Source organism: Bidens hawaiensis, unplaced genomic scaffold (assembly GCF_021521415.1).
Source record: "Bidens hawaiensis isolate Kalapana, Puna unplaced genomic scaffold, B.hawaiensis_p1.1 tig00006961_1, whole genome shotgun sequence".
In the NCBI taxonomy this organism is placed as follows: domain Eukaryota; kingdom Viridiplantae; phylum Streptophyta; class Magnoliopsida; order Asterales; family Asteraceae; genus Bidens; species Bidens hawaiensis.
Genome location: NW_027491477.1, coordinates 6,612 through 72,573, shown reverse-complemented (window position 1 = coordinate 72,573; position 65,962 = coordinate 6,612). Strand labels below are relative to the sequence as shown.

Below are 65,962 nucleotides of genomic sequence, written 5' to 3'. Positions count from 1 at the left end.
AATGAAATTCAGTCCAACTTCATCCATCCAAACAGCACGAGTAATAAGTTAGTGGGTGTAGAATACATGTAAAAAAGGGCGCACACATAATAATTCCACTTTCGTCCTCTAACAAGGGAAAAAAATAGTATCAAGTAATGTTTCAGTCACTCGACAATATCAAAAACTGTCATGCGAGCGTGAAGAATGATATGATATTCACTACATAGACTCCAACTTCCAAATTTTAATGGTCCCGTCATCACTTGCAGAAGCAAGAAGCATGTTACCCTGCAAAAGACGCCACACATATGATTACAAAATTAATAATTGCAACCCATTTGCAATTATATGACAAGAATTACCGTAGGGCTCCACCGCACTGAGTTTATGTCCATCGCATGCGCCTTTTCTTTCTTAAGGAGCAACTTATATGAGGGTCCATCAACCTGTATCAAGTTAAAAAGAGATTGTGATATTATATTACCAGTCAAAATAATGAATTATCTGTAAAAAACAAAACAAAACTGAAAAGGTATATATGAAATGCCTACCGAAAGATCTTCAGATTCGACAAATAAACGTATAGCATTATCAGCTGCTCCGGTAGCTATTATTCCGTCCCTGTCACATGAGCAGTACAACAATATATAACATCTGCTTGGTATGTTAAAATTTTGATTCTCATACTTAATTTTTCAAGAAATACAAAATAAAAAGAACTTTTATACAGTTGCAATTGAATGTCTTTTTGGGAAAAAAAATAAAAGTATTTAAAAACTACCTTGACCAATGGACTGAGAAAATAGTTCGATCATGATAACTAGACATAGTGCAAAGGTGGCACCTGCCAAAACCAAAAAAACATAATACATCATATAGCATGCAATCTGAATAATTATCCTTTTATAAATACATAAATCAGTATGGTACTTACCAAGGTTTAAAAATTCGGAAACGAGCCTCGAAGCGTTTTCTGTTAGACTCTCGAGGCGGACCGAGGCGTAAGCCTCGAAACATAATTACAAAAAAATAAAAAAATATATATAATCTATAAAAATCACACTTTTAATATTAAAAGATTAAGAATGTATATATAATCTAAATAAAAAATGTTAGTTTTATAAATTTTATGTAAAAGTTTATAAGTTTATGGATCAAATATAAACTAGTGAAGATAAACGGGCTAAATGTTAAGGTACACACACTAATTTTACACTTTTTATGTAAAAGTTTACAACTTTTAGAGACTAAATGTAAACTTGTGTTAGATAGAAGGTTAAATTTTAAAATACCGATACTTTATTAAACCTAAAAGGCTAAAACGCTTCTTCACGCAGCTTCTACTTATTCTTGCAGCCACTCTTCTTAATTTCCGGTAGGTTTCCGGCATGCTTCCGGCGCCGGAATTAGCCGTCGGAAGTAGAGAAGTGCCTTGTAGCTCTATTAATACCATATTCAACAAAAAGAAGTCCAAGAAATAAAAAAATTTGGCATATTTTACAACTTCTAGTGAGGATTAAGCCTCACCGCCTCGCCTCGACGCCTCACTGCCTCGGACCGCCTCAAGCCGCCTCACAAAGGTCGAGGCTTAGGTTTCAGTATACCCTTATGAGGCTAAGCCTCTAAGGCGTTTTTCTATTGAGGCTGCTGAGGCGTAAGCCTCGAGGCGCGCCTCGGAACGCCTTTTTAAACCATGGTACTTACCAAGATGCATTGATATCACCGGATTGTAATCTTGTAATATCCACTCCCCACACCTTAACGGTGAGATCATCACTGCAAATATAATCCGCAATTATTGAGCTGTTAAACTAGCTTATAAGTAACTGGATTACTGATGCTACATAACATTTAACTACCATACCTGCAAGTAACCATTTTATCTCCAGTGACATTAAAAGATAGTGCCCATACAGTTGACGTGTGCCCACTGAAATCATTATGATATTATTTATTAGATTCCAACATGACGACACAACTTTAAGCATTTGTTATAAATTGTCACCTGTCTGACTCGCTTAAAGTCTGCACACACTGCCAATCATCACTATCACCATCCTCAGCCCAAACCTGGAAATGCAATGTGAATATGTTTTTACTGTCAAACCAGTTGTATGATATCAAATAATACTTTGGCCAATTTTGACCCGTTTGACAAGCAAAGGGGTCGAAATCAAGTTCAAACACAAGGCTTAGAAAACAAAATGCATTACCTTAATAGTGTTATCATAGCTGCAAGAGAACAAAACATCAACAGTTGGATGCCACTGGACCATTTTGACATCTTGTGCGTGTCCAGTCAGCACAGAAACACAATCAAAGTCGTTCCCGGGTAAAACTTCTCATATCCAAACACATTTGTCTCGGCTGCAAGTTGCAAGCAGTGAACCAGATGCGTTCCATGAGACACTTTTAACTTCATTTTCATGCCCCTATATAACTCGACATTCAAATAATCATTTGCTTAATAAGTAAAATATCATCAATATTAAGAAAGTGTTACTTGTATTATATTTATATACCTCTAAAGTGGACACACCTTCAAAGTCATTCCCATTCTCTTCCCAAATAGCAGTGGTGGCATCAAAACTTGCAGTTGCCAGTTGTTTACCAGATGGTGACCAAGCACAAGATCTAACCGTCCGATCATGTCTATCTTCTAATACTGCCTAAACATAATTCAAAGATTATTAATCTTATTGATAAGAATACACGTACGCCATGATTAGGTCTGTAAAGTAACCGAACGTTCAGTACTGTTTGTGAACTACTCAACGGGAAGTTCGTTTATGTTCATTCGTTTAACATATGAACAAACACGAACAAGTAGTTCCGTTCGATTAACTAAATGCACGAACACAAACAGAGTCCATGTTCGTTCAATGTTCGTGAACATTCAATAATGTGTACGTTTACGACTGCTAATGTTTGTTCATTAAAGGTATCTAATACTTTTTAAGCAACATCATAAACTACAAAACAAAAATACACATGAGTGTTACGTGAATAAATAACATGAAAAATTAACATGTGAATGCCTTGGAATTGAATTAATTTAAATAACATAATTAAGCAGACCTTGCAGTGAAAGGAAACCGAGGAAGTGCTCCGTTGTTGCCAGATTCGAACAGTTTTATCTCCGCCACAAGAAGCGAGTATAGCAGGTACACCGTTAGAACCGGTAGCTGGATTCCAAGCAAGGCCCCATACTCTATCACTGTGACCTTCAAGAGTTTGAACTTCGCTAAGTTTAAAGGCTTCTTCTTGTTCCAGTGAAGGCATGGTAATTGGTGAAGTGGTGTAAGGCGGTTGGTGATGGAAGGCGTGATCGGAGGCGAAGGAGTGTGGTGTGGCGGCCACGGGTCCTTCCTTTACTTTTTTATTCTTCTTTTTAACTTTCAACGAGTTGGTGTGGCATGAGTTATGAGGGTCTTGTGAGAGAGATGCGTTAGGGGGGGGGGGGGTTCCACTACACCTAGTTTTTACATAATGCTCAAAAGTTGATTAGGCGTCAAACGATGAAAATACCTGTGTCTAGTTTTGAATACACATGGTCTAAGTGTATGGTTAATGGTTTTGTGTGTTAGTCGTTTAGAAAAACATGGAGCATTCAACTTGCATGGTGTTAGCTTGAGTGGGTTGCCCTAGCAAACACCCCCCCCCCCCCCGGTTCCTAGTGCTCCATTCTTGTTAGTTTTCTGGTTTTGAAACTCGTTTGTGGTGGTCAATTTTTTTTTCAAACTTTGAACTTTTATAAATAAAGGTTGAAGCCACAAACAAACCTCCACACCCCAAAGGAAGGCCAAAACGAACAAACAACCACTACATCAAAGAAGATTTACACAAATTGGACCAAGTTATCAACTTCCGATTTGATTTATGCTTGTACTAAAGAAAACTATTGGGTCTAATGTCGTAAATAATGTCTCCACCTTCCTTCGCTCTTTACCTTCAAAAAGTTTTTCGTTACGGGCATTCTAAATGCATCAACATGCTATGATAATGATACCATGAATGAAGAAACACTAACCGGACCCCGGACAGATTACTGGTAACCTGGGGGTTGGAGAGATGTTTCCCACGAGGGGTTAGACCCTTGGAAGATGGTTCTTCTGATAACCTGCAAAACAGACACCGTGAGCTCGTCACTGAGAAGGGGGGGTTCCTCCTTGTGACCACCCTCCGGCGTGAGAATCAGACTAGATTGCTCTTTAAATATAAAAGTATATTAAGAGATTGCTAGAACAGATATCAGGTATAATATGATGATAAAAGATAATGTGATAAGATATGATAAGATGAGATGGTCATACCATTTGTCGTATTTATAGCCGAAGGTAGGTTTCCAAAGAGGTATGGCCGGCTGCAACAGTGTTCCTGTTCCACCAACAGTAGTCTACGCACGTGCCCTGCTGGTAGTTGGTGGGTAGGTAGCGGCTGATAGTGACCAGGCCTGCTGTATACTATTCCTGTTCCACCAACTGACGGCTACGCACGTGGTATGGCAGTAGTTGGTGAGTAGGCAGCGGCTAATAGTGATACAGTACAGGAGCATGCTGCTCGCCATACTGTATCAGTGAGCTGTCGTATCTCTGATCAGATCTTTCGCCCATACCTCGTCAGGTACAGTAAAAGATCCTTCAGTATACGGACTGGCTTATTTGGGCGGGAGTATTCCCCCTCCCGCCTCTGTGCGGGATTGCTCCCGGCTTGGCTCATTCATTCAGGTGACACTGAATGATCGAGAGCTAAGTGCCTTGTGCGTGTAGCCATGCTGCGCGGGTGGCCTTCCCTAATGGCTTGTATCCGAGGCTGCGGGGACAGGCGGAGTCCTTCACCATTGGGAGGCATTTCCTGCGGGACCAGCTTGCGTACTGCGCGTAAGGACGTCACGTCTCTGAGCATGGTTGGTCCTGCGGATCCAGTTGGTCTCTGCGCAGACGTCCCTGTTTAAGGTGAGTGTTGGACCGGTGCGGGACACGGTTTCCCAACGATTCACGGGGCAACGTGTTAGAGTGCGGAATCCTCTAACACGGCGATTCGGTGGTGATCAACAACGCACGGTTACGATTCCTAAGACGGTTTGACACCTAGGGACGGAGGAAAAGACCGACACGACGAAGATGGGCAGAGAGGATTTTCGGCAGTAGCAGGTTCGTGACTGTGTGTAATGTGTGCTCTCTTGTGAAATTTCCTAAGTTTCGTTTATATATCGTATACTGATTCGATCGAATGAGTATCTCATTCGATCGAATGAGTCCTGGTTCGATCGAATCAGTCACTGATTCGATCGAATCAGTTTCTTTTGACATTTTCAGTCCGTTAACTTGGTTTCACGATCGTTATTTTCATATCGAACCATCCTGATAGAACTGGGGACATACACATGACATTTCATGTCCTAACAAACTCCCCCTTGGAGCCAGTTCTATTTACTTATAATCAATCGAGTTCTCTTGCTCGATCGTAACTCCCCCTTGGAGTTATCTCACTCTCTCTTTTCTCAAAGCTAGTGGTGCGCACGTTGCATCCACGAACTCCTTTCTTCATGAAGTTCTCTCAAGATCAAATGGTTCAGTCAGTCAGACTTACCATAGGTTCCGCATATCCTGAGAAGCTGTCAATTGGAACCTGCACGAAAACATAAACTTTTGACACTTGGTTAGTTTTCTTAGACATTTTCCAATCCTGAGAGCTTCGTTCCTACAGAACATATAGATCATAATACTTTAGTAACAAATGGAAAAATATCAGGCTCAAACATCTTTGGGTTTTTTTGTCACTTCATTCTTTCTTTCATGCACAGCCTGTTGCACAGATGAACATTTAGCAACCTGCATGAAGTTTTCTTTCATTCCTACACACTGGATAAACATTTAGTAGGAACAGACAGGGATCAGACTACCTGTCACGATGATTTCTCATTAAAAAAAAAACAGAATAAAATTAAAAAAAATTAATTCAGAATAAAAATCTTTTTGTATGTTTTTTTTTTATAATATTCAAACTGAAATAAACAACTGTACAAAAATTTAAAACACATTATTTTTGGTTGAGAAGGATCTATAATAAGAAATCATACAGACGTATATGACTATCTACTGAGACTTTTCGGGAATTTTTTTTTTTTTTTTTTGTTTTTTTGTTTTTTTTTTTTTTTTTTTTTTAACAGAATATACGAAGTTAAACAAGACATAATGAATATTCTTTTTGTGAGAAAGATCCGAACAGGAATCATACTAATTACGTGACTGTCACACAGATCCGTGTGTAGCTGTATTATGACATAAAGAAACAGGTTGTGAGCATGTAAATAACTTAAAATGGTTTTCATCGTTTCTGTGATACGAGTTAGGTTCAATTATGTCTCAAAATTTAAGTGGGTAACAACTCAGAGATTATGATGCCTCCTATCTATTCTCAAAGCGTATTTGGCTTTCCCCAAGTCACCCCGAATTGACCTTGACCCATAGTGTCTGATTAAGGTTGTAAGTGTCTTCATCTGCTTCCCGTTTTCTTTCTTACTCCATGATTGAGAAGTCTTGACATTGTTAACTCTAGAATGTTTCAATCACTCATAAGGTAAATTTTTTTTTTTTTTTTTTTTTTTTTTTTTTTTTTTTTTTTTTGAATGTTACATAGACTTCAGAGTAGTAAACAATTGCAAGTCCCGAATCTGGATCACTGCAGTTTCTTCACACACTATCTTTACAGGAATCAGAACACTTATGGGCTCGTGTATGACTGGGTAATCGCTTTTCTGCCTATCATTCGGAAAGATATATATGAAGACATACAAAACTCTTAAGGAGTTTCCACGTAAAATCGAGTAGATTTAGTTTGTATCACATCTACTTTTACGCACCATAAAAAGCTACCATGACACACAATGACCGTTCTAAAGCCTTTTAAGCCTAATAACTTCACTAGTTAAGCTCACAGAATCAGTGTATCTATCATTTTCCAAGGTTGGATCAATTTCTCATTTTCTGAATATATATGAATGTCCTTTTTTTAAAAAAAATAACGTTTAAATTATTTCGCCCCGATCAAGTCAAAGTCTTCAGGTAAACGGCTATCCTGAAGATCCAATGGATCAACTGGACCGACCACATACGAGTATGTGTCCTTCTAACTAAGTATAACCGACTATTTTTCAGCGAAAGAATAAAAAACCCATCAAAACCCGCCCCGATCACTTTCAGTCATCTGGTTAATGGCTATCCTCATAATCTACTAGTAGAAGTAAGGACCAAAACACATCCGAAAATGTGTCCATCAAACTGAGGTAACCGACATAATTTTAAGCGATAGTGATGTATAAAAATTTAATATAAGAAAAATGAAAATAAGCTGTACAGAAATAACAAATCTTTTTGATGTCTCAGTATGATAGCGTCTGTGTACTATCACCTTTCTTGTAACAAGATCAACTTCTCAAAATTTTGAAAATTTTTGGTTTTTCTTGAAACCTTTCTCCCCCTAGAATTTATAAAAAAAAACAAAATCTTTTTGGATTTTTTTTTTAAAATTTTTAAGAAAAGAAAAAATGAAAACAATTTAAATGATATCTTCAGGAACATCTTCTGATATACGTTTAACGCCGTTGATCTCTAGTAAATATAAAAACCGTGGTTTATCAAATGCTTTAGTGAAGAGATCAGCGCGTTGTTCCTGAGTGGGGATTTTTATCACATCGATTAACTTCTTTTCGTAGCAGTCACGAAGGAAGTGATATCGAATTTCGATGTGCTTCGTTTTGCTAAAATGGACCGGATTTTTGGTAATTGAAATTGCAGCAGAATTATCAATATATATGGGAGTAGTAGAACATTCAATACCGTAGTCACGCATTTGTTGCTGAATCCAAATAACTTGAGAACAGCAACTGGCAGCCGCAATATATTCCGCCTCAGCTGTTGAAGTGGAGACTGACGTCTGCTTTTTGCATTGCCACGTTACTAAACGACTTCCAAAGAACTGACATCCTGCTGTTGTTGATTTGTAATCGAGTTTACAACCACCATAATCCGAATCACTATACGCATGAAGATCGAAGTTGTCATCATAAGGATACCAAAGACCCCAATCTGGAGTACCCTTCAGATAACGCAAAATTCTTTTGACTGCAATCAGATGGGAGACCTTCGGCTTTGACTGGTAACGTGCACAGAGACACGTAGCAAACATTATGTCTGGCCGAGAAGCAGTCAGGTACATTAGAGATCCGATGATCCCTCTATAGTGAGTTGGATTGATCAATTCACCCTTCTCGTCAGGATTAATCCCGTGATTAACCTCTAAAGGAGTTCCCTGTGAAGAAGAACTCAACATCTCAAACCGTTTCAAGATGTCATTGACGTATTTTGTCTGGTGAATGAAGATACCGGAATCTTTTTGATCAACTTGAAGTCCTAAGAAGAACTTCATCTCACCCATGGAGCTCATTTCAAATTTTTCTTTCATCACTTGTTCGAACTCCTTACAAAGTGTTTTATTCGTGGACCCGAAGATGATGTCGTCCACGTACACTTGTACCATAATTAGATCTCCTTCTTTTTCTTTTGAGAATAGCGTGCAGTCAATGGTTCCCCTTCTAAACCCGTTGTTCAGAAGGTGTTTGGATAGTTCTTTATACCAAGCTCTCGGGGCTTGGTGAAGACCGTACAAAGCCTTGTTGAGCAGATAGGCTTTGTCCTTGTGATATGGGTCTTCAAAACCTGGAGGTTGTGCCACATATACGGTCTCTTCGATGTGACCGTACAAAAAGGCACTCTTGACGTCCATTTGATATACTTTGAATTTCTTGAAAGATGCATACCCCAAGAACATCCGGATTGCCTCCAAACGAGCAACCGGAGCATATACCTCATTGTAGTCTAGGCCTTCGATTTGCCTAAACCCTTGGACCACCAGGCGGGCTTTGTTGCGAACAATCACTCCACGATCGTCACGTTTACATTTTAGTACCCACTTAGTGCCAATTTTCTTCTGTCCTTTGGGGAGATCCACCAGCTTCCACACACCAAGTCTTTTAAACTGCAATAATTCCTCTTGCATGGCTGAGACCCAGTTGGGATCTTTCAGCGCATCGGTGGTGCTGTGTGGTTCTTCTTGTGCTAAGAAGCATTCATGGGCATTAAGAGCAACTGATCCTGACTCCATCATTTCTGTGTAGAGACCAAAATTCAGCTGTCGACGAGTTTTGACACCCTGTTGAATGTCCCCTATAATGTTGTCTTGTGGATGATCACGTTCAGTCCTAACAACCGGATTGTCAGGAACGACAACATTTTGTTCCAAGTTAGTTAAGTTCGGCTCAGGAACTGGAGCGGATTGTGGTGCCTCTGAAGTAGACGTTAGAGGCTGATCTGCATTCGGCACTTCTTGATTTGACGATGAAGGTTGTGAAGTAACCTGAGTTGGTGCCGATTGTACATCATCTGCTGGAGATTCATCTTCAGATTCAGATTCGGAAGATTCTTGAACTTGATCGCTAGACTCTGTGGAGGAAGATGATGACGGACCAGGATGAGTTGAAGATTGCAAAGATTCATCAGGAGGTGCATTTTGCGCCTCATACATCATTTGAATAGCAATCTCATACAGATTGAAAGACTTGAACAATTTGTCATAATCAAACAACCAGTCTTCTCCTGTCCCCTTGGCTGGTTCTGTGTAGCGTTGAACATCGACATGGTACCATTCTTCAACTAATTTTGTTGTTCTGTTGAAGACCCTTTTGAGAGGTACGCTGTAACCCAGAAAATAACCCTTGATAATCTTCTCCTCGAACTTATTATCAACGTGCCTTTTAAGTAACGTGCAAAGAGCTCCGAATGGTTCCAGGTGCTCTAAGTTAGGCCTTCGTCGTTGAAGAAGCTCGAAACTTGTCTTGCCGTGGCGCTTGACAATGCCTACCCGATTTAATGTGAAACAGGCGTTGGCAATTGCCTCACTCCAAAACGTAACAGGTAACACTGAGTCGGCTAACATTGTTCTTGCTGTCTCGATTAACGTACGATTTTTCCTTTCAGCAACCCCGTTCATTTGTGGAACATATGGAGCACTGAACTCCTGAACGATCCCCTTTTCTTTGCAGAAATTTTCAACATTCGCATTTTTAAATTCTGTACCGTTATCTGACCGCATTCTTCGAACCTTCAGATTGTATTGAGACTCAATAGTTGTAACCAGCAGTTGTATACATCCAAACGTTTCTGATTTTACTTTCAAGAAAAACACCCAAGAGAATCTAGAATATTCATCAGTAACCACTAGACAGTATGAGTGCCCAGAGATACTTTTGACGCTTATTGGGCCAAAAAGATCCATATGAAGGAGTTCCAACGGAATATCAATCGAGTGGAAACTCTTAGACTTGTGGGACCTTTTTATTTGCTTTCCTGCTTTGCACTGCACACACGAATCAGGGAGACGAAAGCTTCTCAGATTAACTCCCTCAACTAGTCTGTTGTGCACAAGCTTGTTCATGTTCCTGACATTTATGTGTCCCATCCGTCTATGCCATAAGACAGTATCACGTTCGGATGCCTTGGACACAAAACATGTCGCCGTTGGAGACGATGACCCTGCCTTAGCCATATCCAGAATGTAGAGATCACTCTGGCGTGCAGCTGACATTAAAACCTTGTCTTCAGGAAAGTTGAAATCCTTAGCCAAGATGTGGCAATCTCGGTCGTCAAACATAACTTTGAAACCTTTGTCGCAGATTTGACTTATCGACAACAGGTTGTTCTCCAACTCTTTGATGAAATTAACTTTCTCAAACGAAATTCGCCCATTAGACACAATTCCTTGGGCCGTGATATAACCTCCTTGATTTCCTGCAAAGGAAACTGCACCTCCTTTTATTTGTCTGACACTTGAAAGGAGATTCATGTTTCCAGTCATGTGCCTGGAAGCTCCTGAGTCTATGATCCACATGTTGAATCTTGGATCATATAGAGCAACCTGCACACAAAAACAAAAGGTTTAAATATCATTGGAAACCCAAGCCTTTACGGTCTTGGGTTTTCCATTTTCATCACGAATGTACAATTCAATCCATTTACCCTCATTAACACTGTTTTCTGGTTTGACATTGTTGTCAACAGTGTTAGTTTTCTTTGGTTTCCAAAAGTCAGTCTTCTTCTCAACATGTTTGAGATAGATGGTTGAAGACTGAGTTTCACTTGTCGAAGTGGAAACATTTGGATCTGAGGGGTTTGGGGATTGGTGTGGTGAGGTTGGCTGAGGTTTCCGAGGAGAAACCGACCTCGGTGTGTGAAACCGTTCTTGACCTTGAACGTCAATGGTCGGTCGCCTCCTAGGAGGTGACTTGGCATACCTCGGATCCGGAGTCGATATGTACTGCTTAGGATCCGTGTACTTATAGCAAAATCTTGCTATATGCCCTACCTCTCCACACGAAAAACAGTAGTTTCTCCCCCTTTGACTTTGTGGAGAGAAATAACTCTGTTTTTGTCGGTTATCATAGTACCCCCTGGATTTGATATTTTGGGGTGTAGTTTGTCTAGGAGGGTGTTTTGGGAAATTATGTTTTTCATTAACGTTACCCTCCTTTACAAACTGGGTACTATGTTCCACATAGACTTTCTCAGATTTAGGATTAAACTTTTTCTTCTGAGAATTTCTTGTTGTTGTTGCCTTTGACTTAGATGGTGGTGGGCCCGACTTAGTTGTGGAACCTAAGTCTGTGGCAACAACATTTTGTTTGGACTCAGGAGCCGGGTCAATGACTTCTTTTCCCTTAGACTTAGAAATTTGGTTTGTGTCCTCGGGTATATAATCATTTGATTCATCATCCGGCACAGCTCCTGGTGTGCTTGCAAATTGATTCAGGATCGGGGGTGGGACATTGTTATATCCCACGCCTTTTTCCTTTTTGCCTCGGAACTCGGGAATGATGTGTTCTAATAAATAAGATGAATTTGAGTAACTTTTTAATTTGAAATTCAATGATTCAAAATCAGCTTTCAAGTTTTCCAATTCTTTTTTCAAAACATTATTCTTATTTATGTGAAAATTGATAGAATCTTGTTGATTCAGAACACATATTTCAAGTTCCTTGTTCTGACGCTTAAGGCTATCAATCTTTTCTTTAAAAGCAGACTCTTTCTGCTTCCAAGCCTTATTCTGTGCAAGCGCGTCAGTCAGTTCCATTAAAGATCTTGAGGCTGCTTGTTTGTAAGCCTCGAGATCTTCAATTCTCTCTTTTAGAGATTGAATTTCTTGTTCATACAATTCACATTTTAAACATTTAACATTTTCTGGTTTGGGAGTTGATGGGTTAGAACTTACCTTGGCATTTGATGTCTCTGCCATGAATGCAAAGCAAAGATTCCCAGCTTTTTCCAGAAACGATGCAGAAGTTGCTTTAGACTCTACTTCGTTGACTTCTTCAACTTTAGCAGCCTCTGCGGGAATTGTCGAACATGGAGATATTTGAGGAACATTTGACTCTTTATCGTGATCCTCCTTAATCTCCAAAGATACCACTTCAACCTCATGTTCTTCTTCATGGACTTCAGCAGCTGGTTCATCGACAATATATTCTTCATTGGTCGAGGAAACAACAGACTCGGTTTCAGAGTTTCCATCTACTATTGTGACATCAGCCATGTTGATGCTGAAGTTCCATGTCTCGCCTTCATCCCCTTGAACTGCAAGAGCAGTTTCATTGTTGATGTTGACGTTGTTTGCTGCGGTTTGATTTTGAGGGACCAGTTGTCTCTCAAGGTTGACAGTTGCAGCAGCTGCAGCAGGAGTGGATGATGATGAAGTGGTTCGGAAGGGATATTGGTGACCTTCCCTTCTTGGCTTCGAACACTCCTTGGCAAAGTGACCAAGTTCGCCACAGTTGTAGCATTTTACTTTGTTTTTATCAAAGCCGAACTTGGATTTGTTGTTTATTGAGAGGGCCTGACCTGTTTTCTTCGTCCACTTTCCGGCCCTTCGGAACGCACTGCCAAGAGCCCACATAATGTCTATGCGTTCCATATCATCTTCGTCAAGCTGTTCATAGTCATCACTGTCCAGATGACTATTTCCTAGCTTACCCGCCACCATTAAACTGTAGGACTCAATTATCGTGCCTAGAGTTGCCATGTGTTCTTTGGCAACCTCCACTGTTACTGTTCCCAAGCCTTCAGTATTCAACGTTGCTTTCTCCGTTGACTTGGGTCCGGAGTTAGTACTTGAGTTTCCAGAAGTTGATGGTGGGACGGAAGATCTCGTTTCAGTCCCCTTTGATTGATTTGACGTTGAGGAGACAAAAGCGGTCTTCATCGGAGCATGATCAGTTGAATCTGACATAGGAGGTTTTGACATGTAGAGTGATTTGTCAGAAGTTGATCTCGGTTTTCTGGAGGAGGCTCTTAGTTCAGCCTCTTCTTGTCTGATTTCTTTAATAAAATCAGACAGGAGAATCGTCTCCAGCTGATGACTTCTTCTCATTACTGTCAGGAAGGTGTTCCAGCTGGTTGGAAGTCCTTGAGCAAGACATCTAACCTTTTCAGTCCCTGTTGTTTTGACATTATAGGACTTGAGTTCTGACATTAGATGATAGAATCTCGACAGTAACGATTCAATGTCTTCTCCCGATTCTGGACCAAACAAATCAAATTCACGCTTGAGCTCCCGTGCGTGAATTTCTCTAAGTGAGTCAGATCCTTCACATCGTTCAACCAGTGCGTTCCAAAGAGTTGACGCTGTTGTAAACTGGTTAAACTGATGGAAGAGATCGCTTGAAAGTGCTTGTGACAGTAACGAGAAGGCTTTCTTCTCAGCATCAAAGGCTATCCTTTGATCTTCAGACAGCCTAAAGTAACTCAAAGTCTCACCATCATCATTTGTCGGATGCACCCAAGTTGTCTGAACAGCTTCCCAAAGTCCAGGATTCACACCTGTTATATGAATTTGAAATCTTGTCTTCCAGGTTGTAAAATCGTTTAAAGTCATTAGCTTTGGTGGCTTGTTATAGCTTCCCGATTCAGAATCACTTTCGAGAATCGATTGAATCCTCTTGTTGGTACTCGAACTTGCAGCCATCTTTGTTTCTTTGCTTTAACGTTGAACTGTTGATCGAATGGGTTTGATTCGATCGGATGAGTGACCTATTCGATCGAATGTGTTCTGGTTCGATCGAATGTCTCTCTGAAATGCTGATCTGTAAGTTATTCGATCGAATGTGAATCTGGTTCGATCGAATGGGTTGAGAGGTTCGATCGAAAGAGTTTCTGGTTCAATCGAACGGGTTCTGACAGTCGAATAAGACAAAGATCGAATCGGCGGATCAAATAAAAGACTTATTCGATCGAATGGTGACTAATTCGATCGAACGAACAAATCTGGTTCGATCGAATGAACTAGGAGTAATTCTCGGCGGGAAAAAACTGATTCGGTCAAAGTTTAAACTTGTTCGATCGAATAGGAAGGCTATTCGATCGAATGAGTTCCAAAAATAGACACGTTCGATCGGAAAATCTGGAAATTCCAAAATTAGAAGATTTTGACGGATTTTCGAATTTTGAATCAAAAACACAAATCTTGGAAGATCAAGAAGCAACTTAAGATCAAAATATGACTTTTAACACAAAAACAACTTAAGACCAACCAAAAAACGGATCAAAACCACCAAAAATACGAAGAACACGAAGAACGCGAGGAACGTTCTTGACGAAACTCGAACTTTTAACACACAATTCTAAGATCAAAACACCAAAGTATGACAATTTTAACAGTTTTTGACAAGAACACGACGAACACCAAGATCAAAAACACCAAAAATTCGGAATTTTCCGGCAAAAATTACGATTTTCGCGAGAAAAACACGAATTTTACCACGAATCTAACGTGAATCTAGAACCAAAGGCTCTGATACCACTTTGTCGGACCGGTGCGGGACACGGTTTCCCAACGATTCACGGGGCAACGTGTTAGAGTGCGGAATCCTCTAACACGGCGATTCGGTGGTGATCAACAACGCACGGTTACGATTCCTAAGACGGTTTGACACCTAGGGACGGAGGAAAAGACCGACACGACGAAGATGGGCAGAGAGGATTTTCGGCAGTAGCAGGTTCGTGACTGTGTGTAATGTGTGCTCTCTTGTGAAATTTCCTAAGTTTCGTTTATATATCGTATACTGATTCGATCGAATGAGTATCTCATTCGATCGAATGAGTCCTGGTTCGATCGAATCAGTCACTGATTCGATCGAATCAGTTTCTTTTGACATTTTCAGTCCGTTAACTTGGTTTCACGATCGTTATTTTCATATCGAACCATCCTGATAGAACTGGGGACATACACATGACATTTCATGTCCTAACAGTGAGTCTTGCGGGTCCAACTGGGCTCTGCTGGGACCTACCTCTTCAAGTCCCCCCAGTCCAATGTTCTTCTCATGAGTGTTTAATAAAGTGAGGTGAACTTTTGGACTTGAGCAAAGGGTTTTGAAAAGGGTTTTGTAAGGTTTTCCATGGGGATTCTTTCCGCGGAAGTCCTTGTCACTTGCAGAAATGCCCGAGTTTCCTGCTTGGTCTTTGGGTATGATGCGGGTAGGTCTGTAACCTCCTCGCAAGTCAGGAGCATTGAGTCCCAGTTGTATGTATTTTCCATGAGGTTTTGGTAGTTTTGAACATAGTGATCAATTATGTTAAGACCACCAATTCCATCCTGGAGCTTCAAACAACGTAGTTCTCGACGTTCCCGCTATGCGGGGATGTTATTTCCGTTTGCGCAAGCATTGCCCAGAAGATCCTTCTTGGTTTCAATTCCCAGCGGAGCGCTAGGTATGTGAAGGGTTTTGCCTTAACACTGTACCTGCGCTCGTCTTACGGTTACTTTACTTCCAAGGTATTCCTGGCGTCAATTCCCTGCGGGTGCTAGGTATGTGAAGGGTTTTGCCTTTACACTGTACCCGCACCCGTCTTATAGTTACTTGGTTGCCGAGGTACTTGGCTTCAATTCCCTGCGGGTGCTAGGTATGTGAAGGGTTTTGCCTTAACACTGTACCCGCATCCGTCTTACGGTTACTTGTTCACCAAGGTTTTCTTGGCTTCAATTCCCTGCGGGTGCTAGGTATGTGAAGGGTTTTGCCTTAACACTGTACCCGCAGCCGTCTTACGGTTACTTGTTTGCCAAGGTTTATTTGGTTTCAATTCCCTGCGGGTGCTAGGTATGTGAAGGGTTTTGCCTTTACACTGTACCCGCATCCGTCTTACGGTTACTTGCTTGCCAAGGGGTAAGGGGTATTTTCCAGCTTACTTTTTAATATTTTCGAATTTTGAATTTTGAAATTCGAAGAGTTGGTGAAAAGATAACAGTCCAAACCTCTGAAACGTCGTGCGACGGTTTCTTCTGACTGTGTCAGGACGTGCAGGAAGTTATGGTGACGTGACAGAACATGGTCATTCCAGTCGCTTTTTCAGGCGCGTGGGCGCGATTTTACTGGCATACGTCCTTTCAACAGCTGTTGCCAGCTTGCTTTTTGCCACGTGTCATAGTTTCATTGCACATTCGATTTCTCTCTCCTCCGCATTAAATTCACCGCATTAATTGCGATTACTATATAAAGGGGGAGAGGGTTATTTGCAATTCACACTTTTAACTCTTCTCTTCATCTTTAAGGCGATTTCCGGCGAATACTCCTTTATTCAATCGAGCATTCTCTCGAAATCGTTCTCTTCTCTCTGCAAGATGTCTTCTCGTGATGCTGAAGCTATAGCCGATGACAGGGGTACTGCTGGCGAGTGCCAGTGTGCTCTGCCCGGCGATCAGTACCGGTATGTTGTCAGGAAGTTCATGCTCGATCATCTCGAGCCTGAGTTTCCTGAATCCCACCAGACCGTGTACGATGCCCCCAGAGGCAAGATCGGGGTTTATGCTGCATTTTTTGTCTATGGGAATCTTAGATTCCCATTGAAAAAATTTGTTTACCGTGTCCTTGAGAGGCACGGTGTTCATTTGACCGAGCTGCACCACATGGCGATCGCTAAGATTCGCCATTTTGAGTGGGTGTGCCGGATTTTGGGCATCGAGCCCCATGTGGACCGCCTGATGACCTTCTATACCTGGAGGTGCATCCAGGGGTGGTACACCTTGACGACCCGTATTAAGGGTCTGAAGATTTGCGACACCGAGCGCAGTCTTCGCGCGTGGAAGCAGGAATTCTTCTACATTTCTGCCCGCGCCATCCCCCTTGCCATGAAGTTTAAAAATGGCCAAGCGATACCGAGCCTTCACGCCCCCAACTACCAGGAGGTGGAATGGTTTTCGAAGATATCCCGGATCCAATCTCCGGTTTACCGGTTTGCGGAGTCCGGGATGGTCATGTTAGGGATGAGCCGGGTGTGGAAGGATGCGTCTCAGGTTCCCATCCTTCTCGAATACGGTTTGAACTCTATTCCCTATGGTATGTCTTGTCTTTCTTTTTGATACGCGTTTGTCTTCTAACTGTTTATTCTTTCAGAGGGAAATGATTTGGAGTCGCTTCTGTACCCGCGGGAAACCGACGGTCCTGCGCGGATGGGTACTCGTGCTCTGGACGAGGGCGAGTTGCCCATCCTGGAGCAAACGGCGGATCGGTTTGTGGAGGTCTATCCGCTGGGCCACGAGATCCTGAGCCACCGGCGGCCAGGTAAGGCGATATTCTTTCCTCAATCCCTCAATGCTGTACCCGCTGCTGGAATTCCTGACCCATCTTCCTCTGAGGAATCCTCAGATGCTCCTCCGTTGGTGCGGAAGAAGAAAGCTGCTGCCGGCGTGAAGGGGAAGAAGAAGGCCTCCACAGCTGATCCAGTGGTTCTATCTGACTCGGAGTCAGATAGTGAAGAAGTGGCGGGGAAGCCCGGTGGTGAGAAGACCACTGCTCCGGAGGCTACGACCGTTACCTCCGGAGAACCTACGAAGACGACGGTGACCGGTACCAAGAGGCCGGCTCCATCGGGTTCCTCCCCGCCCGTCCGTACGTTCAGGGTCAAGAAAACCCGTAAGTACAATTATAATGTCTGTAGATTTATCACTTCATTAATTTATCTAACACTTTCTTCTTTGTGCAGGCGTGGATGTTGACGCATTCCGGGGTGAAGCGCAGAGGAGTACCCTTCCGCCAATGACGGTAGGCTTGGTCAGCCTACCTGAGGCGTCGACCCAGGTGACCGCGCCTGCTTCCGCTGGTTCAGTTGCTCCTGAGCAGACTGTTCCAGCTGAGATGACGTCCCCGCCGGCCGTGAGTGCGATTTTTACAGCATCCTTCACAGAGCCGGCGGTTACTGCTGCTGCTGACTACGAGGCGGCGACCACGGCGGCGACCACGGCGGCTGCCACCATGCCCGCGCGACCGGCACCGACGGCCGGACCATCAGGTACGCGCAGGGCGTCCCGCCGATCTTTGCCACCTTCCCGTCTGCCTGACCTGTTGGATGGATTTCCTTTAGGTTCAGGTGATGGGTTTGGCGGCTATCGGCCTGTTATTGACCCTACAGGTGCGTAGGGTTCCTTTCTTTTTCCCTTGTTTTTTATCATCTTTTCCTTAATGCCTTTGTTTCTTTTGCAGTGTCGGATTCCAATGAAGTGTATGTTCCGCGATGGAACATACGCCGAGGAACAACCCTTCGTACCCCTGTGGAGTGCGTGGACTGGGCTCGCCACGCTGCTCCTCATGGTGCGTTGGGGGAAGCCATGGCTAGCTACCAGGAGGGTAGGCTAACCAATGAGCTTCGGGTTCTCCAGGCCCGGACGCAGCCACGCGTCGAGCTGCTTTGTCGTGAAAACGACAAGTTGAAAGCAGCTCGCGCCAAGGACGTATCTGAGGCGCGTGCTCTTCGGGAGGAGAACCAACAGCTGGCGGCAGCTGCCGCCGACAAGGAGAAGGCCTTCAAGGCCCTCGAGGTTGAAGTTCAGGCGCGACTCGAGGCCCGTTCCAAGGCTGCCCAAGCTGTGAATGAACAGCTTCGGCTGGCCAGGGAGACTGCGCGAAACGCAACCGAGAGGGCTGCCAAGGCTGAAGCCGTTGCTGAGCCTTTGCGTGTGGAGAATGAGGAGCTCAAGGCCAAATTAGAGGCTCTCCAACGCGCTCATGATGCTTTGGCAATGGAAGATGCCAAGAAACTCCAGGAAATCCTGGACCAGAGGGGGGTGCTTGACCACACCGAGCGGAAACTCAAGGGTGTCGAAGAGGCTGCCGCAAAGGAAGTTTTACTTGCCAACCTTAACAAGAGCGAAGCCGAACGCGCCCATAACGAAGCTCAAGCTGCCCTCCAATGGCTTCTTCGAGAAGCGTTGCCTCAGGTATGTTTAGTTTTATCTTCACGCTTTTCTTTTGTAAGAAAAGGTTCTAATACTTGTGTTTTCTTTGTAGGTTGTGCGTCGGGTCTTTTCAGAGACCTCTTACGATGATGCTATGACCGCAGCCCTCAACGCTTCTCATGAGGATGGGGAAAAGGCCGGCTTCCTGCTTGGTCTAGGGTTTGTTGAGAAAGGCGTCCCGCCTTCCAACTTCCCTTTGTTCGATGTGGATACCGAAGCCATTTATGACCAAGCATTGAACCAATACGCCGCCTTCCCGCATCCAGTGGTGGAGAAGGTGGACGAAGTAGCTGCTGCTGATGATGGGTTAGCTGTCCTCAAAGCGTTCCTCGAACCACCCCGTTCTTCTGACGGAGCGGGTCCAAGTGGAAGCGGCCCTGAAGCTTGATCCTGGAGATCCCTTCCCATTGCTAAGATAGACTTGTATAGTTTTATTCTTTTGGGCGGGTAGTTACCCGGCCATTCTTGTAATAGTTAATTTGTGAAATATAAATCTTTTTGCGTATAAGACTGTTATTTCCTTCTTTGGGTTCCTTGCTTTATAAACTTATGACTTGCATACTTAGTTTAAATTAGCAATTTTCCAAGTGTTTAGAATAAGAACCTTTGAACGTGGTTGATAATGGGTTAAAGTTTCGCTTCCTCCTTCGTGATTGTGCGGGTAGAACCGTCACTTGCACTTGGTAGGATGGCTAAACTTTAGCCTTCATCTGACCTGCGTGTAGGTTTTCCTTTTCGAAATTTCTAAGGCATTAAGATAAGTTAACCTTTGAACGTGGTTGATAATAGGTGTGAAGTTTTGTTTCCTCTTTCGTGATTGTGCGGGTAGAACCGTCACTTGCACTTAGTAGGATGGCAAAACTTTACCCTTATCTGACCTGCGTGTAGGTTTTCCTCATCCTTTGAGGATAAGTTAACCTTTGAACGTGGTTGATAATAGGTGTGAAGTTTTGTTTCCTCTTTCGTGATTGTGCGGGTAGAACCGTCACTTGCACTTAGTAGGGTGGCAAAACTTTACCCTTATCTGACCTGCGTGTAGGTTTTCCTCATCCTTTGAGGATAAGTTAACCTTTGAACGTGGTTGATAATAGGTGTGAAGTTTTGTTTCCTCTTTCGTGATTGTGCGGGTAGAACCGTCACTTGCACTTAGTAGGGTGGCAAAACTTTACCCTTATCTGACCTGCGTGTAGGTTTTCCTCATCCTTTGAGGATAAGTTAACCTTTGAACGTGGTTGATAATAGGTGTGAAGTTTTGTTTCCTCTTTCGTGATTGTGCGGGTAGAACCGTCACTTGCACTTAGTAGGATGGCAAAACTTTACCCTTATCTGACCTGCGTGTAGGTTTTCCTTATCCTTTTAATAATTTTGTTTTTGACCATTCGACACGCGGTTGTCGATAGGTTAGTGTTCAGTTTCCTTTCATGATTCATGCGGATAGACCGGCACTTTCATTTAATGGGAGAATTGAACTTTTCCTTCAACTGACCTGCGTGAAGGTTTGCCACGTTATTGGGTTCGTGCGGGTAGGACCGCCTTCCCACGCAACGACTTCACGTAATGTGAATGCCGTCACCAGTGTTGCATAGTTTAACCGTTCGACGCGCGGTTGCGTGAAGGTTTGTCACGTTTTTTGGGTTCGTGCGGGTAGGACCGCCTTCCCATGCAATGACCTCACGTAATTATGCGGTGAAAACCGGCATATTAGTGTTCAGAAAAGTATAAATGTAAAATCATCAGCTTCGATGTTCTTAAAAGAGAATCATTTCCATTAGAAGTGGCTCTTGGCCTTTTCTTTACAAATTGGAATTGATTTACATGCAAACTGTGTAAATGAGCTCCCTTCCATGTTGGGATGGGAGCGCCATCGAGCCGATACGCACCTGGTTCGGGATCTCGTTCTTTACGCAGCATGTAGTCTCAATGTTGAAGCTGGAATTTTTATTCGTTTTCCCCAGCTGGGGTTCTACACGCATCCGCCTGCTCAGCCTTTATTGCGCCACGAGGTGCGCGAGCGTCCCATCTCTGACAAATGCTTCGACCATGTCTTTTACATCTATGCATTCTTCAGTGTTGTGGCCCTTTATCTTGTGAAAGTCACAGTATTTGCTCCGATCAGCATCGTGACGATGTCGGATTATCGGAGGTTTTGGCCACGGGAGCTCTTCAGTGGCGAATATCTCAGTGACGCTTTTGGTGAGTGGCGTCCATCTGGAGTTTCGGTGCGGCTGTACATTATCCCTTCCGCCCAACCGATGTTGCAAGCCGGATGAGGTGTCAAAGTTTACCCTTGACTGCCAAATGCCTAGCTTTCGTTTTTTATTTAGTCGGGCTGTGAGGACGTTGTCCTTTCTCGTCTTCTGGGTGTAGAGGTTTGTGCTCTGTGGGAGATCTTTACCCAGTTGCTTCTCCGTTTCCGCATAGCGTTTTGCTGCTGTCATGATGCCATCCCATGTGGATGGCATGCCATCTTTACCCGTTAGGGTGCGGATGAGCTCTGGGTCATGTGCGCCCTGGATAAAGGCAGCGCGAACAAGATCTTCGCTGATATTGCCCAAACTTAGCTTCTTTGAGTTGAAGCGAGTGATGAAGTTTGGCAGAGATTCATCTTCCTCTCGTATGCATTTGAGGATTGTCCATTGCTCCTCGGTATACTTCCGTTGCTGGCTGAAGTGTTGGCTAAACTTCTGTTGGAAGTCTGCCCAGTCGTAGATGTGGTTGACCGGTAGACGATCAAACCAAGCTCTAGCAGCCCCAACAAGCGTCATTTGGAACATGTAGCACCACGTGGGTTCCGTCCAATTGCTGACGGTTGCCCCCGCTATGAACCTGTTCAAATGATCGTCTGGATCAGATAAACCGTCATATGTGCCTATGTTAGGCATTTGTTTGGCACTCTTTGGGGCGATTGCTTCCGCAATGTCCCTTGCAAACTTGGACATTCCTGCATTTGCAACGTTTGGTCTGAACGTTTTTGAGAAGTCTCGTGGACTTCCACCTGTGCTTTTTGGTTTGAAGGCTTGTCCAAAATGCCTTTTCGGTTGGGATTCCGTTTCCTTACGCTTCCCTTTTGCCCTATGGCGAGGGTTCGCGTCGGAGTCGGATTCCTCCGAGTCATCCTCCCAGTACTCGAATTCGTCGGCCTGTTGCACGGAACGCAAGCGTTCGTCCAACTCAGCCTGGAATTCCTTTTGTCGTGCCTCCGCCCATGCCTTAACTTCATCGAGAGTCTGGCGGGGGAGTCTTCGTTTCTCAAACTGGGTATCGGTGGATCCCAGTAGGCGGTCATTTACTGCACTTGCCCCAGCTTTGGTAAGTGGGGTAGTGTTCGTAAAATTTACTTCACTTGCCCCGGCTTCGGTAGCCGGGGTAGTGTTCGTAAAAACTGTGTTGCCGGTATTCCCCCTAGTAGCTGGGGTTGTGGTTACCGGAATTTCTCTAACCATCTTTGTAGAAGTTTGAAAAAACTGGAGAAAATTGTAGTTCTAGCTTTATGCACGGATGGCGCCAATGAAGAAACACTAACCGGACCCCGGACAGATTACTGGTAACCTGGGGGTTGGAGAGATGTTTCCCACGAGGGGTTAGACCCTTGGAAGATGGTTCTTCTGATAACCTGCAAAACAGACACCGTGAGCTCGTCACTGAGAAGGGGGGGGTTCCTCCTTGTGACCACCCTCCGGCGTGAGAATCAGACTAGATTGCTCTTTAAATATAAAAGTATATTAAGAGATTGCTAGAACAGATATCAGGTATAATATGATGATAAAAGATAATGTGATAAGATATGATAAGATGAGATGGTCATACCATTTGTCGTATTTATAGCCGAAGGTAGGTTTCCAAAGAGGTATGGCCGGCTGCAACAGTGTTCCTGTTCCACCAACAGTAGCCTACGCACGTGCCCTGCTGGTAGTTGGTGGGTAGGTAGCGGCTGATAGTGACCAGGCCTGCTGTATACTATTCCTGTTCCACCAACTGACGGCTACGCACGTGGTATGGCAGTAGTTGGTGAGTAGGCAGCGGCTAATAGTGATACAGTACAGGAGCATGCTGCTCGCCATACTGTATCAGTGAGCTGTCGTATCTCTGATCAGATCTTTCGCCCATACCTCGTCAGGTACAGTAAAAGATCCTTCAGTATACGGACTGGCTTATTTGGGCGGGAGTATTCCCCCTCCCGCCTCTGTGCGGGATTGCTCCCGGCTTGGCTCATTCCTTCAGGTGACACTGAATGATCGAGAGCTAAGTGCCTTGTGCGTGTAGCCATGCTGCGCGGGTGGCCTTCCCTAATGGCTTGTATCCGAGGCTGCGGGGACAGGCGGAGTCCTTCACCATTGGGAGGCATTTCCTGCGGGACCAGCTTGCGTACTGCGCGTAAGGACGTCACGTCTCTGAGCATGGTTGGTCCTGCGGATCCAGTTGGTCTCTGCGCAGACGTCCCTGTTTAAGGTGAGTCTTGCGGGTCCAACTGGGCTCTGCTGGGACCTACCTCTTCAATGAAATACCTCATTCTCCCTTGAACCTAGCCCCACATGGTTGTGTAGAGTAAGCGAATATGGACGAGAAGGACCTACACTATGAAATCAAAACAATAATCACGTATAAAGAAAAATAATCACACATAAAATAAAATATTTACGCATTAAATATAATAATAAAGCATGAGCTAAATTAATTAAGCTAAATTAATTATGCGGGACATAATTATATGCCTTATACACCTAGTTTCGCATCGTCTAATAAAATTAAGATTTTCATAAAAACGAATATAACCGAAGTTACCCTTAAATTGCCGGGTAGTAGGGGTGCAAACGAGCCGAGCCGAGCCCGGCTCATTTAACTTACACAGAGCTCGAGCTCGGCTTGTTTCGAGCTCTATTTCCAAAGCTCGAGCTCGGCTCGTGAGCAGATTTTCAAGCTCGAGTTTGGCTCGTTACACACACATACACCCATCCAATATATATCATTTATCCTATCTCAATAAACCATCAAAATCCGTAAATTACACCACTAGGGATGACTTCCGTTGTGAAATCCGAGGAAGAATGGCGTGCAGTTCTCTCTCCTGAACAATTCCGCATCCTTCGGAACAAAGGAACCGAGTAAGTACATCACATCCAGTCAATCCTTTACCAACACAATTTCTATGTGCATCCTTGATTACTTGTTAATTGATCAATTTCACTCCCAAATACTCTGTTTAGGGCTTCTTTAATTGCTATTTGGTAGGTAGGGGTGTAAACGAGCTTAGCTCTGCTCTGCTCTGCTCGCGTGCTACTTAAGATCTCATCGATGACCCGAGCTTGATCCTTGTGTGGGAAGCTCGTTTAGGCTCGTCAAGCCTTAACGGCCCTAGTGTATTTTTATGTTTTTCCTTTTTTGGACTTTTATGTATTAATTTCACGCTACACAGCCAGAGCTTGACCAAGCTTTGGCTCATTTAAGGTACTACACGAGTTCGAACCAAGCTTAGGTTTGTTTAAGGTTTTTTTTCAAAATATTCGAAAGTAATTAAAGACACATATATAATTTAAATAATATACGTGTGGGCCCTTGGGGTGCAAAAATTGAAATTGCATTAATTTTAACGTTATTTTACTAATTTCGTGAAAATAACATTAAAAGTGGCTGAGTGCTATGTGCCTTATGTCCAAGGCTTGATGCAAATTTACTATTGAGTTGAGGGTCTCACCGGAAACAGCCTCTCTATTCATATGGGGTAGAGCCATAGATGTAAGGTTGTGGCTGTCTACATCTTATCCTCCTTAGACCCTACTATAACTTTGCTATTGGTGGGATTTACTGAGTACGATGATGATATAATTTATTTTTAAATAATAAACGAGCCAAGCTCAAACTTGAGCTCTTATAAGTTAGAACAAACCAAGCTCGGGCTCGTATTGGCTCGTTTACACCCCTACTATTTGGTGATGAGTTCTCAGAAGTTGATGTTGATGTGGATTTATTTGGGATTAAATTGCAGGCCAAAAGGCACCGGTGAATATGATAAGCACTTTGCTGAAGGAATATACACTTGTGCTGGTTGTGGAACACCACTCTATAAATCCACCACCAAGTTCAACTCGGGCTGCGGCTGGCCCGCTTTCTATGAAGGGCTTCCAGGAACCATCACCCGCACTGTGAGATTCATTACTCTTTCAAGGTTTCGATACTCCCTTTTGAGTTTGGAATAATGAGTTAATTAGAATGTTGTTGATTTTGCAGCCCGACCCGGATGGAAGGAGGACTGAAATAACTTGCACGGCTTGTGCAGGGCACTTGGGGCATGTGTTTAAAGGCGAGGGGTTTAAGACACCTACAGATGAAAGGCATTGCGTTAACAGTATTTCCATCAAGTTTACTCCTGAAGGCTCTTCAGGCTCTCTTTGATATTTCTAAACCGTATTGTTGGGAGACAACAAGTAATCTTTTCTAGCCTTTGAATTGCTTTGTGCTTTTATATGATGAAAACTTCTATGGCCTATTAAGTTGTGTGCTAATAAAACCTCTTTGTAAAATTGGGTCAGTTTGATTTAATATTATATGATCGTGGTGTCTTAGTAGTGAGTTGGACTCTAGAATGAATGATAATAGCATTGACTTGATTTTAGGACCAATACTGACCTTAAAGATGACATGGCCTTAATATTAATAATCCACCTGTTGTGCTCCAAGCACACTTTCTAAGCTTCGCAATTAGGAATGTAAATAGCTTTTGCAACTTCAGAAACTAATCAACATTTTGAATTTGAGTTATGTAATTTTACAAATTCACAAAGTTTGCACTTAGTATATTTGGTTCAAGTGTTCCATAATACTGTAGAAAAGTCAACACGCAAAGCCAAGAACGAGGCCACACCATTCGTTGAACAAAGAAGGGGTTGTAAGATTGTGAGGTTATCCTTTAATAAATCCAGATATAACTGAAATTATTATGCTTTAATAGATTATATAGTTATTAAGGTTTTAAGGATTCAAGTTAATTATTTTAGCACACAAAATAAACTCAGTTTTTTTTTTATGATAATGTTGTTGAGAGCTAGTAAGCAAATCTATATTGATGATATAATAGGGAATTAGCGATTAAATATATTACAATCTCCTGTTTTTGGTGAATACATTTGAAACGAAATAGTTATCGGGTTTCCTACTAAAAACCGACCACACTTCTTTGCCATTCATTTTTCTCCACAGAGATATGATCACTTCAAAACCGCACCCATACTAATATACTACGTGTTCATAATTTTACCCTTGAGGTGAAATTGTCAACACAATATACCAATATGTTCTTACTGTCACCATATGGTCCATAACTCCATATCATGTTTCAACTCATGAACTTTGGCTCAAATAACAGACAGTCGTGTAATCTCTATTTTCTTAGACCTTATTCATGCCTTGATTATATCACATATTATGTAGGAAACTAAGCTCGAGGCTTGATTTATATAATGGTTGAAATTGTGAGTTGTTATGTATTTAGTATGGTTTTCTCATATAAGTGAGTTTGACTTACTAGCCCGGGACTTGAGCATCTCTATTTCAGTTTACCTGAAAGCATACGTTGTACCCGCATTAGCTTTGTTAGATATGTACAGCCCTTTAAAGAAGTTTTAAGTACTAAACGTGTCACAAAGTTTTGCCCACCACTGTATGCCCACATTGTTCGCCTCCTTAAGCAAATTCAAGCATATGGCCAGCGTAGAACAAAGGAGTTACCGTATGGTGTTTTCTCAACAGACGTATGCCTACGCTTCTTGCAGGATAGTCCTGGTCCCCTGGATATATAAAATCACCAACGTCAGCCACATTCAACCATATCATCTTGACATCTTCACTGTCTACCGAAACCAACATTGATGGACCATCACAGTTCACCATCCAAAATCACCGTCCACTACCATTATCCACCACTAGTAACCAGCACCACTATCTTCTACCTTGCTAGCAATCACCGTCACAACATGTCTTCACAGTTATTATCGCTATATGTCAACACTATATTTGAAATGAAGCCCAATTAAGTGATTAACCCAGATAAATCTAATCCCTAGAGAATGACAGAGAACGTAAAATTTTTATTCAAACATGACACATTAACCCGCTACAAATTAAAACCATCGACCACCATCTTTGTTAGGCCCCATCACCCCCTCCATTTAACACAACAAATAAAAACTATAACCATAAACAACACGTACAAATCTAGAATCCTACCCCTACTTCATCTCTACCACGAACCAAAAAGGACATAAACAAGCGATGATGAGCACTTGAGTGATTATGACGATGACGAGGTAAAAGGAGAGACGGGATGGAGAAAGTGAGAGGCGCAGGAGGTGCTATTGGAATAATGCCATAATGAAATATTAAGCTGTTACTAGTTACTACCGGTGATTTTTTGTCGTTTCAGTATATGTTTAAGTTGACTTTTGAACGTGTTCAAACAATATATGTGTAACTTATTCTGATGCAGTTTCGGAAACATTTAATGGCTCGAGAGACTCATGATTATTCAAAGGCGATAAAACGAACCAAAGGTTCAAAGAACAATGTTCTTATAATATTAAACTTAATCAAAAACTAATAATCTAAACAACCTTGGATCCCTATTTATACTAAACATGGAAAAAGATAAACTAGGAAACGAGATAACATAAAAATAATAAAAGATATTAAAAATCAAAATTCAAATAAAGAGATTTGCATCATACTCCCCGTCTTCGAAAAAACTCGACCTCGAGTTTTGTCTTCGAAACAAAGCCACCCGGATCAAAAGGAACATCAACGCGCTCCTTATTTATTAACTTCATGACATGCCCAAACAATTCAACTTTGCAAAACACCTCGCGCGAATCTGAACTTATACCACCCCGGTCGAATGTAGCATTAGAATGGTTCATGTTTGCTCTCAACTTTACCCGCTCAAGTAATTGAACTTTGCGAGTCACCTCACCCGACTTTAAACTCGTACCACCAGGGTCTATTGGATTGTCGGGTCTCTCCACCTCCTTCTCCTCGTCTTCGAAAAAGACTCGTCCTCGAGTCTTGAGAATGTCAAAACGATTAGCTCCTTGGACTTCTTGTTTATTACTATGCATTGGATTGGACCCAAATTGGATTTTCGAAATTAATGGCTCTTTACTTGTATAGCCATCAAAATTATGGGAAAGTTTATTAGTAGCAATGAAGCATTTTCCATCAAATTGATAATCATATCTAAATTGAATTCCCACATTCGTAGGATTTAAAGGAGAATATTTTATGCGATCTATAATATTAAAATTATTAGCATTATTATTGGTAAGTGTACCCATAATTTTAACAACCTTCCTCTTCTCATCAATTTGAAAATTTGACTTCATGCCATATTCCATATTTTGCGACAAATTGATTGGACATACCAAAACCCATTCCACGCCCCTAGTGACCACCGGATCACCACCAGTAATTCCAGTTACACCACCAGTTGCCTCCTCACCACTAGTAGCCACCACCGAAGAGATTACCACGGACGGAATATGAGACCCGATAGCAGTCGCCGCACCATCTAGAACTATTGTATATTCTTCCTCATCACCGTAGTTATCAAACACGGGTGGCGAATCCCAGCTAAAATCACCACCGGAAGGATCCGCAAATAAACACTCATCTTCATCATAGTCGATTCCGTCTTCATCAAAGACAGGGTTGTCTCCCGACACACTTTCTGGATAAATTGGTTCTAAGAACCGGGGTGGGTGATAGTAAAACGAATGCTCCTCTCTGTCGTCACCTTCGTCCCCGACGACGGTGCTCGACCAGGTTTCCGCCTTACGCATCTCCCGTTGTAACTCGAGACCGTGGACTCGTTTTCAGAGCCGTTCGATCTCTTCAAGATCGCGGACTCTTTGTCGGAGTCGTTGGATCTTCATAAGATCCCGTGGGTTGTAACAGACTCCACCGCTGCCTCGGCCGGCGACTCTGCGAGTAGGACATCGATCTTCTCCACGAGCACGTGAATAGAAAATACTTCGATCGTTGCCTCGGTCGGCGACTCTACCATCAAGCAAGTATTCAACACCACGTCGAGCCATTTGAGAACCAAAAGCTCTGATACCATATGCTATCAATAGCGGTGCTATAGTGGTGCTATAGCGGTTATCGGTCTGGCGGTAAAATAGCGGTCGAAATATCGGTCCAAATAGCGGTTCCGATATTTGCGGCGCTATTTACCGCTATTTCGCTGATATATGGCCACCGATATATCGGAAATAGCGATGAGATTATCAGTTTAATATTTTTGACCCAATTTTTACTTTTTTTGGCCCAAACTGTAAGCCCATAGCCCGATTTCATTATGATTATTATTGAACGATCAGCTTATTGCCCTAAAAATACCTCAATCGCTGCTGATGCTCATCTCCGATACCCGTTTCTTCAGCCGCTGCTGATGCTTATATATTTATGGCTTTCGATTAAGTGATTAAATCATGTCTTAAATTAAAAATATTGTTACTTTGTGTTTTGAACTATTGACTTTTATGATTTTGGTATTAAGACTTAAGTATTATTATTAGATAACTTTTGGTGTTATATATATATATATATATATATATATATATATATATATATACCGCTATCCCACCGCAATAACCGATATCTCAGACCGCTATTTTTTGACATTAACTGCATAGCTGATACCAACTGATGCAGTTTCGGAAGCATTCAATGGCTCGAGAGACTCATGATTATTCAAAGACGATAAAACGAACCAAAGGTTCAAAGAACAATGTTCTTATAATATTAAAATTATTAGCATTATTATTGGTAAGTGTACCCATAATTTTAATAACCTTCCTCTTCTCATCAATTTGAAAATTTGACTTCATGCCATATCCCATATTTTGCGACAAATTGATTGGACATACCAAAACCCATTCCACACCCCTAGTGACCACCGGATCACCACCAGTAATTCCAGTTACACCACCAGTTTCCTCCTCACCACTAATATCCACCACCAAAGAGATTACCACGGACGGAATATGAGACCCGATAGCAGTCGCCGCACCATCTACCCCTATATCACCACCCATAGCCACCGTATCATCCCGGTAGATATCAAACACGGGTGGCGAATCATAACAAAAATCGCCACCGGAAGTATTCACCTTTTCATCCTCATCCCGGTAGATATCAAACACGGGTGGCGAATCATAACAAAAATCGCCACCGGAAGTATTCACCTTTTCATCCTTGTAATTATCAAAACGAGGAGGTGAACGATAGATAAAATCGCCATGGGTAGGATGATCCTCATCCCCGGTTAACTCATCCCCGACGGGTTTTTCCGGTTCCGTTTCCTTCCATGTCGATGATGCCTTAAGATCTTGGATCCGTTGCTTGAGTCGTTGAATCTCGTGTCGTAGCTCGAGGTCACGTACTCGTTGTCGGAGTCTTTTGATCTTAAGATCCTGCGGGTCGGGATAGATTCCACAGCTGCCTCTGTCGGCGACTCTGCTAGTAGAATACCGATCTCTACCGTGGGCACGTGAATCGAACATACTTCTCTCGTTGCCTCTGGCGGCGAATCTACGATCGAGCAAGCATCTCTCTCCCCGCAGAGCCATTTGAATAACCAAAGCTCTGATACCAACTGATGCAGTTTCGGAAGCATTCAATGGCTCGAGAGACTCATGATTATTCAAAGACGATAAAACGAACCAAATGTTCAAAGAACAATGTTCTTATAATATTAAACTTAATCAAAAACTAATAATCTAAACAACCTTGGATCCCTATTTATACTAAACATGGAAAAAGATAAACTAGGAAACGAGATAACATAAAAATAATAAAAGATATTAAAAATCAAAATTCAAATAAAGAGATTTGCATCATACTCCCCGTCTTCGAAAAAACTCGACCTCAAGTTTTGTCTTCGAAACAAAGCCACCCGGATCAAAAGGAACATTAACACGCTCCTTATTTATTAACTTCATGACATGCCCAAACAATTCAACTTTGCAAAACACCTAGCGCGAATCTGAACTTATACCACCCCGGTCGAATGTAGCATTAGAATGGTTCATGTTTGCTCTCAACTTTACCCGCTCAAGTAATTGAACTTTACGAGTCACCTCACCCGACTTTAAACTCGTACCACCAGGGTCTATTGGATTGTCGGGTCTCTCCACCTCCTTTAATGGTACACTTACCAATAATGCTAATAATTTTAATATTATGAGAACATTGTTCTTTGAACCTCTGGTTCGTTTTATCGTCTTTGAATAATCATGAGTCTCTCGAGCCATTGAATGCTTTTGAAACTGCATCATATTCGTTGATTTTTGAATGTGTACTTTGAACTATTGTATTTGGTTACTTGGGAATTTTATTATGGTAACTTGTTTATTCATAATATGCTTATATATCGAACGTATTTTATGGTTCAATACTTAAATTCATTACTTCATCGTAACATTAATGTTACGTGCTTAAATTTGATGCAATTATCACTATTATTAGTTTTTTTAAGCAACTTACACAACCATCTAATCTACTTTTTAAATAAGTAAATAAATATACTCCACCATTAGAGCAACACTCAAACCATCAACCTACAAAGAAAAGTACACAAAAATGTCATTGATTCATTGGACTAAATACAAAACTTTTTCACAGAGGTCGGGAATTTTTATGGTCGGTACTAATACAACTGTCGGGTCGAATTGGGTCGGGTCGAATCAGGTCGAGTCGGGTCATATATATATATATATATATATATAGGATTACCAAACAAAATATTAGATAACAAATATATTAAAGTTGTTCTCTACGAGTTTTCATTTTTTGAAATCTAACCATTACATCATCTACTTTAACATTGACAAGAAAGTCTTTCTCAATGTAACAAATACAACTGTCGCTTAAATTTTCATCACCCAATCGATTACGCAAATCGGACTTCACATACTTCATCGCCGAAAAGAATCTTTCAACAGTTGCGGTTGCGACAGGTAATACGAAAGCTAACTTTAATAAACGATACACCAATGCAAAGGAATGGTGTTTCTTTGTTTAAACCATTAATTGAACAAGACTTGCTAAACCATTCAAGTTTTTAAATCGTTTATCTCCTTTCAAATTATCAATGTATGTCGCGAGTTCAACCAGGAGTCTTCTTTTATCAATTTCATCAAAATCATATGGATACAACTCGACTAATCGTAATATTTTTGGAATAGAAAATGCCCGAAAATTATCACAAGGAGTCAAACAACTCAAAGAAACAAGTAAGTCGGATGTTACCTCGATAAAACGGTCCCAAACTCTTGGATTTGCAAATCTAGAACCGCATTGAAGCAATCATACTCATAATAGTGGCGATTTTTTATGTTTGGTTTTTACATAGTTTAAATATCATAAACCTAAAAATCTAAAAGCTAAACTAAATTAGGCATAAATTGAATGTATTATGTTATACCTGGAAGGCTGGAAACAATTTTAGTGGACGTGAGGGTTGTTGCCTGTTGGAAACTTGGAAACAATTTGTAGTGTAGTAGTGGACGTGAGATTGTGTGAGAAGATAAAGTGTCAAGGACGACGTGAGATTGGTCAGACTTTCCGATTCCGGTGAGGCGGGTGACTGGTGAAAAAAGGAAAAAGTGAGGCAGCAGAGGCGGTCAAAAAAATAAATTTTAGAAGTTAGAATGAGATTTGAGCTAAAAATTGAGTAGGGTTTGAATTGGGTTTTTTGCTTAAAAATTGGATTGGATATTGGACTAATGGACTTTTTAATATTAAAGTCAAATTTAATAGGAAAAATTGTTTATATAACGTTTATATAATTATATTTATAAAATTGTCATTGTATTTTTTGTTAGGGTAGTCTCAAAATATCATGGGGGTCGTCTCGAAATTATACAGGGTACGGCTTCAAAGTTTCACAGGGGTCGGTGCTAAAATTTTACAGGGGTCGGTCGGGAATTTCGGTATATTAACACTAAATTTTTTTTTACAGGGGACGGGGGACACCCCTCACTAACAAGTGACTACGCCCCTGTTTGCACCTGTCATTCATCAATTAATAGTATGTTATATTACATTAAAAATATAAAACTAATTTTGATTATAGTTAAGCAAAAAATATCAAGTGTTCAGAGCCCTCACCGATTTAGAATGTGATCTAATAAATCCCGTAAACCAATCTAACCAAACTGAATCACACGGGGTGAAAGCCGAAATACCCAACCCAACTCACTTTCTCCATCTCCTATTCCATTCGGTTTCGGTTTCTCGAAGAATTGAGTACTTTCGATATACCCCGGACACCCTTTATGGTGGTTAAAGAAATGACGTGGCACAATAATACCAAACTAAACCACCACCAATACTTAGAGCATCTACAACGGGATGCATACCTAGAGGTTCGATCCTATGTGGCAACTGACGGACGTGGATGGAGTCCGACTCACCGTTGTGGAGCATTGAAGATTGTTGCAGGTCCGGTGCCACAAACCTACAACGGACTTGAAGCGTGGGTCCCTCTTCTCTCTCATGCAGGTGCTTGGTGGGCCATAACATCTTCATCCTCTCCGATTTCCATTCCTTTGAAGAAATACAATCAAAGCCATTTCATCTTTTTCACTGTGATTTAATATATGGGTGGATCGATTTATGTTCGCCGGAATTTAGAGGAAGCTTTAATGTCAGGTGTTTGTGTAAATTCTAATCTACATGAATTGATTTTAAGTTTAATTTTTGTCTTCTTACTTCGGGAGCTAGCTAGGGTTTCAATTTCTGTTATTTTATTGGTTACGGTTCGGCTATTATCATAAATCAGAACTGAAACCGAAGTCATTGGTTAATCTGTTTTATTAACCAATCGGTTTATTTGGTTAGTTTGTCGGTTTTCAGTTTGGTCATTTTCATTTAATAACCAAAACCAAATTCGGGCCTACAATTTTGCTTCGAAATAAATGAAATGAGGTATAAATACATAAATTGAAGGTATAAAACTATAAATACATGAAGTGGAGGTATAAATACATGAAATGAATGTATAAAACATGAAATGTAAAAACTAGTAATGTATGAAAATACGAATGGTTCAGTTTGGTTAATCACGGTTAACCTAGGGTACAAAAAAAGCTGATAACCGATTGTTGGTTACTTGGTTTTCAGTTAATTTCGGTTGGGTTATTGCTCACTCTTAGTTTTGTATTTGCAGTTCCGGATCTGGAAACTGTTAAGTTCAAAGTACTGAGTAGAAATGATCAGTATGAAATAAGAGAACTTGAGGTATTGCTATAATTATTAATTCCTGGATTAGTTACAGTTAATTAGAGATGAAACTAACTAAATTTATATCAGCCGTACTTTGAAGCTGAGACTACAATGCCAGGAAAGTACGGGTTTGATCTGAACGGTGCATCACAATCCTTTAATGTACTAGCCGAGTACCTGTTCGGTAAGGTATTCAATCTTTCATTGTAGGTTTCAAGATTAAACTTTCAGAAATGCTAAAATGAACGTATTTACTTTAATTGCTTAATCTGTATATATATCCTTCCAGAATACAGCAAATGAGGCGATGGAGATGACTACACCTGTACTCACACGAAGGACCCAATCTGGTGGTGAGACAATGGACATGACTACCCCTGTGATAACTAAGAGAGTATGTTCTTTTCATGTTTAAGTTTTATCAATCTTTTTGGGTATGAAATATGATATTCTTGTATGTATATGTAATATATTTCCATCTTTGATTAATATTCAGTTAGAAGATCAAGATAAGTGGACAATGTCATTCGTCATGCCTTCAAAGTATGGTTCCAACTTACCACTCCCCAAAAGCTCTGCTGTAACTATCAAAGAGGTGCCTGCTAGAACTGTGGCTGTTGTTGCCTTTTCAGGTTACTGATTCATGTCTTCATAACATTTAAGAAAAAAAATCTCGTCTTGTAGCAGACTAAGTTTTATGAAAAAATACGGCTCTAAGATTGTCCTGAACCATATCAATTCAGGTTTTGTCACCGATGAAGATGTCATGCGCCGGGAATCAAAACTTCGTGACACCCTAAAGAATGATAATCAATTCAAAGTAAAAAATGGTGCACTGGTGGAAGTTGCACAGGTAATGTATTTTATGTAAGAAACATCATCTATACGACTATACAATAACATAATAACAAGTATTTTGTATTTTCAGTACAATCCACCATTTACACTCCCTTTTACAAGGCGAAATGAGATTTCCCTGGAAGTTGAAAGGAAGCAAGAGTAAATCCTCATTCTACAATAGTCAGTACTCAGTAACATGAATATATGATACACAGAAGTCACATATGATATGTAAAGTAAAATACTTAATTTGTGTTGGCTGTATATAATATACATAGAATTTATTTGAAAAGTTTTTTGTTATTTAAATACAAGATGATGAAATATTATGTTAGTTTATGAATACAGTTGAAAATACAGATTACAGACCTTGAAGCCCATAAGGAGAACTTAAGAGATTGCAAAAGACAAAGCTGCCTGCAACAGAAAACATAGCAGGTTGGAATGATTTAACCATTTATTTGACAGTGATTGTAATTTGTAAGTGCACTTTAACTGTTTCTTAGATTTCGTAAAACCTATCATAATTAGATGAAATATATTATTTTTTATATCTCTAATTCCATATTGACATGAGTGACCGCACTAACACAGTTATGTATTGGTGCACAGATTAATGCCATTATCCACCAATTTGAATCACTACAAAGAAACTTATTATCATTCAAGTTCATCTCCTGAATTGTCATGGATGATATACAACAAGAGGCTTGGTTTTTCAGGTACTAATCAGAAGATTTGCTACATACTGATTGAGAATATCTGGAATTAGGAAAATTTCTAGATAATTAAGCACACAAACCAAGCGGGTCCACTAGATGAGAACAAAACATGCATATAAGATACTATATAACAGTTTTCTTGAGCTAAATATACATATCATCTTAGTATCTTTCATGTTATTACACTTTATGCCGATCAAGTTTGACTGTATCTATCAGAGCTTACTGACTACATATGTATGTATGTTGGAGTTGTCAAATTTAGTTTAATTCAGGTATGCTATCTAAAACCGGCTTCCATCTTCCACAGTTTCTATTATCTTCATCTTCAATCACAACCGTCTCATTTGAGCTTTCTTTTTTCATACGCGAAACCAAATCACCTACTGACACTCCTCCTTTTGTCAACATCAACTCCAACTCCTGTTTGGTTATCACCAGCTTTATCCTCACAATTCCATTTCCGGCTTCTGTTTCCGTCCCTGATTCCGGGATCTTCTTCAAATCTGTAGAAACTTCCTGAACTGGCAAGGGGGTAATATTGTTTGCTGACTTCTTGACCTGTTTGCATGATTTTATTTAATCGAATTATACAATTCCCCATTTTTTGCTGCTTGTGTTTTTATATAACAAGATACTCTGCTAACAAGAGCTTTTTTTGTAGTATATAGACATGAAACGGTTATATTCTGATTTCTGAGTAAGGTTGTTGGGATTAGATTTTTGTTGTATATATAGAAGTAAACTAGGAAGATAATGAGAAATACACTTAATTATTGCATATAATAATTGTCGTCAAACAACATTTGTTTCAGAGTTCCACATCAAAGTCTTCAATGCTCAGCTCAGTATTGATATCATCAAAGTTATCAACATGGTTCACTTCTTTCTATTTTCCTTTGAGAGAGGCTTGGTATAGTTCACACAGATGTGGAGATGTGCGACAAGCCTTTGACCAGTGGTTTGTACTTCCACATTTAAAACATGGAGTGCCATTGTTTTCGGACCTACCAGCTTCATTCCATTTATTGTGTTGGTTGGAATTGGTATTTTGTGGAACTTGGTAATTATTGGTTCTCTCGCTACGACCATGGCCACGGCCACAACCACGACCGTAAGAATTAGTGTCCATTTAAATGAATGTTTACGATCATTAAAATGCCTTTTGTCAAAATGATCACGTCCACGTCTATGGCCTCGTCCACGACCTTGTTCCCATTTATGACCAGAATTTTTATGAGAATTTTTGTGAGCAACATTTGTTTCTGGTATTGTTAAAGAACTTATGGGACGAGATTGATGATTTTTCATCAAAAATTCATTATTTTTTTCTACTACAAGGAGTAATGCATTTAGATCAGAGTATCTCCTAAAATTCTGCAAACGATAATGTGTTTGCAAGTTTATATTTGATGCATGAAATGTGGAGAAAGTTTTCTCCAACATATCTCCCTCAGTAATTGTTTGCCCACAAAATCGGAGCGTTGAACATATTCTGAACAAAGCAGAGGTGTACTCATTTACTTTTTTGAAATCTTGGAACCTGAGATTGTTCCATTCATCTCTAGCAGTGGGAAGTAGAACTTCCCTTTGATGATCAAATATGCTTTTTAAATCTTCCTACAAAACTCATGGATCCTCACAATTTGAATACTTAAATTGTAACATCTCATCAATGTGTTTCGGCTTTTGCCTTGTCTTGATCTTCGCAATTATTTCCCTTTGTTATCGTATTTAAAACACCCATTGATTTGAGATGTCGTTTAACATGTGCCGTCCATGACATATAATTATCTCCGGTGATATTAAGAGCCGGAAATTCAAGTTTTGCGATGTTTGCCATTTTATTACTAAACACAAATAAGATAAATATTAGAATTACATCCTTGTTAAAATTGAAAGAAAATACAAAGGTATAGCTATAAATAGATACAGAAAAAGAAAATATTAAACTCTCTAGGTGGGAGATTACAAATTAAGAACAATAAGATTATCAGCATTATGGTAGTTAACATTAAAACTGGATGAATCATCTTTCCAAATATTATCTTGAGTATTCCCGAGAAGAAAATTTTTGTATTTGTGAAAGATTTGAGATTAATAATTGGTTATTTATAGTTGAAAATTTATAACCGTTTGTATGTGTGTGTGTGTGTATATAATATTAATTATTTTAAAGTAAGATAATAACTAAGATATTAAATAACATTTATTTCATAAAATATATAATTAGTGTGCACAATAATAAGAATAGAATTGTTAGTGTAAATAAATCTAATTTCTAAATGAAATATTAGTGTACATATATAAATAAAAGTTAGAATAGTTATCAAATTTTAATAACAATGTTATACATATTATTGCTATTACTTAGTATATGTATATGCATATATATATTTCCAATGTACATAATTAAAAAAGTGTTTATGATGCTTATGTGGATACCTTTGTGTCTATTACCTTTCTTGATTAGGATATAAGCAGCTCGTGTTGATAACGTGTTATAATATTAGCCCTAATTATAACAAGATTATTGGAGTAATAATTGAACTTTAATAACAAAGAAACAATAGAGTAAATAAAATGTGAGAATTGCAATTTTACTAGATGCATATCTTTGTTACAAACACATGGTATTTATAATACCAAATAACTATTCAAAAACACTATTTAGGGGACAAACATGCATAATTGGTGACAAATGGTGTCATCTAAAAAGAACCGTAAGTGGTTCATAACACTTTTATAATTTTTAATGCAGTTAAAATCTCACTTTCTACAATTTTTAAATCGTTTATAGGGACACTGTAACTCATTGGAAGGTGTTAAGGCTAACTAATAAATTTATTACAGCCTTATTTTTAAACCTATTTTCACATCCGAGCTTTTTACTAACAGATTCTAACTTTGTTAGTTTTTTATAATGTGGTTGTTTGCGTGTACACTTATGTAGTAGAAAAAAAAATAGGTTTTCTTAATAATAATAATGTATGTTAAAAGTTGAGACTCTTATGATACACTTCTTAAATTGGACTTAGCATCGGTTAGCTAATGCCCTTTTGATGAGGTGGTGTTGTGGTTTGGCAAAGTTTTGGGTGTTAAAATGCTCGTGAAGTTGTAAGGGTGCCACCCCACATTCTCAGAGGCGGACCTACATAGTAGGTACCGGTACACGAGAATCCACTGAATTTCGGTTTTTTAATACAAAGCTTATATAAAAAACTGCGGTGAACCCATATAAATAAATAGAGTGAATATGTGTGCAAAATGAACAAGCAGACTATTGGTTAAAACCTTGGACTGTGACCTAGCTCACCTGGGCTCAATTCTCTTCTTCAGTGCGTTTTACTGAATTTTTTTAAATACTATCAAAACAATTATATAGGAGCATAGATAGGAGTATTACAGTATAGACAGCTAGGAGTTGCTACTTGCAAGTAGCTCAATTCTAGTTTAAGTAGTAGAACTATTATGAGTCCCTCAGATTTCATATATGTACTTCTTAGAATATATGAAAATGTTTTGTCTTAACTTTTGGTCACTTTGTTAACGAAATATTGAGGAGATGAATAAAATTTTTAGTGATAATCGTATATGATAAGGTGATGACTTTTAGGTCACTTTAACTTGATGATTTAATCATTTTAATACTTCTTTCTAAACTGGCATGTGCTCATATTGTTGAAATGCATTCCGACCCGAAGCAAATTTACCATATTCTAACACTACCTTTTTAGCGCACCGACACCCCCCCCCCAACCCATTTTGCCACGTATAATCACATGATTACCATAAAGGCCTCAACCACATGATTACCCGACCCAAATCGTAGAAGGGACCCGGACTTTTGTTTGTCTGGTCTTTATAAAATTAGAATATCTTAATACAGTGAACCAACTGTGAAAATTTTCTGGATCCGCCACTGCATATTCTCACAGTGCATGGTACTAATATTGTAATAGTATATCGGAGTAAGATGATCTAATGTAAAATCAACCAGAAAATGAAGATCGTGTATCATAAATATAAAGTGACCAAATGTACTACCGAAGAACGTAACTGTAGATGTAGTCATATCAACTCACTCAGTCACTCTCATGTTTGGTGCACATTGACATGCCTTTGTAACTCCGATATGTAACGATGTGCTTGGGTTCAAATCTAGGGGTAATCCAACTACCTAAATTGTAACTAAATACCAACATTGAATGGTAGTTTTGTTTGTAAGAATCGTTCGTATATAACATTGAATACAACTATTTTATTGATTTACAATTCATAAAATAAAGAAAATCAGTATTACATATACAAAATAAAACTAAAATAAAAAGCAAAACTTTACCCAGTAAATTTCACAAATAACAAAAAAATATTGGTAAGACATCCATAGCAGAGAGCCTGCTTCTAGAGAGACTATTGGCTCCAAAGTAAAAAACATACAAACATGCATGTATCACTGTAAAAACAAATGGTAAAAAAGTGACATAGTAAAATACAAAAACATAACCAAAAGAGATTTTTCATCCTTTATGTTTATATAAATTTTCAGTGGTTGTCATCTAACTAAACAGTGGACAGAAATTGTCCTTTGTATTCAAAACCATGCATGTTACACCCATTTCATTAATGGGCGTCAAGTGTGTTAGTTAAATCTAGTTATATGCAAGATATATGAGGACAATTTAGTCTTTTAATTATATATATGTTGTATAAAATAGTTATTGATGTTTAATAAAGATGGGGAAAACTTGCATGTGCTAGATAAATTTAGCTTTAAACTTGCATGTGCTAGTAACAACTTTAATTAACATAATCTAGTTATTCGTAAAATTATTATTATTATTTAAGTAACAAAATGTTAATGGCAAGCAATGGGCCTTCCAGTGGGTTGAACCGTAGAAATGCAGAATAGTTAATTGGTTGGGCCGAAGGGAGAATATAGACTGGGCCTGAGGAACGGGCCTGGTTTTTATATTGTACAATTATTGTATATCATGTACAAAATAGTCTCAGCAGGTTGAGGTTTAAGTACATAATAATACAGATTTTGGAGTATATTAGATGCGTGATAGCCATTAAAAACAACACAAAGTTAATCAGGCAGGAGCGAGGGGCACGGTCGCTCGACCTTTCGTTTAAAGCAGCGCGACAACCACAAAGTTGCACTATATGAAATGATTGTTTTAACCTTACTGTACCCTTACTATACAAAGGAAGATATATAATAAACAATAAATTGTTTTAAGATGATCTTTAAACCTAATAAAGTGACCAAGGAATAAATCACAGTTTCCTGGCCTTAACTGAAGTTAGAGAGTTCAGAATTCGAATGAAATTCAGTCCAACTTCATCCATCCAAACAGCACGAGTAATAAGTTAGTGGGTGTAGAATACATGTAAAAAAGGGCGCACACATAATAATTCCACTTTCGTCCTCTAACAAGGGAAAAAAATAGTATCAAGTAATGTTTCAGTCACTCGACAATATCAAAAACTGTCATGCGAGCGTGAAGAATGATATGATATTCACTACATAGACTCCAACTTCCAAATTTTAATGGTCCCGTCATCACTTGCAGAAGCAAGAAGCATGTTACCCTGCAAAAGACGCCACACATATGATTACAAAATTAATAATTGCAACCCATTTGCAATTATATGACAAGAATTACCGTAGGGCTCCACCGCACTGAGTTTATGTCCATCGCATGCGCCTTTTCTTTCTTAAGGAGCAACTTATATGAGGGTCCATCAACCTGTATCAAGTTAAAAAGAGATTGTGATATTATATTACCAGTCAAAATAATGAATTATCTGTAAAAAACAAAACAAAACTGAAAAGGTATATATGAAATGCCTACCGAAAGATCTTCAGATTCGACAAATAAACGTATAGCATTATCAGCTGCTCCAGTAGCTATTATTCCGTCCCTGTCACATGAGCAGTACAACAATATATAACATCTGCTTGGTATGTTATAATTTTGATTCTCATACTTAATTTTTCAAGAAATACAAAATAAAAAGAACTTTTATACAGTTGCAATTGAATGTCTTTTTGGGAAAAAAAATAAAAGTATTTAAAAACTACCTTGACCAATGGACTGAGAAAATAGTTCGATCATGATAACTAGACATAGTGCAAAGGTGGCACCTGCCAAAACCAAAAAAACATAATACATCATATAGCATGCAATCTGAATAATTATCCTTTTATAAATACATAAATCAGTATGGTACTTACCAAGGTTTAAAAATTCGGAAACGAGCCTCGAAGCGTTTTCTGTTAGACTCTCGAGGCGGACCGAGGCGTAAGCCTCGAAACATAATTACAAAAAAATAAAAAAATATATATAATCTATAAAAATCACACTTTTAATATTAAAAAATTAAGAATGTATATATAATCTAAATAAAAAATGTTACTTTATAAATTTTATGTAAAAGTTTATAAGTTTATGGATCAAATATAAACTAGTGAAGATAAACGGGCTAAATGTTAAGGTACACACACTAATTTTACACTTTTTATGTAAAAGTTTACAACTTTTAGAGACTAAATGTAAACTTGTGTTAGATAGAAGGTTAAATTTTAAAATACCGATACTTTATTAAACCTAAAAGGCTAAAACGCTTCTTCACGCAGCTTCTACTTATTCTTGCAGCCACTCTTCTTAATTTCCGGTAGGTTTCCGGCATGCTTCCGGCGCCGGAATTAGCCGTCGGAAGTAGAGAAGTGCCTTGTAGCTCTATTAATACCATATTCAACAAAAAGAAGTCCAAGAAATAAAAAAATTTGGCATATTTTACAACTTCTAGTGAGGATTAAGCCTCACCGCCTCGCCTCGACGCCTCACCGCCTCGAACCGCCTCAAGCCGCCTCACAAAGGTCGAGGCTTAGGTTTCAGTACCCTTATGAGGCTAAGCCTCTAAGGCGTTTTTCTATTGAGGCTGCCGAGGCGTAAGCCTCGAGGCGCGCCTCGGAACGCCTTTTTAAACCATGGTACTTACCAAGATGCATTGATATCACCGGATTGTAATCTTGTAATATCCACTCCCCACACCTTAATGGTGAGATCATCACTGCAAATATAATCCGCAATTATTGAGCTGTTAAACTAGCTTATAAGTAACTGGATTACTGATGCTACATAACATTTAACTACCATACCTGCAAGTAACCATTTTATCTCCAGTGACATTAAAAGATAGTGCCCATACTGTTGACGTGTGCCCACTGAAATCATTATGATATTATTTATTAGATTCCAACATGACGACACAACTTTAAGCATTTGTTATAAATTGTCACCTGTCTGACTCGCTTAAAGTCTGCACACACTGCCAATCATCACTATCACCATCCTCAGCCCAAACCTGGAAATGCAATGTGAATATGTTTTTACTGTCAAACCAGTTGTATGATATCAAATAATACTTTGGCCAATTTTGACCCGTTTGACAAGCAAATGGGTCGAAATCAAGTTCAAACACAAGGCTTAGAAAACAAAATGCATTACCTTAATAGTGTTATCATAGCTGCAAGAGAACAAAACATCAACAGTTGGATGCCACTGGACCATTTTGACATCTTGTGCGTGTCCAGTCAGCACAGAAACACAATCAAAGTCGTTCCCGGGTAAAACTTCCCATATCCAAACACATTTGTCTCGGCTGCAAGTTGCAAGCAGTGAACCAGATGCGTTCCATGAGACACTTTTAACTTCATTTTCATGCCCCTATATAACTCGATGAAGAGGTATGTACCCGCCTCAACACCGAGCGAGGAGGGTCAACCCACAAGATATAGACAAGAGGCTTGAAATCAAGACATTATGAAGGCACAAAGCCAAAACCTATGCGCATGGCGCATATCACATATGCTCACGCATATCACATATGCTCAGGCATCACATATGCTCAGGCATCACATATGCTCACGCGTATCACATGCTCACGCACCATATATGCTCACGCATATCACATCTGCGCGTGACGTATCCGCGCGTGACGCATATCACATGCTCACGCATATCACATCTGCGCGTGGCGCATCCGCGCGTGGCGCATATCACATCTGCGCATGAAACATCTGCGCGTGAGAATAAAGAGAAGACCTCGCGCATCCTCAGGATAGGCGCATATCACACATGCACATAATCAACCTCGTCCTTATCCAAATCAGGATTAGGGCAACCTTGATTGTGCACGTCAGACAACCTTCCAGAAGGTATCTTTTTAAGGAATAAGAATATGCTGATGTTGACAGCTGCCAATGAAAGGTGGACAACTCAGCAAAACCCATGTGCTACTACGTGATTGCACATGGGTCAGAGAATAATCAATGAAAAAGCACCAGGTGTCCCAAGGACACGTGGCGCAAAGCAATTGGAGGAGGCCAAAAAGGCCCTAATTGGGTCTGAGCCCAATCATTGGAAACCCTAGCACTATAAATACCACATCAACTCCACAAGGAGAGGTATGCCCTATTACACAGTATCACGCAATATTAAGCTGATACACTCCAATTCCTTACTCTCAGATTATTATCTTCTCCTACAAACTCTTATTCTCACACCGGAGGGTTACCCCAAAGAGGACCCCTCTGTCCCTTTCTGAGGGGTAAGTTTACGGTGCTGTTCATTTTGTAGGTGGAAGAATCCACGCAACAGAAAGGTTAGCCAAATCTAGTATTATAAAGGCATAAGCATAAGTACAAAGGCTTACCAGGCGCGTCGCTGTCAAAGCGAAATCCCAGATCAACAGGGATGAACATGTCATCGAAGCGATCGGGGAAGCCAACCTCCCCAGCGCCCAGCGCGACGGAGCCACCCTCCATATGCTCATCATAGGCGGCGTGGACATACTCCTTGCTGACTGCACAAAACAAGTCAAATGATATCAGCAAAACGATTTATATTCGCGCAGAAGTAATGCAATGAGATTAACTTACACAAGCCGTCAACTTGGATAACGGGCTCAGTCGCGCTGTCGGCCCACCTCCTGCTCATACCAACCCCCACCAGCGCCTCCTCGCAAATGTTCTTGGCGGGGGATGGTTCGGCAGTCAACTTTTTTACCCAGGCGCCAGTTGGGTTCTTGAAGACACCCACATCCGCAGGCGCAGAAGAGATCGCGCGCATGGTCATGCGGATGGGGATCACACCAGCCCTGATATAGAAAAATTTCTCAAACCAGTCATGAAGGCTCTTGAATGAAACAGTGCAGCACTTGACCTTCTGACTGCGAGGAATAAATGAGAACCAAGAATCTTGGATCTTGGGCTTATAAAAAAACTGAAAGCGCCGAGGGGTGGGCTCCTCGCGCTGAGATTTGCACATGAACTCAAAGTGAGTCATGCGCACGAGTCCAAACGGATGGACTTGGGATATATGAATCCCATAAAACCTAAGCAGCGCACCCACAAACCTTGTCATCGGGAGACGAAGGTTGCAGTGGGTGAAAAAATGGCAATACAGGGATATAAAGCCGGTGGGCGGGTCCGCCGCCGTTTGCCCGGCCGCCGGCAACATGCAGCCATACTCAGGGAGAAAACCCTGAGAGGCGATAAGGCTGTCAAAATCGGACTGCCTCAGTTTACAGGGGATCTCATCCCACTTCTTCACTGCCTTGGTCTTCCCTACCTCCTCCGATGAGGCCTCAGCAGCCCTCTTCCCCTTGCCGGTCTTCTTCAACGTAGACATTACTAGCGATTTCACACGGCGATTGCTGGGGGAGATTGTCTTGTCTGGGCTATCAGACATACAACAGAGTCAGGCACAAGTTGCTTCTGAAGAACGGAAATCTATCGGAATAGAAAGCTCTGAATAAACAACAAAGAAGATGAAGAATAAAAACTCTAAGGGCTTGCTTTTATAGGCCCAGGAGAGAGAAAATTTGGTACTGATCGGACTTCACGCGCCCCCACTCGCAGGTGTAAGCCAACGCGAGCGCGACACGTGTCCCTGACACTGTGTGAGGGGACACGAAAAGAAACGATACAGGTGCTGCCAGAGTTCACGCGCCACCACTCGCAGGTACGGACCAACGCGAGCGCGACACGTGTTCCTGACACTATGTGAGGGGACATGAAAGGCAACTGTAGCACCTCGAGCACACGAAAAGTCTGACACGTCTCCATCACTGACGCATGTCAGCAACAACCAACCACGTACAGGGACGATTCGTTTTCAACCAAAAGGATAGAATTTCGCGCACCGATGAGTAATAAGAAGAAAAGACAAACCCTATTAAAAGAGCAAACTATTAAGTCTAATATCTATCTTACCTCACTCGCGCGAGACAAGACACACATTAGACTGGGGGGGCTTGAAGAGGTATGTACCCGCCTCAACACCGAGCGAGGCGGGTCAACCCACAAGATATAGACAAGAGGCTTGAAATCAAGACATTATGAAGGCACAAAGCCAAAACCTATGCGCATGGCGCATATCACATATGCTCACGCATATCACATATGCTCATGCATCACATGCTCAGGCATCACATATGCTCAGGCATCACATATGCTCACGCGTATCACATGCTCACGCACCATATATGCTCACGCATATCACATCTGCGCGTGACGTATCCGCGCGTGACGCATATCACATGCTCACGCATATCACATCTGCGCGTGGCGCATCCGCGCATGGCGCATATCACATCTGCGCATGAAACATCTGCGCGTGAGAATAAAGAGAAGACCTCGCGCATCCTCAGGATAGGCGCATATCACACATGCACATAATCAACCTCGTCCTTATCCAAATCAGGATTAGGGCAACCTTGATTGTTCACGTTAGACAACCTTCCAGAAGGTATCTTTTTAAGGAATAAGAATATGCTGATGTTGACAGCTGCCAATGAAAGGTGGACAACTCAGCAAAACCCATGTGCTACCACGTGATTGCACATGGGTCAGAGAATAATCAATGAAAAAGCACCAGGTGTCCCAAGGACACGTGGCGCAAAGCAATTGGAGGAGGCCAAAAAGGCCCTAATTGGGTCTGAGCCCAATCATTGGAAACCCTAGCACTATAAATACCACATCAACTCCACAAGGAGAGGTATGCCCTATTACACAGTATCACGCAATATTAAGCTGATACACTCCAATTCCTTACTCTCAGATTATTATCTTCTCCTACAAACTCTTATTCTCACACCGGAGGGTTACCCCAAAGAGGACCCCTCTGTCCCTTTCTGAGGGGTAAGTTTACGGTGCTGTTCATTTTGTAGGTGGAAGAATCCAGATCCCAAAGAACCATCGGTGAAATAGCATAATCACACCCGAGGAAAGTTGATCGTCTACCAGTGAGTCGATCCACGTTTCTTCACTCGACATTCAAATAATCATTTGCTTAATAAGTAAAATATCATCAATATTAAGAAAGTGTTACTTGTATTATATTTATATACCTCTAAAGTGGACACACATTCAAAGTCATTCCCATTCTCTTCCCAAATAGCAGTGGTGGCATCAAAACTTGCAGTTGCCAGTTGTTTACCAGATGGTGACCAAGCACAAGATCTAACCGTCCGATCATGTCTATCTTCTAATACTGCCTAAACATAATTCAAAGATTATTAATCTTATTGATAAGAATACACATACGCCATGATTAGGTCTGTAAAGTAACCGAACGTTCAGTACTGTTCGTGAACTACTCAACGGGAAGTTCGTTTATGTTCATTCGTTTAACATATGAACAAACACGAACAAGTAGTTCCGTTCGATTAACTAAATGCACGAACACAGAGTCCATGTTCGTTCAATGTTCGTGAACATTCAATAATGTGTACGTTTACGATTGCTAATGTTTGTTCATTAAAGGTATGTAATACTTTTTAAGCAACATCATAAACTACAAAACAAAAATACACATGAGTGTTACGTGAATAAATAACATGAAAAATTAACATGTGAATGTTAAAAAAATTATCAACACAAATTTGGTAGCCGGACCAAACCGTTGACACCGACTATTTTCGGTTAGCCAAATCAAATAGAATATTGCTATTTAATTTGATGTTTTATGTTTGTTTATGACATTATGGCTCCTTTTTAGCACCTTGCTATTGAGAGTCTTTTATATTTGTATTAACTAATAATACTGCTTTCCGTTAAAAAATAACCGTCCGCTTGTCCAATAAAAAGTTAAAAGCTTAACGGTTACAACCTTATCCATAATTAAAGCCCTAACTAAACTAACTGCCTTGGAATTGAATTAATTTAAATAACATAATTAAGCAGACCTTGCAGTGAAAGGAAACAGAGGAAGTGCTCCGTTGTTGCCAGATTCGAACAGTTTTATCTCCGCCACAAGAAGCGAGTATAGCAGGTACACCGTTAGAACCGGTAGCTGGATTCCAAGCAAGGCCCCATACTCTATCACTGTGACCTTCAAGAGTTTGAACTTCGCTAAGTTTAAAGGCTTCTTCTTGTTCCAGTGAAGGCATGGTAATTGGTGAAGTGGTGTAAGGCGGTTGGTGATGGAAGGCGTGATCGGAGGCGAAGGAGTGTGGTGTGGCGGCCACGGGTCCTTCCTTTACTTTTTTATTCTTCTTTTTAACTTTTATAAATAAAGGTTGAAGCCACAAACAAACCTCCACACCCCAAAGGAAGGCCAAAACGAACAAACAACCACTGCATCAAAGAAGATTTACACAAATTGGACTAAGTTATCAACTTCCGATTTGATTTATGCTTTTACTAAAGAAAACTATTGGGTCTAATGTCGTAAATAATGTCTCCACCTTCCTTCGCTCTTTACCTTCAAAAAGTTTTTCGTTACGGGCATTCTAAATGCATCAACATGCTATGATAATGATACCATGAAATACCTCATTCTCCCTTGAACCTAGCCCCACATGGTTGTGTAGAGTAAGCGAATATGGACGAGAAGGACCTACACTATGAAATCAAAACAATAATCACGTATAAAGAAAAATAATCACACATAAAATAAAATATTTACGCATTAAATATAATAATAAAGCATGAGCTAAATTAATTAAGCTAAATTAATTATGCGGGACATAATTATATGCCTTATACACCTAGTTTCGCATCGTCTAATAAAATTAAGATTTTCATAAAAACGAATATAACCGAAGTTACCCTTAAATTGCCGGGTAGTAGGGGTGCAAACGAGCCGAGCCGAGCCCGGCTCATTTAACTTACACAGAGCTCGAGCTCGGCTTGTTTCGAGCTCTATTTCCAAAGCTCGAGCTCGGCTCGTGAGCAGATTTTCAAGCTCGAGTTTGGCTCGTTACACACACATACACCCATCCAATATATATCATTTATCCTATCTCAATAAACCATCAAAATCCGTAAATTACACCACTAGGGATGACTTCCGTTGTGAAATCCGAGGAAGAATGGCGTGCAGTTCTCTCTCCTGAACAATTCCGCATCCTTCGGAACAAAGGAACCGAGTAAGTACATCACATCCAGTCAATCCTTTACCAACACAATTTCTATGTGCATCCTTGATTACTTGTTAATTGATCAATTTCACTCCCAAATACTCTGTTTAGGGCTTCTTTAATTGCTATTTGGTAGGTAGGGGTGTAAACGAGCTTAGCTCTGCTCTGCTTAAGATCTCATCGATGACCCGAGCTTGATCCTTGTGTGGGAAGCTCGTTTAGGCTCGTCAAGCCTTAACGGCCCTAGTGTATTTTTATGTTTTTCCTTTTTTGGACTTTTATGTATTAATTTCACGCTACACAGCCAGAGCTTGACCAAGCTTTGGCTCATTTAAGGTACTACACGAGTTCGAACCAAGCTTAGGTTTGTTTAAGGTTTTTTTTCAAAATATTCGAAAGTAATTAAAGACACATATATAATTTAAATAATATACGTGTGGGCCCTTGGGGTGCAAAAATTGAAATTGCATTAATTTTAACGTTATTTTACTAATTTCGTGAAAATAACATTAAAAGTGGCGGAAGGTTAATCATGCATGTATTGATAGCCGAAAGACAAGGGTACATGCACCAGTCGGCCGGTGTCCCGATGGCTGAGTGCTATGTGCCTTATGTCCAAGGCTTGATGCAAATTTACTATTGAGTTGAGGGTCTCACCGGAAACAGCCTCTCTATTCATATGGGGTAGAGCCGTAGATGTAAGGTTGTAGCTGTCTACATCTTATCCTCCTTAGACCCTACTATAACTTTGCTATTGGTGGGATTTACTGAGTACGATGATGATATAATTTATTTTTAAATAATAAACGAGCCAAGCTCAAACTTGAGCTCTTATAAGTTAGAACAAACCAAGCTCGGGCTCGTATTGGCTCGTTTACACCCCTACTATTTGGTGATGAGTTCTCAGAAGTTGATGTTGATGTGGATTTATTTGGGATTAAATTGCAGGCCAAAAGGCACCGGTGAATATGATAAGCACTTTGCTGAAGGAATATACACTTGTGCTGGTTGTGGAACACCACTCTATAAATCCACCACCAAGTTCAACTCGGGCTGCGGCTGGCCCGCTTTCTATGAAGGGCTTCCAGGAACCATCACCCGCACTGTGAGATTCATTACTCTTTCAAGGTTTCGATACTCCCTTTTGAGTTTGGAATAATGAGTTAATTAGAATGTTGTTGATTTTGCAGTCCGACCCGGATGGAAGGAGGACTGAAATAACTTGCACGGCTTGTGGAGGGCACTTGGGGCATGTGTTTAAAGGCGAGGGGTTTAAGACACCTACAGATGAAAGGCATTGCGTTAACAGTATTTCCATCAAGTTTACTCCTGAAGGCTCTTCAGGCTCTCTTTGATATTTCTAAACCGTAATGTTGGGAGACAACAAGTAATCTTTTCTAGCCTTTGAATTGCTTTGTGCTTTTATATGATGAAAACTTCTATGGCCTATTAAGTTGTGTGCTAATAAAACCTAATTGGGTCAGTTTGATTTAATATTATATGATCGGTGGTGTCTTAGTAGTGAGTTGGACTCTAGAATGAATGATAATAGCATTGACTTGATTTTAGGACCAATACTGACCTTAAAGATGACATGGCCTTAATATTAATAATCCACCTGTTGTGCTCCAAGCACACTTTCTAAGCTTCGCAATTAGGAATGTAAATAGCTTTTGCAACTTCAGAAACTAATCAACATTTTGAATTTGAGTTATGTAATTTTACAAATTCACAAAGTTTGCACTTAGTATATTTGGTTCAAGTGTTCCATAATACTGTAGGAAAGTCAACACGCAAAGCCAAGAACGAGGCCACACCATTCGTTGAACAAAGAAGGGGTTGTAAGATTGTGAGGTTATCCTTTAATAAATCCAGATATAACTGAAATTATTATGCTTTAATAGATTATATAGTTATTAAGGTTTTAAGGATTCAAGTTAATTATTTTAGCACACAAAATAAACTCAGTTTTTTTTTTATGATAATGTTGTTGAGAGCTAGTAAGCAAATCTATATTGATGATCTAATAGGGAATTAGCGATTAAATATATTACAATCTCCTGTTTTTGGTGAATACATTTGAAACGAAATAGTTATCGGGTTTCCTACTAAAAACCGACCACACTTCTTTGCCATTCATTTTTCTCCACAGAGATATGATCACTTCAAAACCGCACCCATACTAATATACTACGTGTTCATAATTTTACCCCTGAGGTGAAATTGTCAACACAATATACCAATATGTTCTTACTGTCACCGTATGGTCCATAACTCCATATCATGTTTCAACTCATGAACTTTGGCTCAAATAGCAGACAGTCGTGTAATCTCTATTTTCTTAGACCTTATTCATGCCTTGATTATATCACATATTATGTAGGAAACTAAGCTCGAGGCTTGATTTATATAATGGTTGAAATTGTGAGTTGTTATGTATTTAGTATGGTTTTCTCATATAAGTGAGTTTGACTTACTAGCCCGGGACTTGAGCATCTCTATTTCAGTTTACCTGAAAGCATACGTTGTACCCGCATTAGCTTTGTTAGATATGTACAGCCCTTTAAAGAAGTTTTAAGTACTAAACGTGTCACAAAGTTTTGCCCACCACTGTATGCCCACATTGTTCGCCTCCTTAAGCAAATTCAAGCATATGGCCAGCGTAGAACAAAGGAGTTACCGTATGGTGTTTTCTCAACAGACGTATGCCTACGCTTCTTGCAGGATAGTCCTGGTCCCCTGGATATATAAAATCACCAACGTCAGCCACATTCAACCATATCATCTTGACATCTTCACTGTCTACCGAAACCAACATTGATGCACCATCACAGTTCACCATCCAAAATCACCGTCCACTACCATTATCCACCACTAGTAACCAGCACCACTATCTTCTACCTTGCTAGCAATCACCGTCACAACATGTCTTCACAGTTATTATCGCTATATGTCAACACTATATTTGAAATGAAGCCCAATTAAGTGATTAACCCAGATAAATCTAATCCCTAGAGAATGACAGAGAACGTAAAATTTTTATTCAAACATGACACATTAACCCGCTACAAATTAAAACCATCGACCACCATCTTTGTTAGGCCCCATCACCCCCTCCATTTAACACAACAAATAAAAACTATAACCATAAACAACACGTACAAATCTAGAATCCTACCCCTACTTCATCTCTACCACGAACCAAAACGGACATAAACAAGCGATGATGAGCACTTGAGTGATTATGACGATGACGAGGTAAAAGGAGAGACGGGATGGAGAAAGTGAGAGGCGCAGGAGGTGCTATTGGAATAATGCCATAATGAAATATTAAGCTGTTACTAGTTACTACCGGTGATTTTTTGTCGTTTCAGTATATGTTTAAGTTGACTTTTGAACGTGTTCAAACAATATATGTGTAACTTATTCTGATGCAGTTTCGGAAGCATTTAATGGCTCGAGAGACTCATGATTATTCAAAGACGATAAAATGAACCAAAGGTTCAAAGAACAATGTTCTTATAATATTAAACTTAATCAAAAACTAATAATCTAAACAACCTTGGATCCCTATTTATACTAAACATGGAAAAAGATAAACTAGGAAACGAGATAACATAAAAATAATAAAAGATATTAAAAATCAAAATTCAAATAAAGAGATTTGCATCATACTCCCCGTCTTCGAAAAAACTCGACCTCGAGTTTTGTCTTCGAAACAAAGCCACCCGGATCAAAAGGAACATCAACGCGCTCCTTATTTATTAACTTCATGACATGCCCAAACAATTCAACTTTGCAAAACACCTCGCGCGAATCTGAACTTATACCACCCCGGTCGAATGTAGCATTAGAATGGTTCATGTTTGCTCTCAACTTTACCCGCTCAAGTAATTGAACTTTGCGAGTCACCTCACCCGACTTTAAACTCGTACCACCAGGGTCTATTGGATTGTCGGGTCTCTCCACCTCCTTCTCCTCGTCTTCGAAAAAGACTCGTCCTCGAGTCTTGAGAATGTCAAAACGATTAGCTCCTTGGACTTCTTGTTTATTACTATGCATTGGATTGGACCCAAATTGGATTTTCGAAATTAATGGCTCTTTACTTGTATAGCCATCAAAATTATGGGAAAGTTTATTAGTAGCAATGAAGCATTTTCCATCAAATTGATAATCATATCTAAATTGAATTCCCACATTCGTAGGATTTAAAGAAGAATATTTTATGCGATCTATAATATTAAAATTATTAGCATTATTATCGGTAAGTGTACCCATAATTTTAACAACCTTCCTCTTCTCATCAATTTGAAAATTTGACTTCATGCCATATTCCATATTTTGCGACAAATTGATTGGACATACCAAAACCCATTCCACGCCCCTAGTGACCACCGGATCACCACCAGTAATTCCAGTTACACCACCAGTTGCCTCCTCACCACTAGTAGCCACCACCGAAGAGATTACCACGGACGGAATATGAGACCCGATAGCAGTCGCCGCACCATCTAGAACTATTGTATATTCTTCCTCATCACCGTAGTTATCAAACACGGGTGGCGAATCCCAGCTAAAATCACCACCGGAAGGATCCGCAAATAAACACTCATCTTCATCATAGTCGATTCCGTCTTCATCAAAGACAGGGTTGTCTCCCGACACACTTTCTGGATAAATTGGTTCTAAGAACCGGGGTGGGTGATAGTAAAACGAATGCTCCTCTCTGTCGTCACCTTCGTCCCCGACGACGGTGCTCGACCCCGGTTTCCGCCTTACGCATCTCCCGTTGTAACTCGAGACCGTGGACTCGTTTTCAGAGCCGTTCGATCTCTTCAAGATCGCGGACTCTTTGTCGGAGTCGTTGGATCTTCATAAGATCCCGTGGGTTGTAACAGACTCCACCACTGCCTTGGCCGGCGACTCTGCGAGTAGGACATTGATCTTCTCCACGAGCACGTGAATAGAAAATACTTCGATCGTTGCCTCGGTCGGCGACTCTACCATCAAGCAAGTATTCAACACCACGTCGAGCCATTTGAGAACCAAAAGCTCTGATACCATATGCTATCAATAGCGGTGCTATAGTGGTGCTATAGCGGTTATCGGTCTGGCGGTAAAATAGCGGTCGAAATATCGGTCCAAATAGCGGTTCCGATATTTGCGGCGCTATTTACCGCTATTTCGCTGATATATGGCCACCGATATATCGGAAATAGCGATGAGATTATCAGTTTAATATTTTTGACCCAATTTTACTTTTTTTGGCCCAAACTGTAAGCCCATAGCCCGATTTCATTATGATTATTATTGAACGATCAGCTTATTGCCCTAAAAATACCTCAATCGCTGCTGATGCTCATCTCCGATACCCGTTTCTTCAGCCGCTGCTGATGCTTATATATTTATGGCTTTCGATTAAGTGATTAAATCATGTCTTAAATTAAAAATATTGTTGCTTTGTGTTTTGAACTATTGACTTTTATGATTTTGGTATTAAGACTTAAGTATTATTATTAGATAACTTTTGGTGTTATATATATATATATATATATATATATATACCGCTATCCCACCGCAATAACCGATATCTCAGACCGCTATTTTTTGACATTAACTGCATAGCTGATACCAACTGATGCAGTTTCGGAAGCATTCAATGGCTCGAGAGACTCATGATTATTCAAAGACGATAAAACGAACCAAAGGTTCAAAGAACAATGTTCTTATAATATTAAAATTATTAGCATTATTATTGGTAAGTGTACCCATAATTTTAACAACCTTCCTCTTCTCATCAATTTGAAAATTTGACTTCATGCCATATCCCATATTTTGCGACAAATTGATTGGACATACCAAAACCCATTCCACACCCCTAGTGACCACCGGATCACCACCAGTAATTCCAGTTACACCACCAGTTTCCTCCTCACCACTAATATCCACCACCAAAGAGATTACCAAGGACGGAATATGAGACCCGATAGCAGTCGCCGCACCATCTACCCCTATATCACCACCCATAGCCACCGTATGTTCTTCCTCATCCCGGTAGATATCAAACACGGGTGGCGAATCATAACAAAAATCGCCACCGGAAGTATTCACCTTTTCATCCTTGTAATTATCAAAACGAGGAGGTGAACGATAGATAAAATCGCCATGGGTAGGATGATCCTCATCCCCGGTTAACTCATCCCCGACGGGTTCTTCCGGTTCCGTTTCCTTCCATGTCGATGATGCCTTAAGATCTTGGATCCGTTGCTTGAGTCGTTGAATCTCGTGTCGTAGCTCGAGGTCACGTACTCGTTGTCGGAGTCTTTTGATCTTAAGATCCTGCGGGTCGGGATAGATTCCACAGCTGCCTCTGTCGGCGACTCTGCTAGTAGAATACCGATCTCTACCGTGGGCACGTGAATCGAACATACTTCTCTCATTGCCTCTGGCGGCGAATCTACGATCGAGCAAGCATCTCTCTCCACGCAGAGCCATTTGAACAACCAAAGCTCTGATACCAACTGATGCAGTTTCGGAAGCATTCAATGGCTCGAGAGACTCATGATTATTCAAAGACGATAAAACGAACCAAACGTTCAAAGAACAATGTTCTTATAATATTAAACTTAATCAAAAACTAATAATCTAAACAACCTTGGATCCCTATTTATACTAAACATGAAAAAAGATAAACTAGGAAACGAGATAACATAAAAATAATAAAAGATATTAAAAATCAAAATTCAAATAAAGAGATTTGCATCATACTCCCCGTCTTCGAAAAAACTCGACCTCAAGTTTTGTCTTCGAAACAAAGCCACCCGGATCAAAAGGAACATTAACACGCTCCTTATTTATTAACTTCATGACATGCCCAAACAATTCAACTTTGCAAAACACCTCGCGCGAATCTGAACTTATACCACCCCGGTCGAATGTAGCATTAGAATGGTTCATGTTTGCTCTCAACTTTACCCGCTCAAGTAATTGAACTTTACGAGTCACCTCGCCCGACTTTAAACTCGTACCACCAGGGTCTATTGGATTGTCGGGTCTCTCCACCTCCTTTAATGGTACACTTACCAATAATAATGCTAATAATTTTAATATTATAAGAACATTGTTCTTTGAACCTCTGGTTCGTTTTATCGTCTTTGAATAATCATGAGTCTCTCGAGCCATTGAATGCTTTTGAAACTGCATCATATTCGTTGATTTTTGAATGTGTACTTTGAACTATTGTATTTGGATACTTGGGAATTTTATTATGGTAACTTGTTTATTCATAATATGCTTATATATCGAACGTATTTTATGGTTCAATACTTAAATTCATTACTTCATCGTAACATTAATGTTACGTGCTTAAATTTGATGCAATTATCACTATTATTAGTTTTTTTAAGCAACTTACACAACCATCTAATCTACTTTTTAAATAAGTAAATAAATATACTCCACCATTAGAGCAACACTCAAACCATCAACCTACAAAGAAAAGTACACAAAAATGTCATTGATTCATTGGACTATATACAAAACTTTTTCACAGAGGTCGAGAATTTTTATGGTCGGTACTAATACAACTGTCGGCTCGAATTGGGTCGGGTCGAATCAGGTCGAGTCGGGTCACATATATATATATATATATATATATATAGGATTACCAAACAAAATATTAGATAACAAATATATTAAAGTTGTTCTCTACGTGTTTTCATTTTTTGAAATCTAACCATTACATCATCTACTTTAACATTGACAAGAAAGTCTTTCTCAATGTAACAAATACAACTGTCGCTTAAATTTTCATCACCCAATCGATTACGCAAATCGGACTTCACATACTTCATCGCCGAAAAGGATCTTTCAACAGTTGCGGTTGCGACAGGTAATACGAAAGCTAACTTTAATAAACGATACACCAATGCAAAGGAATGGTGTTTCTTTGTTTAAACCATTAATTGAACAAGACTTGCTAAACCATTCAAGTTTTTAAATCGTTTATCTCCTTTCAAATTATCAATGTATGTCGCGAGTTCAACCAGGAGTCTTCTTTTATCAATTTCATCAAAATCATATGGATACAACTCGACTAATCGTAATATTTTTGGAATAGAAAATGCCCGAAAATTATTACAAGGAGTCAAACAACTCAAAGAAACAAGTAAGTCGGATGTTACCTCGATAAAACGGTCCCAAACTCTTGGATTTGCAAATCTAGAACCGCATTGAAGCAATCATACTCATAATAGTGGCGATTTTTTATGTTTGGTTTTTACATAGTTTAAATATCATAAACCTAAAAATCTAAAAGCTAAACTAAATTAGGCATAAATTGAATGTATTATGTTATACCTGGAAGGCTGGAAACAATTTTAGTGGACGTGAGGGTTGTTGCCTGTTGGAAACTTGGAAACAATTTGTAGTGTAGTAGTGGACGTGAGAGTGTGTGAGAAGATAAAGTGTCAAGGACGACGTGAGATTGGTCAGACTTTCCGATTCCGGTGAGGCGGTGACTGGTGAAAAAAGGACAAAGTGAGGCAGCAGAGGCGGTCAAAAAAATAAATTTTAGAAGTTAGAATGAGATTTGAGCTAAAAATTGAGTAGGGTTTGAATTGGGTTTTGTGCTTAAAAATTGGATTGGATATTGGACTAATGGACTTTTTAATATTAAAGTCAAATTTAAAAGGAAAAATTGTTTATATAACGTTTATATAATTATATTTATAAAATTGTCATTGTATTTTTTGTTAGGGTTAGTCTCAAAATATCATGGGGGTCGTCTCGAAATTATACAGGGTACGGCTTCAAAGTTTCACAGGGGTCGGTGCTAAAATTTTACAGGGTTCGGTCGGGAATTTCGGTATATTAACACTAAATTTTTTTTACAGGGGACGGTGGACACCCCTCACTGTCATTCATCAATTAATAGTATGTTATATTACATTAATCTAAACAACCTTGGATCCCTATTTATACTAAACATGGAAAAAGATAAACTAGGAAACGAGATAACATAAAAATAATAAAAGATATTAAAAATCAAAATTCAAATAAAGAGATTTGCATCATACTCCCCGTCTTCGAAAAAACTCGACCTCAAGTTTTGTCTTCGAAACAAAGCCACCCGGATCAAAAGGAACATTAACACGCTCCTTATTTATTAACTTCATGACATGCCCAAACAATTCAACTTTGCAAAACACCTCTCTCAACTTTTTAAGAAAAGTTTGAAATTGGTTTGATGTGAGGGTTCTTTTTGATCGTGATGCTCTTACATCCTACAACGGACTTGAAGCGTGGGTCCCTCTTCTCTCTCATGCAGGTGCTTGGTGGGCCATAACATCTTCATCCTCTCCGATTTCCATTCCTTTGAAGAAATACAATCAAAGCCATTTCATCTTTTTCACTGTGATTTAATATATGGGTGGATCGATTTATGTTCGCCGGTAACGGTTTGATCGATCTATTTAGAATATCCGGTGAGAGGTTCTTTTTGATGGTTGTTGTCGTGATGCTCTTACATCCTCTCTCAACTGAAATTCTAACACTTTACTCCATTACCACAATGTCCCAAATCCAATCATTCTCCCCTGTAACCGTAGCTTTCAAATCAATGGCCACCATCATCACCCGTCGTCAGAAGAACCACCACCACCACCGCTATGTCCGCCCTTGAAGCTCGACTCTCTCTCGCTTCTCAAACAATTACGGGTTTGATCTGAACGGTGCATCACAATCCTTTAATGTACTAGCCGAGTACCTGTTCGGTAAGGTATTCAATCTTTCATTGTAGGTTTCAAGATTAAACTTTCAGAAATGCTAAAATGAACGTATTTACTTTAATTGCTTAATCTGTATATATATCCTTCCAGAATACAGCAAATGAGGCGATGGAGATGACTACACCTGTACTCACACGAAGGACCCAATCTGGTGGTGAGACAATGGACATGACTACCCCTGTGATAACTAAGAGAGTATGTTCTTTTCATGTTTAAGTTTTATCAATCTTTTTGGGTATGAAATATGATATTCTTGTATGTATATGTAATATATTTCCATCTTTGATTAATATTCAGTTAGAAGATCAAGATAAGTGGACAATGTCATTCGTCATGCCTTCAAAGTATGGTTCCAACTTACCACTCCCCAAAAGCTCTGCTGTAACTATCAAAGAGGTGCCTGCTAGAACTGTGGCTGTTGTTGCCTTTTCAGGTTACTGATTCATGTCTTCATAACATTTAAGAAAAAAAATCTCGTCTTGTAGCAGACTAAGTTTTATGAAAAAATACGGCTCTAAGATTGTCCTGAACCATATCAATTCAGGTTTTGTCACCGATGAAGATGTCATGCGCCGGGAATCAAAACTTCGTGACACCCTAAAGAATGATAATCAATTCAAAGTAAAAAATGGTGCACTGGTGGAAGTTGCACAGGTAATGTATTTTATGTAAGAAACATCATCTATACGACTATACAATAACATAATAACAAGTATTTTGTATTTTCAGTACAATCCACCATTTACACTCCCTTTTACAAGGCGAAATGAGATTTCCCTGGAAGTTGAAAGGAAGCAAGAGTAAATCCTCATTCTACAATAGTCAGTACTCAGTAACATGAATATATGATACACAGAAGTCACATATGATATGTAAAGTAAAATACTTAATTTGTGTTGGCTGTATATAATATACATAGAATTTATTTGAAAAGTTTTTTGTTATTTAAATACAAGATGATGAAATATTATGTTAGTTTATGAATACAGTTGAAAATACAGATTACAGACCTTGAAGCCCATAAGGAGAACTTAAGAGATTGCAAAAGACAAAGCTGCCTGCAACAGAAAACATAGCAGGTTGGAATGATTTAACCATTTATTTGACAGTGATTGTAATTTGTAAGTGCACTTTAACTGTTTCTTAGATTTCGTAACACCTATCATAATTAGATGAAATATATTATTGTTTATATCTCTAATTCCATATTGACATGAGTGACCGCACTAACACAGTTATGTATTGGTGCACAGATTAATGCCATTATCCACCAATTTGAATCGCTACAAAGAAACTTATTATCATTCAAGTTCATCTCCTGAATTGTCATGGATGATATACAACAAGAGGCTTGGTTTTTCAGGTACTAATCAGAAGATTTGCTACATACTGATTGAGAATATCTGGAATTAGGAAAATTTCTAGATAATTAAGCACACAAACCAAGCGGGTCCACTAGATGAGAACAAAACATGCATATAAGATACTATATAACAGTTTTCTTGAGCTAAATATACATATCATCTTAGTATCTTTCATGTTATTACACTTTATGCCGATCAAGTTTGACTGTATCTATCAGAGCTTACTGACTACATATGTATGTATGTTGGAGTTGTCAAATTTAGTTTAATTCAGGTATGCTATCTAAAACCGGCTTCCATCTTCCACAGTTTCTATTATCTTCATCTTCAATCACAACCGTCGCATTTGAGCTTTCTTTTTTCATACGCGAAACCAAATCACCTACTGACACTCCTCCTTTTGTCAACATCAACTCCAACTCCTGTTTGGTTATCACCAGCTTTATCCTCACAATTCCATTTCCGGCTTCTGTTTCCGTCCCTGATTCCGGGATCTTCTTCAAATCTGTAGAAACTTCCTGAACTGGCAAGGGGTAATATTGTTTGCTGACTTCTTGACCTGTTTGCATGATTTTATTTAATCGAATTATACAATTCCCCATTTTTTGCTGCTTGTGTTTTTATATAACAAGATACTCTGCTAACAAGAGCTTTTTTTGTAGTATATAGACATGAAACGGTTATATTCTGATTTCTGAGTAAGGTTGTTGGGATTAGATTTTTGTTGTATATATAGAAGTAAACTAGGAAGATGCCCCTGTAGTTGTTGATTATTACAGGATTACCATTTTGCACTTTGGAGCCCACATAGATTTTTTTGTTGCCCCTCATGCTTAATGGATCTTCTCATAGTGATTTCCAAGCTCCCAAATCAATTTTTTATTTGTGGTTGCTTTTGTCAAATATATTACTGATTTATTGAGCTAAGCAATATAAAAGTTAGGGATGAAAACAAGCTCGAGCTCGGCTCATTCGTTGTTTCTGTAAGCCCGAGCTCGGCTCATGAGTTGTTTTTGTAAGCTTGAGCTCGGCTTGTTTATCATTTATCAACTAATAACTAGTTTATATGCATTTTTAGTTTTTTTTCTTAATTTTGTAATTACAATATTTATACAAATAACATCATATATATTATTTAGTTATTTTTTTTTACAGTTTTATATATAATAAACTTTATTTATAAGTATATATCTAATACATTAAATAAAAATTATATAAGTGATAGCCTCACAAGTATGCTCGAGATCATTAAGTGAAGCTCGGGCTTGTTTGTTGAAAAAGCTTATGTTAAGGCTCGAGCTTGGATCGAGCTCGTTTAAGCTAGGCTCAGTTGGAGCTTTTAACAAGCGGATATTGGGTGTAAACGAGCCGGCTTGGCTCGTTTACACCCCTAATAGAAGGAATTGATATTAAGCAATTTCATACAAATTTACAAGAGGTTGCAACTACAACCCAACATATCATTGGTTGATTTGATTTTGTTTAAAATCTATTAACATAAGATAATAGCTTAAAAGGAAACTCGTTAAATATGTCAAGCAACCAAAGCATAGTCTTATTAAACAAAACCTGCTAAATAATTTCGTTATTGAATTAATATACTTTTTGTAGTCATATTTGGCCCAGTTATTACTGACAAGCAGTCCTTTTTTTTATATTGAAAAAATGTTCCAGGTTATCCCGTTTTAACCCATACCAAAAATTACCCGTCTGTATATATCTTGTATACTAATTTTACACTGAAATTTTGAGGGTGAGCTCGATATGTCCTGTTTTGCAGCTACCAACAATGGACTCTGGCCTTCTTGGATGAAGGTAACATATCTTAATCCTCCTTTTTTACTTTAATAATTATAGTAATACCTTAATGCTTTCCTAGTTGGTAAAAAGATTAAGTTGGTCATCATTTTTCTTGAATGTTAATGGTTATTACTATTATTATGTCCTACATATAATGAAAGTGGCTATTGCGTATGGCAACCAAAGTGGATTGTTGTCAGACACCAAAAGTTACAGTGGTAGTAGATCATTTAGAACCCTGTAGAACCACTAAATCTTTTACTAAGTGGTTGACTTACGCAGTTTATGATTATGTTTGTTGCAGCACTTCCTTGTTGTAACAAAATATAACCTTTAAAAGGCTTTTTTTTACCTACCAAAATGAACATAAAAAGCATAGTATATGAATAGGAGAAAGGTGGCACACGGAACGAGAAATTTAACAAAAACTTACGCCCAATAAAGACAATATTTATGCATTAAGGGAATGAATATGATTGATATAGGGGAATGAATGAATAAATATGGGTAGAGGCCTTTGTGCTAAGTGATGTTAACTTGACATAAGCAATGATATAAGCCATATAAGGTTGTGGGTAGGAGCCTTTTTACTTTTTTATAATTAAGCATAATTATACTTAGATAACATAAGCCACAAAGAATTCATCTCATTTATTCATTGTATAACTTGAACTTTGGTGAGCTTTAAACTTTTTGTGGGGTCCAGTTTGGAGATTATATTGCTTTAAATACCAATTTAAACTCCAATAGGAAGCCATCTAGAGTTCTTATTAGTTGGACGGTTATTCGGTCAAGTAAGTAATGATGATGCTAATATGGTAGAAATTTGTGTACCGATGTTTTTCTAGAATGAATACTAGTTAGACAATATTATCATATTGTAATATTTGTGTCTAAGCATGCAAGTTCTGCTTCTTTTCTTTTAGTCTTTGTGACTGTACTTTCACGCCAATTAAAATGCATGTTCGTGGAATTGCTTAGAAAAGAAACGGTTCGAATGATAGAGCATGTGTATTGTTACATCTTTATCGTCAAACAATATGTCAAAAGGTGTTTGTTATAGTTCCTCTATTTCATTCTAATGCATCCTTTTGGGATTCCTTTTAAATTAATGAACGATCATCACAAGTGGGGTGGGTGGTGAATCTATTTGTAAGGGCCTATATGGCTAAAACAGATAGTTGGAGGTGTAATATTTCAGTATAGTGATGGTTAGTCTCACCTCCCTTGTTGGAGAGAGGTGGTAGTGGTGGAGTTTGGTCTGGTCAATGTTCCATTATCCTGCCAATATAATTTGTTTGATATTGGAATTTAATGGATGCTGATGGTCCATGGTATGGTTGCTAGGGTGGTTTAACCTTTTTCACCACATATCTGCATGTCATATGTCAACATAATATTCCTTCATTTGTCAGATACACACAATAAACAGATATTGGCTCACATGTAAGATATGCACACTAAACATGGCACGCTATATATTACCAATTTTAAGTAGATAGCTATTGCATATCTATTCGTACATATTACTTTAACTATAATATGTAAGGCGGTTATGTAACCAGCCACTTCACTTCTTTGTTTTCCTGTTTGCATTACATGGTTTCTCTATTCAACTTATATTGTGTTTTGAAACATGCACCTATACAAACAAGGGTGCTTTTTATACCTAACTAATTTTAAGTACAAATCCGTATATAACACTTATACATGTTATATGGATTTAGTTAAGAGAGAGAATTAAAAATGTAATTGTGTTTATACGGACATTGTAATTTTATATTTAAAAGTGATTATGCATCGAATGTCCCTCAGTGTGTGTCTTTAGAAAGACGTTCACATAACGAACTTTGAGTAGAGAGTTGTGTAACCACTTTGTGTAGTGCTTGCTACCTCTAAACATAGAGGGTAAGAGAGAAATAAAGAAAATTAACTTTGTAACTAGATTAAAATTGATATATAACCAAACATATCTTAATTGTGAGTGGTTGTGATTGCAAATTATAGGGCGTGGAGAGAAAATGTAGTGATTTTTTTTGTAAATTTGGTGAAACTTTGGTTGCCCCTATTTATTGTTTAATGTATTTGTTGTGAGAGAGATAAACTGTAATGATAAATGTATAAACAAATATTATTTGATTAAACATGAAAGAGAAATGTAGTTTTTTTAATGTAATTAAAGAGATGAGGATGATAATGGACTGGGAATGCTCTACCAAGGAGTCGAGGAAAAGGCAGGAAACTTGATTTGTGGTAGTTATATGACTTATGTCATACAATATATATCATGTATTATTCATGACAATTACATTTTTATGTTTATATTTTGTTATATATGGGTTATGTACTTACGTATATAGTGTCATCTTACCAAGAAAGCATGCACAATCCATGCCTTTCAAAAGATTAGGAAAGCTGCATGCCTTTTCTCTTGTTATTTCATCTAGTTAAAACATTCAATCGTTTTCGGCTTAGATTTCTTTATGTCCCTAATATTTTGGTCGTATCATGTGATGATGCAACTATATGTGAACGAGCTTAGTGATTGAGATGAGCAAATAAATTAATCAGTATGAACATGTTTAAAAAACCGATAATCCAAGTTTGCATCTATATCCATATCAACCATGACAAGAATTTTCTGGTGTTGATAATTCACCTCTATATGGAATTTCCTAGCCTGTATATCACGGAACCCGTCAATACCTTACTATACTAACGGGATCATGTATATAGTTAGTTGCGCTTGACAGAGGAACACCCAAAAATCGGGGTATTGAGTGGGGGTTTTGTATTTATTATTAACTCAATCCAAGCATGTATGCCCATATATGTGAATATGTGATACGTCCAACTAGAGGAAATAAAGACAAATATTTTTATCTTGTATTTTACTTATATTATATGTGTTGAAATCTTAGGATGGCTTCTTACCGAAGGTTTAAACAACTTTGGTATTATCTTAAATGGGAAAATAGAAGCAAATACGACATGAAACTAATAAAATACACGTAGATAGATTATAGATCATAGATATATGTTACATATAAATAACATTTTAATATGTTATAAAAAAAATACAATAATCGCGTTTAATATCTTCTTTTCAGTTTTTAGAATAACCTAATACCTATATCGGGCAACTCTGAAAAAAAAATCTAAGCAGAAAAATATTATTTTAATATCATTCAAACAGTACGTCTACATCTTCTTTTGCCACCCCCACTCCAAAAAAGCTGAAAAAAAGAGGGTTGATTTTTCTTACTTTCCAACATGCTTCACGTATAAAACATACATATAAAACTTGTAAAAATATAGTTAGGTGTCCATAAAAAAATCTCCTACCCAAAATTGTATAATTTTTTTAATCAGGAACCAGTTATGTTGGGAAGTTTGAACGAAGAGATTTATGCATAACAAT

General features: G+C 39.4%; 5 protein-coding genes and 1 pseudogene across 6 annotated transcripts; 4 read left to right on the top strand and 2 right to left on the bottom strand.

Moving 5' to 3' along the window:
* Positions 1-99: 99 nt before the first annotated feature.
* On the bottom strand, positions 100-3,349 carry LOC143633979 (protein CIA1-like; annotated as a pseudogene). The gene is made up of 10 exons (XR_013153766.1): positions 3,061-3,349; positions 2,505-2,651; positions 2,196-2,414; positions 1,988-2,052; positions 1,847-1,912; positions 1,687-1,758; positions 764-826; positions 534-603; positions 345-428; positions 100-270 (listed from the first exon to the last, which is right to left on the bottom strand). The product of XR_013153766.1 is annotated as a protein CIA1-like (transcript).
* Positions 3,350-24,295: 20,946 nt separating this feature from the next.
* On the top strand, positions 24,296-25,884 carry LOC143633956 (peptide methionine sulfoxide reductase B5-like). The gene is made up of 3 exons (XM_077102162.1): positions 24,296-24,419; positions 25,301-25,457; positions 25,543-25,884. Exons 1-3 carry the CDS (start codon positions 24,334-24,336, stop codon positions 25,705-25,707), a joined length of 408 nt encoding a protein of 135 aa, XP_076958277.1. The 5' UTR covers positions 24,296-24,333; the 3' UTR covers positions 25,708-25,884.
* An 8,109-nt stretch (positions 25,885-33,993) lies between these two features.
* Positions 33,994-36,681, top strand: LOC143633955 (heme-binding-like protein At3g10130, chloroplastic). The gene is made up of 8 exons (XM_077102160.1): positions 33,994-34,017; positions 34,535-34,605; positions 34,678-34,779; positions 34,880-34,984; positions 35,087-35,222; positions 35,334-35,443; positions 35,519-35,589; positions 36,043-36,681. Exons 1-8 carry the CDS (start codon positions 34,011-34,013, stop codon positions 36,200-36,202), a joined length of 762 nt encoding a protein of 253 aa, XP_076958275.1. The 5' UTR covers positions 33,994-34,010; the 3' UTR covers positions 36,203-36,681.
* A 4,898-nt stretch (positions 36,682-41,579) lies between these two features.
* On the bottom strand, positions 41,580-48,702 carry LOC143633978 (protein CIA1-like). The gene is made up of 10 exons (XM_077102180.1): positions 48,414-48,702; positions 47,577-47,723; positions 43,673-43,891; positions 43,465-43,529; positions 43,324-43,389; positions 43,164-43,235; positions 42,244-42,306; positions 42,014-42,083; positions 41,825-41,908; positions 41,580-41,750 (listed from the first exon to the last, which is right to left on the bottom strand). Exons 1-10 carry the CDS (start codon positions 48,615-48,617, stop codon positions 41,682-41,684), a joined length of 1,059 nt encoding a protein of 352 aa, XP_076958295.1. The 5' UTR covers positions 48,618-48,702; the 3' UTR covers positions 41,580-41,681.
* A 772-nt stretch (positions 48,703-49,474) lies between these two features.
* On the top strand, positions 49,475-51,028 carry LOC143633954 (peptide methionine sulfoxide reductase B5-like). The gene is made up of 3 exons (XM_077102159.1): positions 49,475-49,598; positions 50,538-50,694; positions 50,780-51,028. Exons 1-3 carry the CDS (start codon positions 49,513-49,515, stop codon positions 50,942-50,944), a joined length of 408 nt encoding a protein of 135 aa, XP_076958274.1. The 5' UTR covers positions 49,475-49,512; the 3' UTR covers positions 50,945-51,028.
* Positions 51,029-59,308: 8,280 nt separating this feature from the next.
* On the top strand, positions 59,309-60,424 carry LOC143633953 (heme-binding-like protein At3g10130, chloroplastic). The gene is made up of 6 exons (XM_077102158.1): positions 59,309-59,367; positions 59,468-59,572; positions 59,675-59,810; positions 59,922-60,031; positions 60,107-60,177; positions 60,379-60,424. Exons 2-6 carry the CDS (start codon positions 59,486-59,488, stop codon positions 60,410-60,412), a joined length of 438 nt encoding a protein of 145 aa, XP_076958273.1. The 5' UTR covers positions 59,309-59,367; positions 59,468-59,485; the 3' UTR covers positions 60,413-60,424.
* The last annotated feature ends 5,538 nt before the right edge of the window (positions 60,425-65,962 follow it).

Bases quoted from the DNA above. Each gene is read 5' to 3' on its own strand.
- LOC143633978 (XM_077102180.1), bottom strand. From the start codon at position 48,617: ATGCCTTCACTGGAACAAGAAGAAGCCTTTAAACTTAGCGAAGTTCAA. The intron at 43,530-43,672 runs GTAATGCATTTT...TTGCATTTCCAG, and splicing joins GCTATGATAACACTATTAAG to GTTTGGGCTGAGGATGGTGA. The intron at 41,751-41,824 runs GTAATTCTTGTC...CGTCTTTTGCAG, and splicing joins CAGTGCGGTGGAGCCCTACG to GGTAACATGCTTCTTGCTTC.
- LOC143633955 (XM_077102160.1), top strand. The intron at 35,223-35,333 runs GTTACTGATTCA...ATATCAATTCAG, and splicing joins GGCTGTTGTTGCCTTTTCAG to GTTTTGTCACCGATGAAGAT. The intron at 35,444-35,518 runs GTAATGTATTTT...TTGTATTTTCAG, and splicing joins CACTGGTGGAAGTTGCACAG to TACAATCCACCATTTACACT.
- LOC143633954 (XM_077102159.1), top strand. From the start codon at position 49,513: ATGACTTCCGTTGTGAAATCCGAGGAAGAATGGCGTGCAGTTCTCTCT. The intron at 49,599-50,537 runs GTAAGTACATCA...ATTAAATTGCAG, and splicing joins CTTCGGAACAAAGGAACCGA to GCCAAAAGGCACCGGTGAAT. The intron at 50,695-50,779 runs GTGAGATTCATT...TTGATTTTGCAG, and splicing joins CAGGAACCATCACCCGCACT to TCCGACCCGGATGGAAGGAG.
- LOC143633956 (XM_077102162.1), top strand. From the start codon at position 24,334: ATGACTTCCGTTGTGAAATCCGAGGAAGAATGGCGTGCAGTTCTCTCT. The intron at 24,420-25,300 runs GTAAGTACATCA...ATTAAATTGCAG, and splicing joins CTTCGGAACAAAGGAACCGA to GCCAAAAGGCACCGGTGAAT. The intron at 25,458-25,542 runs GTGAGATTCATT...TTGATTTTGCAG, and splicing joins CAGGAACCATCACCCGCACT to CCCGACCCGGATGGAAGGAG.
- LOC143633953 (XM_077102158.1), top strand. From the start codon at position 59,486: ATGGAGATGACTACACCTGTACTCACACGAAGGACCCAATCTGGTGGT. The intron at 60,032-60,106 runs GTAATGTATTTT...TTGTATTTTCAG, and splicing joins CACTGGTGGAAGTTGCACAG to TACAATCCACCATTTACACT. The intron at 60,178-60,378 runs GTAAATCCTCAT...TTGAAAATACAG, and splicing joins GAAGTTGAAAGGAAGCAAGA to ATTACAGACCTTGAAGCCCA.